The sequence below is a fragment of the Syzygium oleosum genome, unplaced genomic scaffold (genome assembly GCF_021117445.2).
Source record: "Syzygium oleosum isolate NSW1041296 unplaced genomic scaffold, Sole_v2.1 Sole_v2.13, whole genome shotgun sequence".
NCBI lineage: Eukaryota > Viridiplantae > Streptophyta > Magnoliopsida > Myrtales > Myrtaceae > Syzygium > Syzygium oleosum.
In genome coordinates, this window is record NW_026607497.1 from 8,959,280 (window position 1) to 9,031,368 (window position 72,089).

The window sequence follows — 72,089 nt, forward strand, 5'->3', positions numbered from 1 at the left end:
GAACCAGTTTTGCAGGTTGACCTACTATTATTCCGGTTGAGCCTGAATTTAACAATCACATTATTGGGTAAGAAGGAAGGTTAGTTGAATTGTGGTACTCGAATTCCTTTGCCAAGCTATTCGCACCGGAGGGTGAAGCCAGGTTGAACAAAGCCGGTCTTGTCCATGAGTACGTGAGAAGAATCTTTCCGAATCACTTTGGCTTCGAGATCCTTAGAGCAGAGTAGCTTTCGCAAATAGAGGAAGTGGTTCAGAGATGCCTGAGAAAGTGGTCGAACCAATCGTGCATCGAAGTGAAAAAAGCCGCTTCTGCTGTAAAGCTAAAATTCTAGTTTGTCCATTTTTTATTCGTCTTTTTTAGAGTTTACACCATCGAAATTTTCTCTTTGAGCTCACAAGTTCGATATGTTTATGTAATCATATTTATGGTCGATTTCACTGCCAAGCCACTTTTTAGTTACGATTCTGACGAGACTTTTAGCAGACAATACCCACGAGAGGTTCAACAGGTTCTTAAAAAGCTTCGTGGCCTTTCCTTTGAATGTCTCGGGTACTGCAAACCGTTGGTGCCTAAAGGTACCTGAAAAGCTCTTATGTTTTCTTAGAGTTTGTTCATCAAAAGAAAATCTCAAGTTGCCATTTCATTTTCTCTTGAAAACTAACTTTGGTTCCAAAAGATGGTACAGCTGTGCTTTTTTCTTCAGCTATAATGGAATGACCTTCAGTGAATTGGAAAACATGGACCAATTGGAGTGGAAAATTAGTTTTAGGCAAACCTCGGAAAGAGAAAAACGCTCGAGCCATCTACATGGATATATTATTTTTTGACCCGTCTCGCTCATCCTTTCCCTCCAAGAACACGGCAAGTTGATAAATATGTTTAAAGATATCTCGAGTGAGAGGCTCAACTCCAACAAAACTTGCCATGCGGATTTTCTCAATCAGGCAATCGGTGACATGGACAATGAAGAGTTCTTGACGAAGAATTTCATGGTTAACGTGATGTTTGTGGGCATATTTGCAAGTACTGAGTCTATTTCGACAATGCTGGCTTTGATCTTCAAGTTTCTATTCGAGACCCCCCGCGGTTCTAAAGGAATTAACGGTAACAAAATTTACATGATATCTAAAAATATTGTTTTGCACCATATTGTCAAACCTTATTCAACAATGGAAACATCTATATTGCATGCCGAGCACACAGCGATCCTCGAAAGGAGGGAGGGGCAAAGTACTGCGCTTTGTTGGGATGAATGCAACTACAAGTCGATGGCTCTCGCGATTTAGGTGACCCAAAATCCCTTCATTGGTGTTTTGTTTCTATGCCTTCTATGCTTCAAAGAAGTATCATGTTCCAATACATAAAAGTGTGCCTTCTATGCTTCAAAGAAGTATCATGTTCCAATAAATAAAAGTATTCTCTAGAAAAAACTTCAAGTAGTAAATGAAACACTCGAGCTGGCAAATACTGCTCTAGGGCAAATGCGAAGAGCAGTACAAGCTATCCCAGTGAACAGTGAGTAATCTCGATTGACGTTCACACCTTTGATACATTAATTAGCAATATCTTCTCAAGAATCATCTACATGCAAGAATTGTGATCCCAAAAGGGTGGCCGATCATGCTAGTCATGACCGCTCTCCACACGAATCATGATGCGTTTGACAATCCTCTTGAATTTAACCCTTGGCGGTGGAAGGTGCACAATTGGAACTCTTCGATACCATTCATTGACTGACTTTTTTCCCGTCTTCTTGGCATAACCTGATGTCCATTATGTCACGGGTCGGTCGATTCACAATGATCCCATACCCGTGCGGCCTTAGGATCACTCCCAAGTCACCCTTTCACGTACACACACTCGATTCACAAGAAGGGAGAGAAAGTAGCGTAGTAATATTTCCTTACAAATGAGCATGTACAAATGAAGGGGGAGAGTCCCCTATATATACAAGTGCGGGTCTAATCTGATCCGTTGATCCCCTCATGATCCAATGGTGGTGTTTGAACCGATACAATCATTACATAGCTACACATGAAGTTCCAGAAGCCCTAGGGGCATGGGGAAGCTCAAGGGACGCTTGCCAAGGAAAGCTGCAGGGTCGTTTATTAGAGGCAACTGAAGGGTTGCGGACGGTGCTCGCACCTAGTCATAGATGGGCCTCGTCCCATGCTTGTAAGTGTTCACGTCCCATGCACGTAAGGGGCCTTGTCTCATTCACTGATGGGCTCGGAGCTGTTCGCTCCCTTGGGTCGTGTCATTCTCTCCCACCTAATCGGGCGACGCCCTTATCGCGTCTTCAGTATAAAATGTATTAATGTGCTTCCGCAAATGCCAAAGAGCTTCAGAGGATTCCTAGCTTGCTTCACTCTCCGGAAGACCTCTCCATCGAACCAAGTATTCTCACCTCGGCGTCCAATACTTCTTCCGTATGATCTGATCAACCATGATGCACTTGACGTCTCGTTCATATGAGGTTTTTGCCCCAAGGGATGCCCGCTGCGATTCCCTTCGGTCCGGGTCTTCCTCATCTATATGGAAAGGCTTAAGCATACTTACATGGAACACCACGTGTAGCTTGAGCTTCGATGGCAAGTCCAGCTTGTATGCGACCTTCCTAACCCGTTTGTGCACTTAAAAGGGCCCCTCGTAGCGACAAATCAGGCCTTTGTGCATATCCCTATATCGAAGGACCGCATATAGCTTGGCCAACACTAGGTCCCCGACCTGGAATTCCACGTGCCGTTGCTTCTTATCGGCCCATTTCTTCATGCGTTTGGAGGCCTTGTGTAGGCACGCCCGCGCCAAGTCTGCTTGCTCATGCCACTCTTTGGCAAACTTGTACGCGAATGGGCTATTTCCCCAATCGCCCAAGGCAACCGTGCTCGGAGTGAGCGGCTGCTGCCCTATCACAATCTCGAACGGGCTCTGGTTTGTGGACTCGTTCTGCTGTAAGTTGTACGAGAATTGAGCTACATCGATCAGTTTCGCCCAATTTCCCTGCATTGTGCTCACATAGTGTCGGAGATATATTTCGAGAAGTGAATTTACCGTTCCGTCTGTCCATCGGTTTGGGGATGCAAACTCGTGGAGAAGTTGAGGTTCGACCCTAGCAACTTAAATAGCTCAGTCCAAAACTGCCCAATGAACCGAGAATCACGATCGCTCATGATCGTCTGTAAGACTCCCCAGTACTTGACGACGTGCTTGACGAATAGTTTGGCCATCTCCTCGGCTGGACAATCCTTTATTGCGGGCACGAACATCGCGTACCTAGAGAATCGGTCCACTACGACCATGAGGGTCCGACATCCTTCGGACTTGGGTAAATTCACGATGAAGTCCATGGAGACACTCTCCTATGGACGTTCCGGGACGGGAAGTGGCTCCAGGAGTCCCGACGGTGAACGTTGTTCGATATTATCCTGTTGGCATACCAGATAAAATTCTCAATCCATTTCCAAATATATCGGTTGTCTCTGGCTAGGTAATGTGGCCGAGATCTGAGAAAAGTTGTCTGATGAGCTTTTTCTCCGTCTATTTATTTACAGGTGGACGGAAATCAAGATCGGTGACATCTACCGCAATCCCATACTAAGATTTCAAGATGGCGTTAATGTAAAGCTTTCGGAGTCTTGGAACCACAAGTCGCTTTAGGTGGCACTGGCTTGACTTGAATAAGACATGTTTGCAACTGCCTTACCAGTTTAATCACGTCCCATACACGAATAGGCCACGTCCCATGCATGTAAGGGGCCACGTCTCGTTCACGGATGGGCTCGGAACCCTTCGCTTCCTTGGGCCGTGTCAATTGCATATTAGGAACTTGATTCAGGCACAATATCAAAGAATTTCTTGTCTTTCTGTGGAGGACTAAGACAACGTGTTGGTGCCGAGCACACTCGAACATTTTTATGAGTGTTTCTTCATGTGTTGATTACAAAGTTTAGGTCAACAAATTATCAATCCTTTTCCAGATATATCGATTGTCTCTGGCTAGGTAATATGGCCAAGATCTAAGAAAAGTTGTCTGATGATCTTCTTCTCCGTCTATTTATTTACAGGTGGACGAAAATTAAGATAGGTGACATCTACCGCAATCCCATGCTAGGATTTATAGATGGCGTTAACGTAAAGCTTTCGGGGTCTTGGAACTAGGAGTCGCTTTAGGTGGCACTGGCTTGACATAAATAAAACATGTTTGCAACTCCCTTACCAGTTTAATCACGTCCCATGCATGAATGGGCCACATCCCATGCAGGAAAGGGGCCACGTCTCATTCATGGATGGGCTCGGAGCCTTTCGCTTTCTTAGGCCGTGTCAGTTGCATATCAGGATCTTGATTCAAGCACAATATCGAAGAACATCGAGCCTTTCGGTGGAGGAGCAAGACAATGTGCGGGTGCCAAATACACTCGAGTGTTTTTATGAGTGTTTTTTCATATGCTGGTTACAAAGGTTAGGTAAACAAATTATCAATCCATTTCCAAATATATCAGTTGTCTCTAGCTAGGTAATGTGGCCGAGATATGAGAAAAGTTATGTGATGATCTTTTTCTCTGTCTATTTATTTATACTTGGATGGAAATCAAGATAGGTGACATCTACCGCAATCCCATACTAGGATTTAAAGATGACGTTAACATAAAACTTTCGGAGTTTTGGAACTAGAAGTCGCTTTAGATGACACTGGCTTGACTTAAATAAGACATGTTTGCAACTCCCTTACTAGTGTAATCACGTCCCATGCATATAAGGGGCCACGTCTCGTTCACGGATGGGCTCAAAACCCTTCACTTTCTTGGGCCATGGCAATTGCATATCAAGATCTTCATTTAGTCACAATATCGAAGAACTTCATTCTTTTCGGTGGAGGAGCCAGACAACGTTCTGGTGCCAAATACACTCGAGTATTTTTACAAGTGTTTCTTTATGTGCTGGTTACATTGTTTAGGTAAACAAATTTTCAATCCATTTCCAAATATATCGATTGTCTCTGGCTAGGTAACGTAGCCGAGATCTGAGAGAAGTTGTATTATGATCTTCTTCTCTATCTATCTATTTACAGGTGAATGTAAATCAAGATAGGTGACATCTACTGTAATCCCGTACTAGGATTTAAAGATGGCGTTAACGTAAAGTTTTTGGAGTCTTGGAACTAGAAGTCGCTTTAGTGGCACTGGCTTGACATGAATAAGACATGTTGCAACTCCCTTACTAGTTTAATCATGTCCCATGCACGAATGGGCAACGTCCCATACATATAAAGGGCCACATCCCATGCACGTAAAGGGCTATGTCTCGTTCACGGATGGGCTTAGAACCCTTCGCTTCCTTGGACCGTGTCAATTGCATATCAAGATCTTGATTCAGGCACAATATCGAAGAACTTCGTGCCTTTCGGTGGAGATGCAAGACAATGTGCTAGTGCCGAATACAGTCGAGTGTTTTTATGAGTGTTTCTTCACATGCTGGTTAGAAAGTTTAGGTAAACAAATTCTCAATCCACTTCCAAACATATCGGTTGTCTCTGGCTAGGTAATGTGATCGAGATCTGAGAAAAGTTGTCTGATGATCTTCTTCTCTGTCCATTTATTTACAGGTGGACGGAAATCAAGATAGGTGACATCTACTGCAATCCCATACTAGGATTTAAAGATGGCGTTAACGTAATGCTTTCGGAGTCTTGGAACTAGAAGTCGCTTTAGGTGGCACTGGCTTGACTTGAATGAGACATGTTTGCAACTCCCTTACTAGTTTAATCACGTCCCATGCACGAATGGGCCATGTTCCATGCACGTAAGGGGCCACGTCTCGTTCACGAATGCGCTCGAACCCCTTCGCTTCCTTGGGCCGTGGCAATTGCATATCAGGATCTTCATTTAGGCATAATATCGAAGAACTTTGTGCATTTCGGTGGATGAGCAAGACAACATGCCAGTGCCGAATACATTCGAGTGTTTTTATGAGTGTTTCTTCATATGCTGGTTACAAAGTTTAGGTAAATAAATTCTCAATCATTTTTCAAATATATCGGTTGTCTCTGGTTAGATAATGTGGCCGAGATCTGTGAAAAGTTGTTTGATGATCTTTTTCTCTATCTAACTATTTACAAGTGGACGGAAATCAAGATAAGTGACAGCTACCGTAATCCCATACTAGGATTTAAAGATGGCATTAATGTAAAGCTTTCGGAGTCTTGGAACTAGAAGTCGCTTTAGGTGACCCTAGCTTGACTTGAATAAGACATGTTTGCAACTCTCTTACTAGTTTAATCACGTCCCATGCACGAATGGGCCACGTCCCATATACGTAAGGGGCCACGTCTCGTTCACAAATGGGCTCGGAGCTCTTCACTTCCTTGGGCCGTGGCGATTGCATATTAGGATCTTAATTTAGGCAAAATGTCGAAGAACTTCTTGCCTTTCAATGGATGAGCAACACAACGTGCTCGTGCCAAATACACTCGAGTGTTTTTATGATTGCTTCTTCATGTGCTGGTTACAAAGTTTAGGTAAACAAATTCTCAATCCATTTTCAAATATATCTGTTGTTTCTGGTTAGGTAATATGGCCGAGATCTTAGAAAAGTTGTCTGATGATCTTCTTCTCTATCTATTTATTTACAGGTGAACGGAAATCAATATAGGTGACATCTATCGCAATCCCATACTAGGATTTAAAGATGGTCTTAATGTAAAGCTTTCGGAGTCTTGGAACTAGAAGTCGCTTTAGGTGGCACTGGCTTGACATGAATAAGACATGTTTGCAACTCCCTTACTAGTTTAATCACATCCAATGCACGAATGGGCTACATCCCATGCACATCAGGGGCCACATCTCGTTCACGGACGGGCTTAGAGCCCTTCGCTTCCTTGGGCAGTGTCAGTTGCATATCAGGATCTTGATTCAAGCACAATGTCGAAGAACTTCATGCCTTTCGGTGGAGGTGCAAGATAACGTGCTGATGCCGAATACACTCGAGTGTTTTTATGAGTGTTTCTTCATGTGCTGGTTACAAAGTTTGGGTAAACAAAATCTCAATCCATTTCCAAATATATCGGTTGTCTCTGGCTAGGTAATGTGGCCGAGATCTGAGAAAAGTTGTCTGATGAGCTTCTTCTCTGTCTATTTATTTACAGGTGCACGGAAATTAAGATAGGTGACATCTACCGCAATCCCATACTGGGATTTAAGGATGGCGTTAACATAAAGCTTTCGGAGTCTTGGAACTAGAAGTCGCTTTAAGTGGCACTGGCTTGACATGAATAAGACGTGTTTGCAACTCCCTTACCAGTTTAATCACGTCCCATGCACGAATGAGCCACGTCCCATGCACGTAAGGGGCCACGTCTCATTCACGGATAGGCTCGGAGCCCTTCGCTTCCTCGGACCGTGTCAATTGCATATCAGGATCTTAATTCATGCACAATATCGATGAATTTCGTGCCTTTTAGTGGAGGAACAATACAACGTGCTGGTGCCAAATACACTCGAGTGTTTTTATGAGTGTTTCTTCATGTGCTGGTTACAAAGTTTAGATAACAAATTCTCAATCTATTTCCAAATATACCGGTTGTCTCTAGCTAAGTAATGTGGCCGAGATCTGAGAAAAGTTGTATGATAAGCTTCTTCTCTGTCTAATTATTTACAGGTGGACAGAAATCAAGATATGTGACATCTACCGCAATCCCATACTGGGATTTAAAGATGACGTTAACGTAAAGCTTTCTGAGTCTTGGAACTAGAAATCGCTTTAGGTAGCACTGGCTTGACATGAATAAGACATGTTTGCAACTCCCTTACTAGTTTAATTACTTTCCATACACGAATGGTCCACGTCCCATGCATGTAAGAGGCCACATCTCGTTCACGGATGGGCTCGGAGCCTTTCGCTTCCTTGAGGAGCAAGATAACATATCAGAAAAACTAGACATCTCGTCCACGTCCCAGCGGTGTCAATTGCATATCAGGATCTTGATTCAGGTACAATATCGAAAAACTTCCTGCCTTTTGGTAGAGGAGCAAGATAACATGCTGGTGCCGAATACACTCGAGTGTCTTTATGAGTGTTTCTTCATGTGCTGGTTACAAAATTTAGATAAACAAATTCTCAATCCTTTTCTAAATATATCGGTTGTCTCTGGCTAGATAACGTTGCCGAGATCTGAGAAAAGTTGTCTGATGATCTTCTTCTCTGTCTATTTATTTACACGTGGATGAAAATCAAGATAGGTGACATCTACGACAATCCCATACTAGGATTTATAGATGGTATTAATGTAAAGCTTTCGGAGTCTTAGAACTAGAAGTCGCTCTAGGTGGCACTGGCTTGATATGAATAAGACATATTTGCAACTCCCTTACCAGTTTAATCACGTCTCATCCACGAATGGGCCACGTTCCATGCACGTAAGGGGCCACGTCTCATTCACGAATGGATTCGGAGCCCTTCGCTTCCTTGGGCCGTGTCAATTGCACAACAGGATCTTGATTCAGGCACAATATCGAAGAACTTCGTGCCTTTCGGAGGAGGAGCAAGACAATGTGCTGGTGCCGAGTACACTCGAGTGTTTTTATGGGTGTTTCTTCATGTGCTAGTTACAAAGTTTAGATAAACAATTTCTCAATCCATTTCCAAATATATCGGTTGTCTCTGGTTAGGTAATGTGGCCGAGATCTGAGAGAAGTTATTTGATGATCTTCTTCTCTGTCTATTTATTTACACGTGGACGGAAATCAAGATAGGTAACATCTACCGCAATCCCATACTAGGATTTAAAAATGGCATTAACGTAAAGCTTTCGGTGTCTTGGAACTAGAAATCGTTGTAGGTGGCACTGGCTTGATATGAATAACACATATTTGCAACTTCCTTACTAGTTTAATCACATCCCATGCACGTAAGGGGCCACGTCTCGTTCACGGATGGACTCGGAGCCATTCGCTTCCTTGGGCCATGGCAATTGCATATAGGATCTTCATTTAGGCACAATATCGAAGAACTTCGTGCCTTTCAGTGGAGGAGCAAGACAACGTGCTGATGCCGAATACACTCGAGTATTTTTATGAGTGTTTCTTCATGTGCTGGTTACAAAGTTTATGTAAACAAATTCTCAATCCATTTCCAAATATATCGATTGTCTCATGCTCGGTAATGTGGCCAAGATCTAAGAAAAGTTGTCTGATGATCTTCTTCTTTGTCTATCTATTGACAGGTGGACAGAAATCAAGATAGGTGACATCTATCGTAATCCTATACTAGGATTTAAAGATGTCGTTAACGTAAAGCTTTCAGAGTCTTGGAACTAGAAGTTGCTTTAGGTGGCACTGGCTTGACATGAATAAGATATGTTTGCAACTCCCTTACTAGTTTAATCACGTCCCATGCACGAATGGACCACGTCCCATGCACGTAAGGGGCCACGTCTTGTTCACGGATGGGCTCAGAGCCCTTCGCTTCCTTGGTCCGTGTCAATTGCATATCAGGATCTTGACTCAGACACAATATCGAAGAACTCCGTGCCTTTCGATGGAAGTGCAAGACATCGTGCTGGTGTCGAATACATTCGAGTGTTTTTATGAGTGTTTCTTCATGTACTGATTACAAAATTTGGGTAAACAAATTCTCAATCCATTTTCAAATATATCGATTGTCTCTGGTTAGGTAATGTGGCCGAGATCTGAGAAAAGTTGTCTGATGATCTTCTTCTCGGTCTATTTATTTATAGGTGGACGGAAATCAAGATAGGTGACATCTACCGCAATCCCATACTAGGATTTAAAGATGGCGTTAACGTAAAGCTTTCGGAGTCTTGGAACTAGAAGTCGCTTTAAGTAACACTGGCTTGACATGAATAAGACTTGTTTGCAAGTCCCTTACTAGTTTAATCACGTCCCATGCACGTAAGGGGCCACGTCTTGTTCACGGATGAGCTCGGAGCCCTTCGCTTCCTTGGGCCGTGGCAATTACATATCAAGATCTTAATTTAGGCACATTGATATAAAACTCCTCGTCTTCCTTCGCTCCCTACTTTGCCTTTCACTATCTTCCATCTCCAATATAATAATTAAAGTCCTTGTCTAAATCACTCACTCACAAAACAAACCCCGGCTTCCGCAAACACTAACGGTGGTCTCATTATTCTAAGTTCATTTCTTGGTGTGAGCGTGCTAGCAATCTTTACCCCTTTTGTCGGATTGCTTGAACCTCAAAAGCTTCATGAAGCCCATCAAGAATGTCGTGAGACTCCACGTGACTAAGATTTGCGGCCGATAGGGCGTCTTCCCACCGTGCTTACATCTTTGTCGCCGCACACGTTCAAATCATTTTGATTTGAGCTCCAGAACAGGTAATCAGTTCGGTGATATCTGCTTTTATAACCTCTATATTTTCTAGTATCCTCTGTGTTCTCGTACTTTGAGTCACCTGATAAGTAGTTAGTATAGATGTTCCGAGGTCGTCGAGGCACCTTTCAGGGGCGTTTCAAGACCCAGGAATGGGCTGGATGCTCATTGTACACTGTCCAGGCAGTTCTTCGGTCTGAACGGTGAGTGTTCAGCCAGTGCTCAGTCCATTCATGCCCCTCTAAGCCGGTCCTGGACACCCTTAGTGTTTATTTGTCTGTCTTAACATCTTACAGTGCATGTTCAGGCAGTTCATATGGGACGGCTTGCATAAGGGTTTAACATTGAAATTACATGCACTGTCGAGGATTTATTCCCGGTTGACTCATGAGTCGAACCATTCGAATTTGAGTTGTTTCGAATCATCTCAAGAGCGATCCTTGGCAGGTTTGCTTTGCAATATCACCCTGCATCCTTGGATACATTAATGTGCAAACCTTATGTACTATGCTACTTTATCCTCTCAAATTCGCATCTGGTGTTAATCTACAAGAAGGAAGATTGATCTTGTCCTTTAGTCGGGCACGATGCAACCGGATGCACGTTTCTTAGCATCTTCACTCAGGATCTTAGTCCAAGCACCTTACCATCAGGCTGTGCTACGCAGAACCATTTTTAACAAAAGGAAAATCATCTTCAACTACTTCCGCATGCTGGGTTCTCCTCTGATCATGCAAGCATCAAGGTACCCGAGCTCAAACAGCCTGTCAAGGATATCATCTTCTGCAGGTTTGAGCGCCCAGTTGAAAATCTAATAATATCCTATTGTCGGTTATCTTCGCCATGGATAATCAAAACTTACTGCAGGAACTGAGATTACCTCTCTGGAACTCCCCCTATTTTCTGGATTGCAATCAGGGCTGATCCCAATCCCTTGCAACCGGAGTTGAGTGGCTGAAAAGGCACACACACGGACCTGTAAGTGGAAAAGCAGGGATGAGAACGACTCACTCATGAGTAGCTTTATGACCAATTTGAATGGTCTAGCTTGCAAAAGCACATAACATCTCGTCCAACGGAAATAACCGTCATATTCAAATACAGGCAAATGTGCTCTCTTGAAATACTAATGGAATCCTAAGAATGTTTGACTTTGCCGCTTTCCAATAGTGGCAAATGCAATTTGTACTACTAGAACTATGGCCAAAAACGCAATGATCCGTGCCTAACAATACTTTACCGGTAACCAAGTTTACGAAAATAACAAGATATTTCTACCGAAAAGGCATGCAGAATGCATGAGAGCTCATGTCAACCGCATTTACCAGTCACGAACCCGGGAAATAGGCCAAGGTAGAAAAACACAAAATAGATTACTATATAGAACGGGGTAAAACAAGCCAATCAAAAGATTAAAGAAAAGAAGAGAAAAATTAAAGAACTGCTGAAGCAATTCAATAAGCTCCATGCTAAAGAGCTAGAGTATGCAAAGAGAATTTCAAGAAGCAGTATTGCTAATATTAAGGTGATAGTGGTTGCTTATTAGACATGTATGAAGTGGATGGTTACTTGATGAGATGAGTTTCTTGAGTAGCAAGGGTAATATTGAGAAGTCCAGTAAGTGCTGCAAACACTATTTTTCCCTCAATAATATAGATAAGTCTCAAGGCTTTGAGTTGGTAGAGATGGGTCATGACAAGAACAACACTGAGTTTGTTGAGACACATTATGCCTACAAATAGAATTTGAATAGATTGAGTTGGTTTGGAAAGTCAAGATTTTGGCATGAATGGGTTCTCCTTGCACTATCTGTCAAAGAACAGTCTCTCATCTCATATTCGGTCTTCGCTTAAGTTATCTAATCTCATCAACTGGGTCAAATTTCCTTTTAAAAAATGGAACACAACACAAAGGGAAGGTAAATCAAGTAAAACTCTGCAGGTTCTTTTGCTTTATCCATTGTAGAACAAACATGACAACACTCGGGAGAAAGCAACAGAACTATCGGTCTATTCTCCAAACTATATTTCCACTTAAAAGGCATTTCAACTTTCATAATAGCTCAATGACAAAAATCTAGCATAATCTCCATTGTCTCATTACTATAACAAATATGTTATTGATAAAACATGAAACAAGGACCAGATGGCCAACACCGGCCGGTATCCCAGAATTGGCACAAATGCAAAAGGTTTATGACTGAATTTGCTAAATAAAAAGGTTTATGACTGTTTTGGTAATTTTCCCCAACTTTCATAATAGCTCAATGATGGAAATCTAGCATAATCTCTGTTGTCTCATTACTACAACAAATATATTATTGATAGTAACATTAAAAAGGACATTCCTCATTTTCATATGGTTTATCAATTTTGAAAAAAATAATTCGCGTACAATGCATGTAATCTTCCACTTGATCCATTTCCAACTAAATCTTGTAAATCAATTTTCTGATACTTTTCACCGAAATAAGTTCTTGAACTCTACATTGGATTTTGAAATTGATAGCAATGCCTCTAGTAAGTTGAGAGCTATGAATCTTTTATTTGACCTTCAATTCCAAACGTTCTATGTCATTCATATGGCTCTAACAGAGATCTACAAAGGCTTACCGAAGTAAAAGCAATAGTTGATTAACGGGAAAATGAAGGAAATGCAAAAAAGGTCTGTCAGAACATACTACAAATAAGACTACATCTCCAAGCCTCAAACAACAGAGTAAACAGGATGTTGCAATTTTTCAATAGCTAATGCAAGACCTGTAAAATTTCATTTGAAAAATCATATTTGGTTTTATAAATTTTCCAGTGAGAGCATACATAGCAATCAATTGTGTTATACTGTTCCATTATTGCAAAATTAGAATACATACCAGAGGGGAGCATAGCGTGTAATTAGAAAATTTGATTTGCACAAAAGAAAATTTCTGTGATGAAATTGAAAAATTGCAAGGTTAAAGGACCAACATTCTTTCTTAAGCCTTATTATATATGTTCCTTTGCTACATGATTCAATATAATATGATTTGTGACAGATTAATCGTCGTTAATTCTTAAAATAGAGTCTCAGAGAGCTGTGAAAATTCTGGAAAACGGAAATATGCTGTTAAGGTGGAAGGCTCCTTAAACTAAACTTTTATGTTGTTATGAGGGTTTTGAACATGTAGTTCACAGCATATACACCGCAACGAAATAGATTGTGTTCTAGACAGTTATATGCAGATTCTGGGATTGGGTATTTTCTTCTCATAGTCGACAGTAGATGAAGGAATGTAAACAAAAAAAGGGCACAACCTATAAAGCACACTAGACATGAATTGCCATTAGATCTTGAAAAGGGTTTTGAGAAGGAGCAACTATGTTTGGATGTCTAGAATACTTTTAAATGATGAGAAACATCATTGCAGTGCAATTAAGAATTGCCTGTAGACTGAAGAAGATTTGAAGAAACTTTGGTTTTATCTTTTCTTCTATTTTATCTTGTCTACAATCACATTTAAAGTATAGGGCCGACTACATTAATTGGACTCAAGCAATGTCAGAATAATTAGAATAATTTGGAATCATCAAATTTACCAAGACATTCACCCGAGACCTAACTAAGATTAAGGTCATGCATGTGAAATGGATTTGGATCAGAAAGATTACTTTGATATGGGACTAGTGGAGTGATTACGCGTTTGGTTGAAGTTCCATATTGTTCAGTTACTAGTCGAATGCCGGCGCAATGCTTGAATCTGCTTGAACAAAAGATTTGAGTGATAAAAACAGTGCGTAGAATCTTACTTTTGAGTTTTGTATATGTAGGGCTTACATGTTTATGTGATTTGATTTAATTCAACTATCGATGTTTCTTTCGTTTAAACTCTTGACGGACCAAGATTCTCACAAATAGATTTCTGCTTTTGAGCACTGAAGCGTAGAAAGGAAAGGCAGTAAATCACACATCAACAAAGAGGGGAAAAATTTCAAAGTCCATTACTAGGCAAAATTCTAGACAAGAGCCCAACCTTCTCTTGCAGATGATAGGTCAATGTGGCTTACACATTAGAAAAGAAAATGAAGATGGAAACCAGATAAAAAATGCAGAGTATAGTTAAATTCTTACTCAAAAAATTGAGCTTTCCCTGAAAAACAAACCTACATTATCTGATATTCTTTTGTGTTCTTAATATCCCTTTCACTAGCTTCTACATATAAGATGTAGATAAGTTCATGTTACAACTACTGTGCAAACCTCATGTACTATTTTGACAAAAATGAAACCTTGTGTACTCTGCTACTTTATCCTCTCAATTCGCATCCGGTGTTACTCTACAAGAAAGAAGATTGATCTTGTCTTTCAGTCGAGCATGACGCAACTGGATGCACGTTTCTTAGCATCTTCACTCGGGATCTTAGTCCAAGCACCTTACCATCAGCTGTGCTACACAGAATCATTTTTAACAAAAGGAGAATCATCTTCAACTACTTCCGCAACTGGGTTCTCCTCAGCCCAGACTGCAGCATCAAGGTACCCGAGCTCAAACAGCCTGTCAAGGATATCATCTTCTGCAGGTTTGAGCGCCCAGTTGAAAACCTGATAATATCCTATTGTCAGTTATCCTCGCCATGGATAATCAAAACTTACTGCAGGAACTGAGATTACCTCTCTGGAACTCCCCCTATTTTCTGGATTGCAATCTGGGCTGATCCCAATCCCTTGCAACCGGAGTTGAGTGGCTGAAAAGGCACACACACGGACCTGTAGGCGGAAAAACAGGGATGAGAACGACTCACTCATGAGTAGCTTTATGACCAATTTGAATGGTCTAGCTTGCAAAAGCACATAACATCTCGTCCAACGGAAATAACCGTCATATTCAAATACAGGCAAATGTGCTCTCCTAAAATACTAATGGAATCCTAAGAATGTTTGACTTTGCCGCTTTCCAATAGTGGCAAATGCAATTTGCACTACTAGAACTATGGCCAAAAACGCAATGATCCGTGCCTAACAATACTTTAGAGGTCACCAAGTTTACGAAAATAACAAGATATTTCTACCGAAAAGGCATGCAGAATGCATGAGAGCTCATCTCAACCGTATTTACCAGTCACGAACCGGGAAATAGGCCAAGGTAGAAAAACACAAAATAGATTACTATATAGAACGGGGTAAAACAAGCCATTCAACATATTAAAGAAAGGATGAGAAAAATTAAAGAACTGCTGAAGCAATTCAATAAGTTCCATGCTAAAGAGCTAGAGTATGCAAAGAGAATTTCAAGAAGCAATATTGCTACTATTAAATTCTCCTTTTCGTACTACCAAACAACTAAAATTTGAACATCTCTTATGGATAAACATTTCAACGGCCTAAAACTGAGTCATCATTGAGTGTGGTTAAGGGAAAACCCCAACACAAGCACCGACATGAAGTTCCAGGTTGCCAAAACTAATCGTGACATTTTCTTCACTCCCAACTGACAGATATTGGAATCAACCTTAATGATTCTCACCAAGTAATTAGTCCACCCTTCTCCCTAATAGGTCTCTTTCACCTGAACATGTTTCGTATTTAGATGCTATGATGTCGAAACATGTGGTTTCTTTGGATGCCAGGTAAACACGGAAAGGTTTACATGATTTTTCGAGACAAATCAGCTCTCTCTTTAACGTGCTAAAGAAATATAATATCTCAAGCACATACGGTTTGAGCAGCAGATGTAGGTGGCATGAACATCGTCAGAGCCCCATCAATGCACAGTCGATTACGAAATAATGTGGCTGGTTGTGGCGCCGTATATCTGCAACAGACTATAGCTCTCTGAAAGCTGCATTGGGAAAGGCAATTTACTACGAAGAAAAGAAATTTAGCAACTATTCACCCCGGGATGAAGGAAGAAGCTACTAATGCATTGATAAGATCTTCTTTGGAGTCTAACTGATCCACCAGTAAACCCCTAGGCCTCCGAAGGATCTGGGTAACGGCAACTGCAACACCAAAATCTTAAGAAGATGCAGCAAATAATACTCGAGGAAAAATTGATAACTCAATATGAAATTCATTTTAAGGGGTGACTTCCATGAACTATCGCAAACATAAGCCACTAGTCAAGTTCCTCTAATTGCATATAGAAGAGTACACTCGAAATTCACAAGAGTCTTTCCGATCCAGTCCTGTAACCCCTAAGAGTCCAATACAAGTACAGTCTCAGCTACTAGATAAAGGCATAATTGCTGCAACACCCAACACAACTTCCAGCCAAGGATACCACTTCACTCGCTTTTCACAATAAGCTTCAGTTCAAGACTTTTCCTATGAAGAAGCAAAATCTGCAACTACTTTCCCCCTATGAATTGCCGCTGATAAATAGAATTTTAATGCCCCTGCTTTAGCGAGATGAATCCTAATCTCAAACCGAAGTAGGATGGACAAAACAAGGGGAGAAAAGAGTAGTTTGAAAACAAGACATGTCCTGCTTTTAGAAGTTAGAAAACAAATAAGAGGACAGGGGACGACCCATAGCACCAAGTACTACAAGCCAAACAGCTTAAAGTCCCACCACTTCCTAACTTCAAATTCTCTATATCAATCGGGACCACAGTTCCATAATTCCAAGATCCCTATCTACCCTATCTTGCGGCAAGTGTACAACATAAGCAGTTGACAGAATGAATGCATATGAGAGAAAAACATACATACAAAGACTAGGTATTGGACTTTTAAGGATTGTTAAGAGTTGGGAAGAGGTTGGGATAGGCTCCTGCACGGTCATTTGTCAATTAAAGTGATACTGATAACCTAATTTCTTTCTCCACAACTCTACCAGCCATTAGCATTCATATTTTTCTCCCTTGAGTGAGTCACTAATATTCTTCAATAAGTTAACACAAACTCAAGATCACATTGTCAGAAAATCAATGGTCATTTACACAACAACATAAATGTGCTAGATAGAGCATACAGGGCAGCAGGCAGAGAGAAAGAACAGGGGATGAAAGATGGAATTCCCACTTACTGCGGACCCTTCCATTGGACCTGGTATGAGCATCTTCGGGAAGGAACTTATCAAGCACATCACGAAGAACAGCCTATGCACAAGGAACATAAGAAATGCTATTTATGGTATACGTAAGCTTAAATTTCATATTAATGAGAATCAATGCCATGTTTGGCAGGGCTAATGTCTTGGACGACAAAATAGAATCCTGCAGAAACAGTGAATAATAACGAACACGGTACTTCTTAGTCTGCACAAACTTTTTTGACTCCTCATTTAACAAGATAAGAGAAAAACCATGTTCTGCAGTGGCTGCGATTTTAATTCTAATCAAAACACAGTCCTGATCACATATAAACCAGCAAAAAGCTAGCTGAAACCTCATATTATGGCTCGTTCATAAGAACATTAAATTGATCTGCCTCAGTAATTGATTTAGATTAACGACGTACCGAGTGAAAGTTATGTCCACAATCCTTGGGAAAGATGATACGAAGATAAATGAAATAAAAAAAGTATCATGAGAAAAGTACAGTCCATACCCCGAGCCGAAAAGCAGTTCCTCTTCTCCGACAATCATCGGCGAGTACCTTAGTAGCCATCAAAGCCTCTTCCATGCTGGCTCCAGAAGCAATCACTGCACATACTATGGCGCCAGATGACGAACCAGCCAGTGGCGTGGTTTCCTAAGACGGAACAGAACGTAATTAAAGACCAAGTCACTAAGTAGACAAGTGATATCACATGTACATGGAAACCCACACAACGCGTAGGGAAGCTACTAGTTACAAACAATATATGGGAATAAAGCAAGATAAAAAGTTAACTTTAGCTGCTTGATGTATCTAATCTTTTAGTAATCCTAAACATTAGCAAACAACTGGTGCATTCTCGGTAACTAAGCAGACTAGGGTAAAGAACACATAATAAAGGACTGAACAGTCAACAGTTGTTGACTCTACTAGTACATAATATGGATGTCATGTCAAGATATGTATTGCCAAAGGATGCTTTAAATTGAATCATGAAATAAGATTCACTAAAGTACCTCATTTCTCCATGAGATAATATAAACAAATCCCTTTTGCTTTATTAAGTAGTTAGGAGGCCCATGACAAAAGAATAATGGCATTCACATATATGTCATGAACTTCTATTGATTAGAAATTTCAAACACCAGATTTGTTTCAAACAAGAATCGGACTTTAACGGCAATAGAAGGTTGTCAACCAGTGTGGTTTTCAGTGAACTGTAAATTGTCATGCATACCATAAATAATAAGCTTATGCTAGAAACTTAGTATGAAACTGTTACATTGCTACACACAAAGAATCGTGACAGAAACTATAGGATTTGATTGGGGCCATATCCGAAATAAGTGGAACTGATATATTCATGAGTTCGACAGACTAGTGGGAAAATGAACGTTTCCAATGTGACTTGGTAATTAATAGAGTCACTCTTCATGGCATTTGGGTCACGAACTGAATTCAACTGCGAGATAGGAATCGAAAAACGTATCTGATATATACCTTAACTTGGACATACATGGTATTGCAATCTGATGCCTATATCAGTTTAAATAAAAGGAAGGCGATCGCATAAGTCAAAAATCACCGACAGTGCTACAGATTGAACCAATTGACATCGCCAATCCCAAGTATACTCTCCTCATTGTCCCAATTAGTTACAGGCACATCAAACCCATTAAGAGGATCACCTTGCAAACGATCAGCAAGCATACTCTCCTCATTGTCCTGATTAGTTACAGGCACACCATACCCATGAAGATGGTCCATTTTGTGAAATTGCGCTGAACTAACCAAGACAAAAGCCACAACGAACTTCAAACCTAACTCGACTTCCGATAAGCACACTTGAATATCATTTTTATCACCAATCAGCCGAGAAAAATCTAACAGAGGACCAAAGTAACCCGGAGTTAGAAAACAAAATTGAACCTTGATATAGCCCTTGTCGATGAGGCATTGTGCGACCCCAAGATGGTAAGGGAACAAGAGCCCGGCGGCCGAGAAGCTGAACCCAGGACTAGTCACCACTCTCCTCTTCTGCTCTGCCTCCACATCCTTTATCCTCTGCTCCCCTATCACATCAGGCTCTATCTCGTCCTCGATCACGATGCCGATCCTCTCCTTACTGTCACATCTCGCGCCCGTCCCGCTGCCATTGATGCTGGCTCCATTCGTACCATCCCTGAGGAAGCTGGTCTCTGACCCAGCACTCACCGCCTTCCTGTTGTTGCGGCCCTTGATCAGCTGCAAAGCGAAGCCGAGGAAGCGCTCGGCAGTGGCGATGGCGAACGATTTCTTGTCCGGCTGAGAAGAATTGAGCTTCAGGGTCTGGTCTTGGTTTTGGCTCTGGTCCTGGTTCCGGGTCTGAGCGGAGGGTTTAGAAGAGAAGGCAAGGTTCTGGGGACGAAGAGGGAGGCGAGGGAAGGTGGGTTTGGGGGTCAGGGAAGGGAAAGGGTTGGCCTGGTGGTGGTGAGAGAGATAAAGGGAAGAGAGAGAGGAGGGAGCCATGGAAACGACAGGTTGCAGAGGCTTAGCTCCCCTGTGTTCTTCTGCTTCTTGTTGTGGAAGAGAAGAAATAATCTAGAACCCAGGACTCTGACAAATCAGAAGATCATCCACATCAGGAAATCTTAAGAAATGTCAGAGGCAAGAATGAAGATCACACGCATTAGAATACCTTCAGCGTCCGTGAGAGATCAAAATAGGTGGCTGTCAGGATTTATGAGCTGGTTTCTAGGGACTAAAATAGGAAAAACTAGAAAAGGAACGAGGGGCTGCCGTCAAGGTGGAAAGAAGGAGAGATATACGTGGCGACATTGATTACAGAGAGAGAGTAAGAAGAGAGAAAACAAACCGAGAGGATCAAGAATTCGAGAAAAGAAAAAAAGGGAAAATCGGTGAGGAAGAACGCCAAAAAATTTGAGCAACTCATGCTAAAAAATTTTCTGGGTTCATTTCATGGTGTGAGCGTGCTAGCAATCCTTAACCCTTTTGTTGGATTACTTGAACGTGAAAAGCTTCATGAAGTCCATCGAGAACGTCACGAGACTCTGCGCGATCAAGATTTGCAGCCGACCGGGCATCTTCCCGTCGTGCTGACATCTTTGTCGCTGCACGCGTTCAAATCATTTTGATATGAGCTTTAGAAGAGGTAATTAGTTCGGTGATACCTGCATTTTGTGAATCAAATAAATTTGATTCGTTCGGTCACTTCACCTTCATTTATATCGTTCTAAGGCCGTCGAGGCACCTTTCCAAGACGTTTCAAGGCCCAGGAATGAGATGGATGCTCACTGTCCTGGCAGTTCTTCGATCTAAAATGAGTGTTCAGCCCGTTCTCATTCCATTCATGCCCCTCTAAGCTGGTCCTCGACGCCTCCTTCATGTATTCATCCGTCTTAACATCACACAGTGCATGTTCAGGCAGCTCATATGGGACTTCTTGCATAAGGGTTTAACATTGAAATTACATGCAATGTTGAGGATTTATCCCCGATTAGACTCATGGGTTGAACCATTCGAATCCGGATGCGCATCATCAGGCCTTTAATCCGAAGAGCAAAATTTTGCCTCGTGACATACGAGCATGCCCCTGTGTCAAAAATTTTCTCCTCCTACTACTACCTCGCAGCCCTCCTGCCGCCATCGACGCTCACTCCGCTCGGACGGTCCCTGAGGAAACCGGCATCCGACGTGGCATTTGCGTCCTTCCTGCTGCCGCGGCATTTGATCAGCCGTGAAGCGATGCTGAGGAAGAGCATGGCAGTGGCGGTGGCAGCGGCGGTGATGGCGAACGATTTCATATCCGGCTGAGAAGAATTTGTACTTCTGGTTCTGGTTCTGGTTCTGAGTGGGGAGGGTTTAGAAGAGGAGGTTTTGGCGCCACTGAGTTCTTTTTCTTGTTGAGAAGGAAATAATTTTTTGAACTTAAAGGATATTGCTTTTCCAATAATTTTTAAATACATTATTATGTTAATGAATATCTTCTAATGCCTATTTTTAAAATATTTGGGTTTTGGGGATTAGAGAAGGGTAAGGATTGGGGCCACTGTGTTCTTCTTGTTGTTGCGGAAGAGATAATCTTTGAACCTAAAAGATATCGCTTTTCGATTAATTTTAAATACATCATATTAAAAAGTGTTTTTTTGAAATCCATTCGAAAAATTACATGATTTTGGCTTTGATTTTTATCCCTTGTGAAAATGCCGGGTATTTTTTCTTATTGTGAAATTGCATTTCTTTTGAAAATTATGTAAGATATAGTTTTGTGTGAATGTTGGTGTGGGACTCTTGTTTGGGTTTTGCCGGGAAGAGAGAGAGAGAGAGAGAGGGTGGCTGATTTTGCCAACCGAAATAACGGCCACTCCTCACAAATTCCACAAGATGGCAACAAAACACTATTTAATCTGAAAAGGGAAAATGACAAAAATAATCAGGTATTTTTAATTTATTCAATATTGTCCCTGAACTTTAGCCCAATGTGCAATATCTGTCATCTCTCAACTTTTGATACATGTTCAATTTAATTCTTAAGCTGTATGAAAATGTTCAATGTTGTCCCTAAACTTAAATTAATTGAAGTTGAGGGACAATATTGAATATTTTCATATAGTTTTAGGGTTAGATTGAAAATAAAATCAAAAGTTTAGGGACCACATTAATTAAAAGTTCAAGGACGACACTGCACATCGGAATAAAATTGAAGGACAATATTGAACAAATCAAAAGTTTCAGGATCACATTAGACCAAAATTTGGAGACCATTTGTGTCATTATCCTAATCTTAAAAATTAATGAGTCATTGGCAACACTCCCATCCAACATAACCAATAACCCCTAAACGGTTACGTAACAGCTAATGGTTCATTATCTGATCTTCATAAATCTTTTGGGGAGGTATACTATAGGGATTACATAAACAGATGAAATTGGCATTAAGCTATTGAATTTAGGCTAAAGGGTCCGAAACTGGAGAAGAAAGCGGATGAGAATCTTCATAAAAATTCGGATTGCTTCAAGAAATGAGTTCAAAAATCACTAGAAGATATCTCTGTAATTGGCTCTCTAGTTAACTAGAGACTAGAGTAGGTAAACCAACCAGGCAATTTAGTAACATCTTATGTTCCACTTGTCAATCAATCAATACTACATATCATGGAAGAAGCAACAAGCTTTGCTTTCCGAGTTTCGGAGTTTCTTATAATGCAACACTGTTTACACTGACAAACACATGACAAAGCCGGAAGTACACATTGAGCATTTGATGTGCCACAAGATAAGCATTATGGTTAGAAATAGGATTATTAAGTAGCCAACACACCACAAATATCTTCAAAGATAAATGATGACTTAATTCTCTCAACCAGGAATCAGTTATTCAGCTTGGACTTGCCATGGAAGTCAGCAAGGCAGAGCTAAGATGACTGCTGAGGCAACACCTTACAAAGTTGGTTTGAAAAAACACATTTAACCTAAATATGGTTTCTAATTAGCACGCATTTTCATTCAAATCTTTTTTAGGGTTTTCTTTTATTTAAATGAAAACTATCCTATATGCGATGCATGTAATGTAATTACTCTAAATGCAATGACGTACAAAGTATGCCTATTCTAATGTGACGCGCAATTTTTTATTAAATGACCTAACATGCAATTTCTAATGATGAGCAAAATTGACATGTAACTATTCCAGCATAACATACCATGTTATGAACCTAGCATATGATCACTAAATAACCTATAAGCAATGACGTGGCATACATGATGACGTGGATGATGACATGGCAAAAAGTGATGCATGGATGATGCAACTAAACCTATATGACATGCACATGGTATTTTTGGTATATTCTATTAAAATTCGCAATTAAAAAATAATAGAAAATTGCCTATCACCTGGAATATTCACGTTGGATCACAATGTTAATGAATTAGGCAGTAATATCGAATATTCAAATTTAGTCCAATAATTTCCTTCCAAATTGACGAGCCGGTGAATCTCGGGAATCGCCCTAGGTGAGACCTTACCGGTGGGGTGGCACGATGTAGCTCGCGGTGGCGTGGCTTGGCGGTCCTCGGTGAGGTTCGCTCATGCAGAAGTCCTCGAACAGGAAAGAGCAGAAGGGATTTCCTCTTCAGCGGCTGACTATCCAGCAAACAGAAACTTTCACAACTTTGTATGTCCTTCCTTCGTTTTGAATATCCTCACGTCTTCTCTGGGAGTACATGATGTTGAACATAATAAAGCCCAGAGTCTCCTTTTTTTCTTATCACGTACTCCACCAGGATCTCCGCCCCTCGCGCGCACTTTTGCCGTTGAGGCAGAAGGGGCTGCCCCTTCCTCTCTCTGTACAAGATCGTCGCGTGACAGTTTGGCGACGTAAGCGAGAATGCTGGACAGCAATTTGAGGAGAGCACGCCGAGCTTGGCAATTTTTGAGCTGATTTTGGCGATGGAAGAACCGGCGTAAGGCAAAGCCTGCATCACAGCCAAGCCCAAGAACAAGCTGCTGCGGGTGGCCGAGCAAAAGGCGGAACAGCGGCGGTGGAAGTTGAGGCACCGCGGCGAGGTCGTCCGGTGCAGACTTCGATGCGAAGGCGACGCCCTGTGAAGAGGGTTGCCCCCCGCGAGGCTGAAGACGACGCCAGTGAAGAAGGCCAAGAAATGAGTCGGTGCTGTGTTCTTTACTAGAGTAGGGGACGGTAATTTTGTAGTCGATCATGTTCATTCGCAGCATGAACCCATGTTATATGCTTGCTGTCCATTTTGTAGCCGAAAAGACAACAGGGGATCAAATTTTGTGGTGTTGTCTCATTCAACTGGGGAAGACCTTGTCTTGAATTACTCAGGAAATAGTAGCTGCTGATTCAACAGTGTCCAGTAGTCTTTTGTAGTCCTTCTTACTTCTATTTGGTGTGAAGTATTCAAAGATCTGTGATGCGATTTTAGCATTTTGATTTTCGCTCGAAGAGGGTTTCATGTTGCTTTGATTGTTTCTTGCTTTCATTGATGTAGGCTTCGGATCATACACAGATGTTAGATTTTGGTTGTCGTGGGGTTACAGGTTCGGTATTGTTGCAGCTTCATGTTCCCTGCTCGGACGTCACATTTAGCATGATTCGAAACTGCGTGATCCCTATTTGGTAATCTGATTTAGGTGAAAAACACTTGCTTATTGATCACCTCGGTATATGATACGACGCCCAAGGCTCTTCAAGCACCCGAGCACCGTGAGTCGAGCTTTTAAGTGGCAACAATTTACAATTTTATTCTTGTGACAAATGCTTTGTCTCTCTCGACTTTCCCTGGTTAATCAAGCACAGTAAGATATCGAGGATCTTCCAGTTTGCTCAATATCAACAGGATTACAGTTTTGTCAATTTTTTCTTGATGTCGCTTAGTGACTAACGAGTGTCCAACTAAGAACAACACTGCAAGTACTGATGGGGATGAATTGTGAGCAACCGGAGTTACGATCTAGTCCCAACTAACGAAATTCAGTATCTTTGTAGTAAGTAGGTGATAATCACTGTAAGAAAAGACCGAATTTTTCGTACAGGTACATAGGATTTATGGACAATTTTCACTCCAATGGTTTCGGTTGATTCCCAAGTTGAAAGCTGCTCATTTTGTCAAGCACCCAACAAATGGAGAGCTAGATTTGAGAAAATGGTAGTCATACTAGACAGGAAGCGTCTTTAGAAAGTAACAAAACCAAATTCTATTTGAACTGGTAACAACATGCCACAAAACAGCATATGCTGTCGTATTGACTGAGACAATTAAGCATCGTGTTCGTGAATATGACCTTCAATAAGTTAATTTCATCAATCTATAACCAAGTAAGGGGGAGAGCTGAGGTCATCTCATGGAGCTTGGATTTTCCGGCAGTAAGACAGAACCATCACGAATTCTTTGGCCAAGGTCCCGGCAGACGCGGTCACCCTCTTCAACGATGCCGCGGTCCGGAACCGACTTCAGCCTCGCGGGGGCAACCTTCTTCACAGGGCGTCGCCTTCGCAGAAGTCTGCACCGGCTTCGCCGCAGGCTTCAACTTCAGCTTCTCGGCCGCCTTTCTCTTCACACCAACCACAGCTGCTTTGGGCTTGGCTGCAGAAGCAGCCTTTGCCTTGGGAGCTGCCGCCTTCGACCAAAAAGAAAAAAAAAAATTGCCCTCTCCCAACCTCGTCCCTAAGCTCGTTGTTGCTCCCGAAAAACTGCGATAAGCCGAAGCTCTTGTCGAGAGGCGGGTGACCGCCCCTCGGCCTCTGCCTCACCCCCTTTCGAGCGCGCAAGGGGCGGCCTTAATGTGCTTCGTCGGCGACGGCGGGGAATGGCCGCTTGACGAACGCCGGAGTAGAAACGAGCGGGGAACGGCCGCTTGACGAACGCCCGAGTAGACACGAGCGGAGAAGCAAAATCTGAGAGCCCAAAAAAGAGATTCAAAATTTGAAAGCGCGTTTGCTGGAGAGAGAGACGCTGGAGAGGAAATATATTTGCTTTTCTTGTTCGTCTTCTGATGAGGAAAGGAAAGGACGGAGAGGAGAGGAGAGAGAATTGCAGAGCAGAGGGAGAGGGCACGTAGGGCTAGCGTGCAGGCTAGGAAAGAGGATGGAAATTATTTTTTGCGGAGAAAATCGTGGCCTGGCGAGTCGGCCCCACAAGCGCCACGTGGACCACGTGGCGCTTCCTGAGTGGTCCGGGACCACGCCTCCGTGGAGGTCCCGGACCACCCAATATTTTCTCATATGACATGCACATGGTATTTTTGGTATATTCTATTAAAATTCGCAATTAAAACATAATAGAAAATTGCCTATCACCCGAAATATTCACGTTAGATCACAATGTTAATGAATTAGGCAGTAATATCGAATATTCAAATTTAGTCCAAGGATTTGTTTCCAAATTGACGAACCGGTGAATCTCGGGAATCGCGGTGGTGAGAGCTTACCGGTGGGGTGGCACGATGTAGCTCGCGGTGGAGTGGCTTGGCGGTGCTCGGAGTGAGGTTCGCCGATGGAGTGGTCCTCGGCTGGAAAGAGCAGCAGGGACTCTCGGCTGACATGCAAAACAGAAACACCACACCTTTGTATGTCCTCCTTCGTGTTGAATATCCTGCGTCTTCTCTGAGAGTACATGATGTTGAACATAATAAAGCCCAGAGGCTCCTTTTTTCTTTTCACGTACTCCACCTGGATCTCCGCCCACCGCTTGGACTTTTGCCTTTGACAAAAAATCTGCCCCTTCCTCTCTCTGTACAAATCGTCGCGTGACATGTGGCGACGTAAGTGAGAATGCTGGACAGCAATTTGAGGAAACACGCCGAGCTTGCCGAGTGAGCTGAGCATGGCGATGGAAGAACCGGCGTACGGGAAACCTGCAACACAGCTAGCAAGAACAAGCAGCTACGGGTGGCCGAGCAAAAGGGGAACAGCGGCGGTGGAAGGAGGCACGGCAGAAAGGTCGTCGGGTCACGCAGCTCGGATGCGTGAGGGCAGCGGAGTCGGTCACAGCTCGCTCATCGCCAAAACAGTGGGGCGGCGGCTTCATGGTGCAGCACTTTCTCGTCGCGGAACAAGGAGCTCGGCTGTGTTGGATAGTCGTCGAGGGAGCAGAAGCGAGCGGGGCAGCGGCTAAGATCGTCCGAGCGTGTCAGGCAGGCCGGTGGCCTCAAGAGGCTGAGTAGCGACTAATCGCGGGAGTGCAGCCATGCACAAGAGATGTGCACAGCTTTGATGGAATAATCGTCGCCTGTGAATCGGAAAAGAAACCAGCCTGTAATATGAAGTCCTCTCCTTCTTTTCTCACTTTTCTTTCCCCGTGGCTCGGTATGCGTGTCGGTACCTCACCTCCGCTCTCGGCTCTGCTTTCCCTCTCCTCCTCTCGGCTCTGCTCTCCCGGTTCAGTCCCTCGACTCCCTCTCGGTCTCTCTCCGCCTCCCTCTCTATTCTTTTGTCGTGAACTTGTGTCGTCTTCTTCCTCTCCAAAGGAAGCAACGCCGGGCTGTCGGGAGAGCTGCACAGAGGGCTCGCCTTGGACTGGTTCCGGTGCTCGTCGTAGTGGCTGGTACTGGTCCTGAAACGCACCGGTGTTTGCTGGATGAAGCTTCAGTGTTGGTGCGATGGACACGTGGGATTGTTGGCACTGCCAGACGGACGTCAGCGACCTGGAGCATGCCGAGACTCGTCTAGGTGTTCGCTGGTGATGAACAGTAGTGAAGAAGAAGCCGCCGTGTCGTCGAGGGCTGGAGCGACCTTGGCGGAGCCCGGTTGTGCGTTGCTGGATAGCGAACGGATCTCAGTGACTGACGTGCGGCGATGAAGCTTGGACTGGTCGGGGTCGGGGGCGGGCTCGCCGCCAGTGTGGAGTTTTTGCCCCGAGCCTTCACGGCAGGGAACGGCGTGAAGGAGTGGCGCGCGGCGACGTGAAAACGCCCCCGGTCCTCCTCGTGTTGTCCGCGTTCTTCCTTTTTTACTGTGCCGTGAGTCCCGCCTCTCTTGTCCTATTCTCTTTGGCTTCTTCTCCTCTCCATCAATGAACGTACCTCACTTTTTTCCATTCGGGAAAGCCTCCTCCTATCTCTCTCCCTTTTCGTGTGTATATGGACGGAGACCAGGGAGATAGAGAAAGAAAAGCCCCTTCGCTTCGTGTCAGTCCACGGAGCAGAAAGAAAACAGAGCTTCCACTTTGTCTATTTCTTTGACTTTTCTCTTCTCCTCCTCTCTTCTTTCTCTGTTCTTCTCGGAATTCTGGCCGTCTCTTCCCTGTCCTTTTGGGCGTATAAGGTGTACGGCAAGAGAGAGAGACCCCCTCGTTTGTCTTTTGTGGCCGGTGCATGTGCATGACATGTGACTCATGTATGTATCAGTCCTAAATTCTACTGACGCGATACAGATCCTAAATGTAATGCAAATGCGAACAATGTGAATGATATTTTTGTTTAGGGATTTGATATGCTAAATGATTAAATAGAATAGCCAATATTTAAGTGTCAATATATAGCTGTTGAATTTTGGAATACGATAAATCCTTAAGTGAGAATTTTAATCATCACAAGAAGTTTATGAAAGAAAAGATAAATCCTTAAATTGCACAGTTTTCAAGAATAGTTTACCGTAGTTGTTGATTTAAGGGCTATGATAAGTTCCTAAGTAAAGTTTTTAATCATTTGAAAAAGCTATAAAAGAAAAAGTAAAGTTTAGAAATTTGATTGCGCTTATCTCAAATTTGTTTTCTTTTTTTGTGATGATTGACTTTCACATTTAAAATTAAATTCCTACGATAAGTTTGATGATGTGTTGATGGTAAAAAGTTATAAAACTTAATGTTGGTAGTGCACCGTTGTAAATTTATACGTTAAATTCGGCCAAGCAATTTCAACCCAACTACTTCTAGAAGATAGCATGGCCGGCCATTCAATGGTAAATAGGACTTTTGCTCGTGATCTGCCTGCACATGTTGAATCAGTGAACAAGGCAGCATATAGAGCTGATCAATCCTTTCCAAACGTGGAGCTCATATTTTTGGCCAAGAGGGAAAGGAGTTGGCCGGCTACACACGCATGGAAAGTGAAGGTGGCTGGCCAAGGAATGAGGAAAAGAGGAACATTCTCACCTTGTGAGTGACTGCGCAATCTTGGCAATTAGGGGGACGAAAACTCCGAAAGAACAAGGAGAGATATATTCTCTCATTCGGCTCTTGGAGAGACAAAGAGTCAGAGCAAAAAAAATTCAGAGAAAGGGAATACGTATTCGGCTGTGAAGAAGCAAAAGGAAGGAATCAACATTGGCCAAGAGCCATGCACACATCAGCTAGTTTGGGTGGACTAGGCAGTGTTACGGGTCCTAAAGAAGTTTAGATAACTGGCCTTGTAGGCATATTACGATAAACTTCAGGGGCTCGAGGAGGGGCGACAGCACCTACTTGCCTCCCGTGCGGCTCCATGGAGTCTCTGTTGAAAGTAGAGGTGTCAAACGGGTGAGTTGGGTTGGGTTTCGAGTCGAATCGAAAATTGTCTGGCCCATATTGACCCATATTCCTGTAGTGCAAATCAAGAATGATCATCTTGTCATCACCCATATAATTCTAAGGCCAGCTAGCTGTCGCGACCCACCCCTTGAGGGCTGTCTCAGGGGAGCGGGTTTAGAGGTAATTGTTCGTGAAACGGTCTGTATGGCACATCTTAAAAGACAGCTTAAAAAGGCATTATTCTTTTGTTCATCCATAAGGTCCATTACCATGAACATCTCCCTCAATCCATACTTCGCATGACATGGGATTGATTTTATGTTTTTGACAATTAGGAGTTGCCACTAACCTTTGTTGGGGGTCGGCTAGAATATCCAATCGAAATGTGGAAATTTCGTTTCGATTTCTTCGAAACCAGAGATATCTAAGTTCGGAGACTAGATTACGTTAATGTTTCCACTAACACCCTTTTGGTACCGCTAAACTTAATTTAGTAGTTATCTAAGTCGCCATGCATTTGTTTTTATCATTTTCATGTCAAAATCCTAACCCACTAAGTGATCATGCATCTTATTTTTGTGTTTTTCATTTGAATCGTAGTCTAGAAAGGAAATTATTGAAAGGCAAGGCGTAAAAGTAAACACCCAAATGTATTAAGAGACAAGCAAATCTAAGAGCAAGAAAAGAAAACCTGTAACTCGTCAGGTGTTTATTACAACACAAATGGGAAAAACCCGAGACATGGTCGGGTATCAAATTTGGTACAAAAATTAAGACCGGATTGGACATCGGTCACCACCCTTCAAAGACTCTCGACCTCCTTCACCATGGATCGCCTCATGGTTGTCAATTTGACATTTGAACTCATACATTTCAAACAAATGATGCAAACAAGTAACCAATGAATAACAAGGGCATCCAAATCATCAATTCAAAAACGGGCCTAGGGATCAGCCTTTGCCTTCAAGGCATTTCGATCACCCAACCACTAAATCAATTAACTTCGATTGATTAATGGTTAATGATAATAAAGGACATTAAGTCTATCGAAACTGTGAAAACACATTTTTTTTTTGATAACCCGGGAACCCCCCGCACGGCCGATAGCCGGAGAGGTAAACCCGGGGTGACGCTAGCGCAGGACCCACCACCACGACGTCACGCTTAAGAATCTCTAACGCATAGCGCTGGGATTCGAACTCCTTCCCTTCGTGAGGGGAAGAGAGCCCGAAGCCAACGCAGCCGCTGCGGGCGGTGGTGTGAGAACACATTTTGATGTTCAAAGAAATGAACTTATGGATCTGAACACAAAATCAAATCAACACATTGATCAAACCTTTGAACATTCATACGAGCTTCAATTTCGATAACACCTTTCAATATTTTGAACACAAAAATTCATAAAATTGAAGAACAAGCAAAGGTCGGTCAGAAATCAGTTTTTACAGACCAGAAGACAGTACTTTGAGCATTGATCGTGCTGACCAAATCATCGTAAAATTTCTGAAAATTTTATGCTAGAAACATCAAGATGTCCTTTACAACTTTCATGAGGGAAGTTTTTCCAAATTAAGAACATAGAAAATCATAAAAATCACCGAACCGAGTCAGGTTGGTCAGGAATCACAGAAACAGAACAGATAAACTAACATTCCAGATTCTGATAAAATGTTCTAATAACGATTTGACATAGTAGATGATGTATGTTCATGACACACGATATATCAAATCGAAGTTCAGAATGTGCTCTTCGAATCTCTAGTTAAGCATTTTTCTAGATTTCAACATCTAGAGGCTCAAATCAGCAGCAGAAGGTTCCTGACTCATTAGTGCACGAAAATCACAGAACATGAAATCAATGCTCCTAACATTCATTGAATGATTCCTATGCATAGATCAATCAACATACAGCATTCTACACATTCAAACAACAAGCATATCCTCATATTTGGCCTTGACTCACTTCATACGTGCATATAACCACTTCATTTCATCATCTAGTCACGAACTCCGTTTAGGATTACATACCTTGTGTGATGAATTCATCAAGCTCGTATAAGCTATTCGGCCACCACTCAACTTCGATATGGCACCGAGGATAGCTCTCTGGTATCTAAATCACAATATGAAAGCCTTGGAGTAACAATGAAATCAAGCAAAACATAGTGATACTGGTGGCTGTTTCGACTAAGGCCAACCACCACAGCCACGTGAAGGAGCTGAGGAGGTTAGCCACAAGGCTCTAGACACGACGGGAGGTCGCCGGATGGCTGGATCAGCCGCGGGAGACGGCTGGACAGCAAACTGGCTGAAAAACCTGTAAGACGCCAAGGAAGAAAACCGGCTGGTTCGTGTGTCTCCGGTGGATCTCTGGCCAAGCGATGCTTACGATCGGCTTAGGGGGACACCAAGAGCGCCAGTATGGTGGTGGTTTGCCAGAGGAAGGGCAGTGGTTTGCCAGTTTGGACGGGGAAGCTCCGGCGGTCTAAAAATGGGTGAATGGAGAGAGAGAGAGAGAGAGAGAGAGAGAATTTCATATTTCAAATGGCTAGCCCACTTTGAAATTTGGAGGGAAAAGTTTATATACCTCCCTTTAGTTTGAATTTTAGCCTTTGGATTGATCTAAGGGCTTATGTTGTTTCCTTAATGATTAATGCTATCCCTTATTAGTTGGTTTTGAATCACTTGGATAGATGATATGGCACAATAGATGGCTAAGATTTATTCTTGATGAATGTCCTAGATAATTTGCTTAATAAGGGAATGCTCCTATTGGCTTAATTTTAGATGACAGTGGCATTTTAGTAATTTCCAAAGAGGCATTTGTGTAATTTCATGAACAAGAGAGGGGTTGGATGGCCAAGGTATGTGGTGATCGAATCATGGCCAGAAGTGGCCATTTTCCGACCATTCTCGCCGGAATGGCGACTTGAGCTAGTAGGACCGGTTCAAACCTGCTTGGACCGGTTTGGTCGGTTCAATTGCAAAATATTTATGCAATTTAGTCCAATTTGTTCTATTGGGGACCTAATTGCAAAGAATTTCTATACAATTGTCAAAAAGAATGGATTAAATTGAAGTGAAACAACTCAAATCCAATCAATTAAAGTCAATTAAAATCATTTCCAACATCTTAATTAAATGAATTTGTTCAAATTACATCATGGGTGATGCTAATTTCATCTCAATTGAGTTGTCTCACACAAATTGGGGTTTTTCAATCAATTGATGCAATTTTCACAATTTTATCCTCAATTGATAAAATTGATTTCAATTAAATCCAATTGATTTGAAAAATAATCAACTGATTCAATCAAATAGGTTTAAAACATTCTAATGAGCCCAAATTGACTTCCACATATTGGCTTGAACTAAATCCCAAAAGGAAATTGGAGTTTAATCATCAAATTGAAGCTCAATTCATCAAATTAAACCCTAGATGAGAGTGGGTCAAGTCGAATTACCTCAATTGGATCAATCTAGCTTGGTTTTGCAAGTCATTGGCTAACTTAATTGATCAAATTGATTTTGGAGTTGAGTTGCATATAAGAAATTAGGCTCATCCGTGGCTTAATTGCGCAAATCATGAAGAACCGATCAGAACTCCTAATTAAAGCTCAAATTGGGGGTTTTCACCTTCGGCTTGGAATTCTAAAATTGATTTGAAAATTGAATGTAAGACGACCTCTAGATCAAATGTCGTGAAGGAAACTATCCTAAAAAATGACTAGCAACGAAGTAATTTTATTTTTAGCCAATTTGAACAAAATTCCACAAATTGTGGAAAAGTCGACCAAAAGTCAACTCAAAGTCAACATTTTGACTTTTTGATATTAAAGTGTAAGAAGCTAGAAAATGAGCAGTTAATGCTAATTCAAATACTAAATGACTCTTTTTGGTTGAAAAATGGGTTCCGTTGCGATCAAAAATCCTAATTTCAAATTTTTTTACCTTTACGATGCGTCGGTTAAAAATCAGGTGTCAACACTAGTCATAAACTCATAGCACATAAATAGCTCTTCTTCGAACTGATGATACAATTTAACCGAAAATGACTCAATTGAAATAATATGAACAAGATAGTCGAAGGTGGAGGATCGGAGAGACCAGGCAGAATCATGTGCGTTACCTTCCGGGGATCGGAGGAGGCGGCGAACTCGGGTTGGATCTTCCATCTAGCTTCATCTCATTCTCACCTGCCACAATCATTTTCTGAAAAAATTATTTAACCCAAGCATAAGTAAAGAATAAAGTCCAAATTAAGCTAAAGTTTCGAGCTTTTTCAGATAATTTTTTAGAATGGTGTTTTTTATCCTTACATCGGAATTTTCACATATATTCGTAGTTTTCTAGTACATGACTTCACACTTAAAAAAAAGAAAAAAAAATCATTCAATTTTCTAAGCAAAGCGAATATTGGTGTCTATCTATGTTAGATGCAAACATCGGCTCCTGTCTAACCTTTGATTTTGTCACGAGACTTTTGGATTAACATTTTTTTCCTTGTATATGAACAAATGCATGTAAATCTCCGAATTGGGAAGCTGGCTTTAAACAAAGGTGGATTGACGGATAGAGATCTAATCAATAGATCCACAATGAGAACATGAGAATAGCAAGTAAATATCATTGCTAAGACGACAAAAATGATGAAAGGAGGAGATGAAGAAGTACTTCAACATAAGGATATTGTTTTCTTTCATAAAATTTAATTGAGCATTAAGCTCAGAGAATCAATGGGAATAATGAAACCTCACTATCGTAGGGAAAAATGCATGATGAGGCTAAACTTCATCTTGTTTGTCGGGTCGAAAAAGTCTCCTACCGATTTTCCATCTAATTTATTATGCGGGAAAAACTCATCACTTATAGGCGCTTTGCTTCGGAGGCAGTGATGGTTTAGGGTTTATTTAAGACATCACACGCCGTGTATAATGCTCATGTCGAAACTTGAACTGATGATAATATTGATTATGTGAATGTTGACACAAAAAAATGACCAAGTCTTTGAAATCGACATGATGCCAATCTAGATGAGTATAAAGTTTGGTGTCAAGTACGATTTGGTTATCGATGAGTTACTAATAATGGAAATACTTGTTGATGACCGTGATGATTATCGATGACCATGGTATACAGCTATTAACATACGATGGCAATAGGTCGACCATTATCACATAATGAAATTGGTTCAGTGTTGGACACAAGAAATTAAGAATGAGAACAAAGTGAAGATACCGATTGAAGAATGAGGATACCGATTGGTTGTTAAATCTAGGGGTACTTGTAACTAGTGGATAAGGTCGACGCACGATCGTGAAACCCAAAGTTATGGAGATCCAATTGTAACCGCCCATTGGACTATTAACTGCTTCTGAGTGGTTATGCTTTGTAATGGACTTTTAAAGTGAATATGTGTGTATTGTAGAGGGATCCACAATCATCAACACGTGTATTTTCCCCAGCTTCGGTCTATCAAGATATTTCAGTTTCCTATACTTGGATTTCTTTTCCTCTAGAGTTAGTCATTGTTGATCCTTGTTACGCAATTCAAATCCTGTCCGGATCGCCACTGAATCGGATTCTCAAAAAACCAAGGATCAACCTCGGGCGAAAGGTATTTCACTAATATATGATGAAACAGTGAATTACATATGCCGATATTGTGTAGGATATTGCTATGGAGGTTGTTGAAATGGAGCTCCTTGATATCTATTTAAATTCGAAAATATGATCAGTAGCGGTGACCGGTCGGGCAAAATTTAAAGTTGGGCTAATGTTATCATTAGCTTCCTCAACTCTAGATCGAGCAAAATCATTGACGTACGTACTTCTTTAAATAGTCTTTGTTCTTTTTTATAAGTATTCACGATTAATCATTTTGTTAAAATGTTGAGTTAGATATCGGAATGCTCTGCTAGAAAAGCTGAGTAAAAGTAGTTAGACTCTTATTCCATCAAAATTCAAGTTGTGGCGCTTGCTCTGCGTTTCCTAAGATCTTGCAAACCACCCAAAATGTCACTCAAATTGCGTGATTTCCTAAGATTTTGCTAACCACTGGAAATCTCAACTGAATGATTTCCTAAGATTGAACCACAGACAAATATCAGCCGATTATGGGAATGCTCTGATAGAAAAGCTGAAGAAAAGTAGTCAGACTCTCATTCCATAAAAATTTCAATTGTGGCGCTTGCTCTGCGTTTTCGCGTTTCCTGAGATTGTTAACCACCCCAAATCTCACTCAAATTGCGTGATTTCCTAAGATTTTGCTAACCACTGAAAATCTCAACTAAATGATTTCCTAAGATTTAGCCATCGATAAATATCAACCGATTATGAGAATGCTCTGCTAGAAAAGCTTAAGAAAAGTAGTCAAACTCTCATTCCATAAAAATTCCAATTGTGGCGCTTGCTCTGCGTTTCCGCGTTTCCTGAGATTGCTAACCACCCCAAATCTCACTCAAATTGCGTGATTTCCTAAGATTTTGCTAACCACTGGAAATCTCAACTAAATGATTTCCTAAGATTGAGCCATCGATAAATATCAGCCGATTATGGGAATGCTCTGCTAGAAAAGCTGAAGAAAAGTAGTCAAACTCTCATACCATAAAAATTCCAATTGTGGCGCTTGCTCTGCGTTTCCACGTTTCCTGAGATTGCTAACCACCCCAAATCTCACTCAAATTGCGTGATTTCCTAAGGTTTTGCTAACCACTGAAAATCTCAATTGAATGATTTCCTAAGATTGAGCCATCGACAAATATCAGCCGATTATCGAAATGCTCTGCTAGAAAAGCTGAAGAAAAGTAGTCAGACTCTCATTCCATAAAAATTCCAATTATGGTGCTTGCTCTGCATTTTCGCGTTTCGTAAGATTGCTAACCACCTCAAATCTCATTCAAATTGCGTGATTTCCTAAGATTTTGCTAACCACTGGAAATCTCAACTGAATGATTTCCTAAGATTGAGCCACAGACAAATATCAACCGATTATGTGAATGCTCTGCTAGAAAAGCTGAAGAAAAGTAGTCAGACTCTCACTCCATAAAAATTCCAATTGTGGCGCTTACTCTGCGTTTCCGCGTTTCCTAAGATTGCTAACCACCCCAAATCTCACTCAAATTGCGTGATTTCCTAAGATTTGCTAACCACTGGAAATCTCAACTGAATGATTTCCTAAGATTGAGCCATCAACAAATATCAGCCGATTATCGGAATGCTCTACTAGAAAAGCTGAGTAAAAGTAGTAAGACTCTCATTCCATAAAACTTCCAATTGTGGCGCTTGCTCTGCGTTTCCTAAGATTGCTAACCACCCCAAATCTCACTCAAATTGCGTGATTTCCTAAGATTGAGCTAACCACTGGAAATCTCAACTCAAATTGCATGATTTATTAAGATTGAGCCACTGATAAATATCAGTTGAATCCTCCAACACTTTCACACGCTCTACAAGCCACAAACTTGAAAAAAAAAATGTGGGTCATTTCACTTTGTGATTTGGCAATGAGTTCGTACTATTGGGTGAACAAGAGGAGGAAATGTAATGGAGTCTTGCCTCCAGCATCAACAAGTTTGCCTTTTATTGGAGAGATGCTTCAGCTAATTACTCGCAGTTACTCTCTAGACCTTCGTCCTTTCATCATCAAGAGAGTTGGGAGGTGTTACTCTCTAGACCTTCGTCCTTTCATCAGCAAGAGAGTTGGGAGGTAAGGTTTTTGCCCATTTTGTTTTTTCTTGTGGATTATAGGGAGACCATTCATCTTCTCCCACTTCTCTGTTGTGTTTTTAGGTATGGGCCGATATTCCGAACTAGTTTAGCAGGCCGACCAGTTATTATGTCGGTTGACCCTGAATTTAATAATCACATTCTTCGGCAAGAAGGAAGGCTAGTTGAACTTTGGTACTTGGATACCTTTGCCAAGCTATTTGCACCGGAGGGTGAAGTCAGGTTGAACAGAGCCGGTCTTGTCCATAACTACATAAGAAGAATCTTTCTGAATCACTTTGGCTCGGAGATCCTTAGAGAAAAGCTGCTTTCACAAATAGAGGAAGTGGTTCAGAGATGCCTAAGAAAGTGGTCGAGCCAACCGTGCATCGAAGTGAAAAAAGCCACTTCTACCGTAAAACTAGAATTCTAGTTTTTCTATTTTTTATACATCTTATTTTATTTTATTTTGTCTCTTACATCTTATTTAGACCATCGCAATTTTCTCATGTTTATGTGTTCATATTTCATATGATGGTCGATTACACAACCAAGCGACTTTTTAGTTACGAATCTGATGAGACTTCAGCAGACGATACCCATGAGAAGTTCAACAGGTTCTTAAAAAGTTTCATGGCATTTCCTTTGAATGTCCCGAGTACTACGTACCGTTGGTTCCTGAAGGTACTTGAAAAGCTCTTATGTTTTCTTAGAATTTGTTCGTCAAAAGAAAATCTCAAATCGCCATTTCATTTTCTCTTGAAAACTAACTTTGGTTCCAAACGATGGTATAGCTATGCTTTTTTCTTTAGCTATAGAGTAATGACCTTTAGTGAATTGGAAAACGGGGACTAATGGGAGTGGAAAATTAGTTGTAGGCAAACCTCAGAAAGAGAAAACATTTGAGCCATCTACATGGATATATTATTTTTTAACCCGTCTCATTCATCCTTTCCCTCCAGGAACACGACAAGTTGATATTACTCTTCTCATCAAAATTTTATTTTCATCCTGTGAAGGGGATATTTCGATTATAACCAACCATGCCAAGAAATCAAGCATCAAAATATGGAGCTTCCCAAGATTTAGAAGTATTTTCCAACAACCAACTAGCAGATGAACAGGGCCAAACATGCCTCAATGAAGAGCGACAAGACCCGATTCAGCCCAATCCAGGGCTTGTTCAGACCAATCCAGGGCAATTTTTTCCGAGTTCATATGTTCAATGGTTCCCGGTTCACCTCCAACCTATTCAAATGAATCTAACGCAAGTTGAGAACAGCGGACCAGAAGGAGGCCCGCCACTCAATGCTAAGCCCAACCCAAGATCTGGACCAAGTTGGTCTTTTTCGAACCAAAGCGGTTCAGGTCCATTCAATATCGGGGGAAACCCATACCCGACCTATGGACCAGGTTTTCTTCCCTTCGCAGGTACCACCGATGAGCGGCCCGAACCAGGAGATCCCCTGTACACGACCGCCGCTAACGGACTTGAGCTCCCCCTCATCGCATAGCAGCTCTTAGGGTCGGAAAACTATTCCGTCTGGTCTCGAGATTTCCGGCGAGCCCTAATTACAAAGGACAAAGAGGGATTCATTGACGGCACCGTCCCGATCCCGACCGACAAGTGACTCGCATGACACTGGAGGAAGTGCAACTAGCTCGTCAGAACGTGGATCGAGAATTGTCTCATGCCAGAGGTAGCCGCCGGACTCCCTCAAACAGAAGATGCAAAAGGAATTTGGGATAACATACAAGAAATGTATGAGAAGTTCGACAGGGCCAAAATCTTCTCCATAACCCAGGCCCTGTCGAAGCTCAAATAGGGAAATCTTTCGATTTTCACCATTTTCAACAAACTTTCAGCACTGTGGAATGAACTCAAGATGGCTACAGGGACCCGAAGAGACCCTAGCTCAGTATCGCGCAATAAAGGAGAGGGAAAAGGTAACTAGATTCTTACTTATCTTGAATGAGAGTTATTTACCTTTTCGAAGCCAAATTCTTGCCATGGACCCTGTCCCCTTGTTCGGCCGAATCTACCAACTCGCGGTGCAAGAGGAGTCGTAGCGTCTGGCCTCGTCAGAGTACCTCAAAGTGAGAGATCAGGTCATTCTCGCGGCCAAGGCAACGCTGGACCAGCGCCTGCTCACGGCGAAGTCTGGCCATGGCGTCCTCAGAGCTTCGAGGGGTTCACAAATGGGTATTCTGGAGGAAGAAGATGACATCTCTCATTTCCAAACATACGGACGTTATCAATTTGTGACATCCGATGGCTCAAAACACATGCGGTCATCTTTTGGAATGAACGGTCATGATTTAATCATGCGATTAGACAGTCCTGGTTTTATCCTTACAGTGCCCAAATCGGACGGCACACACCGGGCCATGTCAGCCTCGGTTTAGAGAGGATCTAATGGCCAAAATTCCTCCAAATCACGTGCCAACAAAGGGAAAAGTAAATTTTGTGATTATTGCAAACGTCATTACCATACCTGAGAAAATTGTTGGAAACTGCATGGAAAACCAACTGATAAAGAAAAGAAAGAGTGAGATATTTCTGTCGTGGCACATGCCAAGGCCCACCAACCTGTCAATTAGGATCAATTTCAGCAAATAATGAGTGCTTTAAACCAGCTGGGGACACAAGATAAATTGACCAGCTATGCAGGTACTTCCCATTGCTTAAGCTCTTTTTCAAATAAAGCATGGATTATTGATTCGGGTGCTGGTGATCACATAGTCTGCGATGAACATTTCCTTTCCAGTATCCACAAATCATCTGCATACACTTTAGTACGTCTCCCCAATGGAAATGACACATCTGTCACCAAAATTGGGAACATACAACTTAATCCTTCCATTACTCTGAGAAATGTACTACTCATTCCCGAATTCCAATTTAACCTCATCTCTGTCTCCAAACTTTGTGAAGACAACTCATGTCAAGTTTTTTTCGATTCTGACATCTGTTTCTTTTAGGCCCTTTCAACTGGGAAACTGATGAGCTTGGGTAACAATCATGAGGGACTCTATTTTCGGGCCACTCTTCCCAAAAATTTTGATATTTCACATTTTCCCTTCAATAAGGGCATTTTATGTAATGCTAGCATTAACGAAAATACTTTTTTATCCCATCAGTGTTTAGGCCATAGTGCCTCCTTCCCTCATCCAAAATGTCCTATCTGCCCTTTGGCTAAACAATCGCGATTATCTTTTCCACAAAGCACTTCATGTGCCAATACAGCCTTTTTTCTTCTACACATGGACATCTGGGGACCATACCACACTCCACACCATGATGAATCTCTTTTCTTCCTTACAATTGTGGATGACCATACACGAGCAACTTGGGTATTTCTGATGCAATCCAAAGCCCAAGTACTTTCCGATCTTAGAAATTTGTTTGCCCTTATAAAAAATCAGTTTCATAAATCCATACAGCGGATTCGCACTGATAATGGCCGAGAATTTTTCAATCATGAATGTTCTTCATTCTTCAATTCAAAAGGCATCCTTCACGAGAGTTCCTGCACATATACTCCTCAACAGAATCGTATTGTCAAAAGAAAACATCGCCACCTCCTAGAAGTTGCTCGTGTGCTTAAATACGAAGCTTCTATTCTTGAAACGTTCCGGGTAGACTGTGTGGTCACAGCAACATACTTAATCAATTGGATGCCGTCACAAGTTCTCAATGGAAAAACTCCTTTCGAATTGCTTTTTGGGAAGTCTCTAGACATTCGCCATCTTCGTGTTTTTGGCTGTTTATGTTATGTGTCTACTGTGGGCCCTCGAGACAAATTGGGTACTCATGCTCTTAAGTGCATATTTATGGGATATCCTACTCTTCAAAAGGGATATTTGGTATATGATCCATCCACCGAATATTTCTTTATCAGTAGAGATGTTAACTTCCATGAAGATGTTTTTTCCTTTCCAAGAGGAGTTATCTTCTAATCAACAAAAAAATACAATTACTCATCAACGTCCATTTTTTACCAAAGAAGATCTTTTGCCTCCTCAACCGATGGTGATTCCCTATATATCATCTCCCATGGCATCTCCGGTCCCTGAATATGATGCAGCCTCACCATCAGGTACACATAATTCATCTAACATTCCACAGGAAGTCACATCAGAGTTCGCTATTACTCCCCAATCACCTACTTCCTCGGGTCACATATCTTCCGGACTACCAGAGACTTTTCCATCCACCGTAACAGCTCCTCCTCGACGTTCCGGTCATACTACACAACCGCCCACTTGAACAGCAAATTATATTTGTCCTACCTTGGAGTCATCTGGTACTCACTATCCTATCTCATCATATGTTAGCTTTGCTCGACTTTTACCTAAACATATGTGCTGCATTAGTAGAATATCTTAAGGACATGAACCATCTTCATATGATGAAGCTGCCAAAGACCCTCATTGGCAACAAGCAATGGCGGATGAATTACGTGCTCTAATAGAAAATAAGACTAGGGATATAGTTCCAATATCCACTCATCGAAAATCTATTGGCTGCAAATGGGTATACAAGATCAAATACAAGGCGGATGGTTCCATTGAGCGCTATAAGGCAAGACTAGTGGCTAAAGGATTTACACAACGGGAAGATTTTGATTACACTGAAACGTTCTCTCCAGTAGCGAAGGAAGTCACCGTTTGTTCTTTTCTTTCAATTGCCGCTCTTCGTGATAGGCCTCTTCATCATATGGATGTTCATAATGCCTTTCTTCATGGAGATCTAGAAAAAGAAATCTACATGAATCTTCCACCGGGTTTATGCAGACAAGGGGAGAATCGAGTATGTCATCTCCGTAAATCCCTATACGGACTCAAGCAAGCTTCTCGTCAATGGTATGCCAAATTCACCACTGCACTTACAGCTGCTAAATTCCAACAATCCAGACATGACTATGCCTTATTCACATGGAGTCAAGGTACATCATTAATTTACTTGCTTATATATGTTGATGATATACTTATTATGGGAAATGTTGAAAATGCCATTGAGAAGTTTAAAAAGTATTTGCACTCTACTTTTCACATTAAGGATTTGGGACCTCCCAAATACTTCCTCGGGATAGAAATTGCACGATCAGATAAGGGAATCTATCTCAGTCAACACAAATTTGTCCTAGAGATCATATCAGGACTATCAAGATCCAAACCAGCTGCTATCCCAATTGAACAGAATGTCAAGTTAACGACAGCTGAATATGATAAGGGCTTATCACCTCTGAATAAGGATCCTTTGCTAAGAGACCCTTCTGTTTATCATAGACTTGTCGGGAAACTTATATATCTAACCATGACTAGACCCGACATATGCTATGCCTGCAGACTCTCAGTCAGTTTATGCATAATCCAAAGCAGCCCCACATGAATGCTGTACTGAAAGTCGTGAAGTACTTGAATGGATGTCCAGGTTTGGGAATACTACTGTCTCGGGATAACAACATGGAGATGACAGCGTATAGTGATACAGATTATGCTACTTGCCCTATGAGTAGAAAATCTGTCATAGGATTTTGCATAAAATTAGGGGACTCGTTACTCTCTTGGAAAACAAGAAACAGTCGACCATTTCATTATCATCCACCGAAGCGGAATATCGGGCAATGGCGAAAATCAGCTGTGAAATAGTATGGATAAGAGGATTACTACAAGATCTCGGTATATGGGTAAAGGAACCAACCATTTTATTCTGTGACAATGATGATGCACTTAAACTTGCAGTAAATCCAGTTTTTCATGAAAGGACGAAACATATAGAAGTTGACTGTCATTTCATCATAGACAAGATTCAAGATGGAGTGATCAAGACAAGAGGAATAAGGACGACGAAGCAGCCCGCGGATATCTTTATTAAACCTCTATGCCATAGGCAACATACGTATCTATTAAGCAAGCTAGGCATCCTTGATGTGTATAGACCGCCAGCTTGAGGGGGAGTGTTGAAGATACTGTTGCCCCAACCGATTTTAATTGATCTCAATACTGATCCTAATTGATCCCGATTATTTCATTGATTGGAAACTAGAATATTGTGTATTAGGAATTGATTTTTTCCTTTATTCTGTATATTTTTTTCCTTAATTAGTTCAACCCTATGTGTTATAAATAGGGCTATGATTGTACAATGTTGATATGAGAAAGCAATACAAACTTTCATACACTTTACTACTTACTTTACTGCTTTCCATCATCTTCTGACAATTTTCTCGATTAGGCAGTCGGTGACATGGACAATGAAGAGTTCTTAACGGAGGATTTCATAGTTAACATGATGTTTGTGGGCATATTTGCAAGCACTGAGTCTATTTCAACAATGTTGGCTTTGATCTTCAAGTTTCTATCCGAGACCCCTGCAGTTCTAGAGGAATTAACGGTAACAGAATTTACATGATATATAAAAATATTGTTTTGCGCCATGTTGTCAAACCTTATTCAACAATGGCAACGTCTATATTGCAGGCCGAGCACACAGCAATTCTCGAAAAGAGGGAGGGGCAAAGTACTGCGCTTTGTTGGGATGAATACGAGTCGATGGCTTTCACGATTCAGGCGAACAAAAATCCCTTCATTGGCGTTTTGTTTCTTTGCCCTTCTATGCTTCAAAGAAGTATCATGTTCCAATAATTAAAAGTGTGCCTTCTATGCTTCAAAGAATTATCATGTTCCAAAAAATAAAAGTATTCTCTGGAAAAAACTTCAGGTAATAAATGAAACACTCAGGCTGGCAAATACTGCTCTAGGGCAAATGCGAAGAGCAGTACGAGATATCCTAGTGAACGGTGAGTAGTCTTGATTGACATTCACACCTTTGAAACATTAATAAGCAATGTCTTCTCACGAATTATCTACTTGCAGGATTTGTGATCTCAAAAGGTTGGCCGATCATGCTAGTCACGACCGCTCTCCACATGAATCCCAAGGTGTTCGACAATCCTCTTGAATTTAACCCTTGGCGCCGGAAGGTGCGCGACTGGAACTCTTCGATTAATATTCATGGACTGACTTTTTTCTCGTCTTCTTGGCATAACCTAATTTCCATTGCATATCACGATCTTGATTTAGGCACAAAATCGAAGAACTTTATGCCTTTCGGTGGAGGAGCAAGACAATGTGCTGGTGCCGAGTACATTTGAGTGTTTTTATGCGTGTTTCTTCATGTGCTGGTTACAAAGTTTAGGTAAACAAATTCTCAATCCTTTTCCAGATATATCGGTCGTCTCTGGCTAGGTAATGTGGCCGAGATATGAGAAAAGTTGTCTGATGATCTTCTTCTCTGTCTTTTTATTTACAGGTGGACGGAAATCAAGATAGGTGACATCTACCGCAATCCCATACTAGGATTTAAAGATGGCGTTAACGTAAAGCTTTCGGAGTCTTGGAACTAAAACTTGCTTTAGGTGGCACTGGCTTGACATGAATAAGACATGTTTGCAACTCCCTTACTAGTTTACTGTGGCAAATGTTTTCCTTCAAAGGACATGTTTGACTTAATGGGTTTAGAATGCCAATTTTACCCTTTCCAATAAGACAGTGCTAGTGATCTTCTCCTTAACACTGTGAGCATAGGACTCATGGTAGGGGTTGAATTAAGGAGATAGAATCGAACACTTATGACGTCAAGGTATGATAATGACTAGGCATGTTTCTCGTGCCAATATTGCCTTTATCGCTCTTAATTCAATTTATGTGAGTACGTAGTTATCTTCTCTTGCTGAAGAAATTCTTCTCCAATCTGTCCATAAACGAATAAGAACCATTGTAGACTAAGTAATAATTAGTAGTGCATTTCTAATACTGTTAGATCCTCTTTAGCGTTTTCCCGATGTCCTATTCCCAAAATAGGCTGGAATTTGTCTACTAATCCCGTGTCATGACATTTATTGGGATGTGTACATATCATAGTCACATCGAAACTCCCACTCCACTAGAACAAGATATCCTTGCCAATTCACTTCCATTGTCCGGAGTCCTTCAGGCGTGTGAAGGCCTCAAATCTTGGTCTTTTGCCACCGGAGGGTTTATAGGCCTACAAATCTCAATTCGAAATCATTCAAGAAGTTACCATTTCCAGCACCAGGAGCAGCAGAAGGAGGTGTGCCTGCTGATGGGGGAGAACCTCGAACCATATGCACGGTATGATCAGCCTACAGACCTTCAAAAGCAACGAAGCAAAATATCCATTCAAATTTCCAAAAGTGATGCATTTTTTAGAAGGCTATGTAGCAAGTCTCTGGCTAGATTTTAGTTAGACGTAGGATCCAGTCAATAGGGAAAAGATAAACGTTGGAATCACATAACCATTAGAGTGAACCAGTTGCCCACTTACGGCATCATTCACTAGCATACATCCACATGCACCATGAAAGGACAGAAGGCTCACACAGAATCAATGGCTAATTTACATCCGAATATGAAGAGAAATTGCCATGAACAAGAAATAAAAACTCTGTACTGAAGTGGCTAGTAGTATCACTTATAGGGGGTTGTCAACCGGTGTAGTTTTCGATGAATTGGAAATTGTCGTGTATACCATAAATAATAAGCTTATGCTAGTAAGGATCTGTTTAGTAACGTTTTTGTTTCTTTGTTTTTATGTTCTTTTGTTCCCCGGAACAGAAAAAGAACAGAAATCCGTTTAGAAAAAAAATCTACTTTTTTTTGTTTCTGGAACAAAATTGATCCTGGAATAGATTTGGAACAGAAACAAGAAGCAAAAAAAATCTACTTCTTTGTTTCTGGAACAAAAATAAGAAACGATTTTTTCTGGAATCCTCCAAAAACAAGAAATAATTTATCGGCCGCAACCCGCCCACTGCCGCCTCTCGCCGTCCTTTGCCGCCACCTACCACCCGCCTTCTGCCACCGACCGCCTCCCGCCCGCCGGCCGCCTCTTGTCGTCGACCACTGTCCTCCGCCGCTTGACACTTGTCGCCACCCGCCACCGACCGCCGTCCTCCACCGCTAGCCGCCGTGCTCCATCGCCCGACGTCGGCCACCGGCGCTAGCCGCCTCCCCCCGCCAACCACCCGACGCCGGCGATCACCCACCACCGGTCGTCATCCTCCGCCGCCGACGGCCACCCACCACCGGCGGCCATCCTCCGCCACCCGCCATCGTGCTCCACCGCCCGACGCCGGCCACCACCCGGCGCTGGCTGCCCTCAGCCGCCGGCCACCTCCCGCCCCTGGCCACCCGACGCCGGCGGTCACCCACCATCGGCCGCCATCCTTCGCCACCGGCCGCCGTGCTCCATCGACCGACGCTGGCCACCCTCCGCCGCCAACCACCTCCCGCCGCCGCCCCCTGCTACCGTCACCGCCGCCCGACGCCACCGTGCTCCGCCGCTGACCGCCGTGCTCCACTGCCTCCCGCCACCAGCCGCCATCCTCTGCCACCGCCGACCACCATCCTCTGTCCCCCACCGCCACCCGCTGTCCTCCGCTGGTAGCCCAGAAGGGATAAACTCGTCTATGGAATAGAAATGGATCATTCGCGCCCTAAACACGTTTCTATTCTTTTTCTATTTTAGGAATAGAAATTTTGTGCAATTACTAAACGCTATTTTTTGCTCAGAAACTATTCCAAGAAATAGAAATAGAAAAAACTATTTCTGATCAGAAATTATTTCTGGGAACAGAAACGTTGCTATGCAAACCCTAGCTCACTATGATACTGTTACATTGCTACACACAAACAATCGTGATAGAAACTCTAGGGTTTGATGAGTGACATATCAGAAATAAGTAGAACTGATGGATTCATATGAGATTGATAGACTAGTGGGAAAACGAACGATCCATTGTGACTTGGTAATTAATAGATTCACTAAGTAGTTTCATGGCATCTGGGCCATGAACTGAATTCAACTGCGAGATAGGAATCAAACAATGTATCTGCTATATACCTTAACTTGGACGTACATGTTATTGCAATCTAAATGCCCATATCAGGTTAAATAAAAAGGAAGGCGATCGCATAAGTCAGAAATTACCGACAATGCTAGAGATTGAATCGCCAATCCCAAGTATACTCTCCTCATTGTCCTGATTAGTTACAGGCAAATCAGACCCATTAAGAGGATCATCTTGCAAACAATCAGCAAGCATACCGGCACACCTCATTGTCCTGATTACTTAAAGGCACACCAAACCCATGAAGAGGGTCATCTTGTGAAATTGGGCCGAACTAACCAACACATAATCCACAACAAACTTCAAACCTAACTCGACTTCTAATAAGCACACTTCAATATCATTCTATGTCCAATCAACCAAGAATAATCTAACGAAGGACCAAAGTAACCCAGAGTTAGAAAACTAAAAATCGAACCTTGATATAGCCCTTCTCGATGAGGAGTTGTGCGACCCCAAGATGGTAAGGGATCAAGAGCCCGGCGGCCGAGAAGCTGAACCCGGGACTAGTCACCACTCTCCTCTTCTACTCTGCCTCCACATCCTTAATCCTCTGCTCCCACATCGCAACAGGCTCTATCTCGTCCTCGATCACAACGCCAATCCCCACCTTCCCATCATACCTCGTGCCCCTCCTCCCGCCGCCATTGATGCTCGCTCCGCCCGGACGGTCCCTGAGGAAACCGGCGTCTGAAGCGGCATTCGCGTCCTTCCTGCTACTGTTGCGGCACTTGATCAGCCGCGAAGCGATGCCGAGGAAGAGCACAGCGGTGGCGGTGGCAGCGACGGCAGCGGCAGCGATGGCGAACGATCTCATGTCCGTCTGAGAAGAATTTGTGCTTCTGGTTATGGTTCTGGTTCTGGTTCTGGTTCTGGTTCTGGTTCTGGTTCTAAGTGGAGAGGATTTAGAAGAGGAGGTTTTGGCGCCACTGAGTTCTTGTTGTTGTTGAGAAGGAAACAATTTTTTGAACTTATAGGATATTGCTTTTCCAATAATTTTAAATACATTATTATGTTAATGAATATCTTCTAATGTCTATTTTAAAAATATTTGGGTTTTGGGGATTAGAGAAGGGTAAGGATTGGGGCCACTGTGTTCTTCTTGTTGTTGTGGAAGAGATAATCTTTGAACCTAAAAGATATCGCTTTTCGATTAATTTTAAATACATCATATTAATGAGTACTTCTAATATCTATTACTTACTTAATAAGTGTTTTTTTAAATCTATTCGAAAAATTACATCATTAGAAAAATTACATGATTTTGGCTTTGAATTTTATCCCTCGTGAAAATGTTGGGTGTTTTTTTTTATTGTGAAATTGCATTTCTTTTGAAAATTATGTAAGAAATAGTTTTGTGTGAATGTTGGTGTGGGACTCTGGCTTGGGTTTTGCCGGGTAGAGAGAGAGAGAGGGCGGCTGATTCTGCCAACCGAAATAACGGCCACTCCTCACAAAATCCACGGGATGGTGACAAAACGCTATTTAATCTGAAAAGGGGAAATTGACAAAAATAGTCATGAATTTTTAATTTATTCAATGTGATCCTTGAACTTTAGCCTAATGTGCAATGTCAACCCTAAACTTTAGATTTGTCCGATACAGTCCCTGAACTTTTGGTACATGTTCAGTTAGTCCCTAAGTTATTTGAAAATGTCCAATGCTGTTCCGAAACTTTAATTAATGGAAGGACAACATTGAATATTTTCATATAAATTTAGAGTTATATTGAATATAAACCAAAAGCTTAGGAACCACATTAATTAAAAATTCAAAGACAACATTACACATTGAAATAAAGTTGAGGGACAATATTGAACAAATTAAAAGTTTCGTACTACATTATACATTGGACCAAAATTTGGAAACCATTGGTATCATTATTTCAATCTTAAAAATTGATGGGTCATTGGCAACGCTCCCATCCTACGTAACCAATAACCCCTAAACATTTACCTAACGGCTAGCCAAAAGAAAAGTGAAATTTTAGTCTTAACAAAAGAAAACTCAAAATAAAGAAAAGAACAAATCCCAAATCCTCGATATCTGCACATGGACATTATCATCTGCACAAGTCTAGAACTATTTTGTGATGTAAAAAACATAAATCAAATTTTGTGATGATCATGAATATATAGATATGAAGAAGACGGGCTATTTAGAATTTTTTTTATAATTAGATATGTCTGTGTAATTACTTTAACAACTGTCTTATTGATAGTAGTAACATGAAAAACAAGGACCTTCTTCAATTTCATACGGTTCATCAGTATTGAGAAAAGGATTCATGTGCCATGCACGTAATCTTTCGCTTGATCCATTGCCAACTGTATCATGTAATTCAATTTACTGATCCAAATCCCGAAATAAGATCTTGAACTCTGCATTGGATTTTGAAAATGACAACAATGCCTTCAGTAAGTTGAGAGCTATAAATCTTTTATTTGAATCCAAACTTTGTATGTCATTCATGTGGCTCTAACAGAGATCTACAAAGGCTTACCGAAGTAAAAGCAATGGTTGATTAACGGGAAAATGAAGAAAATGCAAAAGAATCTTTCAGTACGTACTACAAATAAGTATACATCTCTAGGCCTCAAACAACAGAGTAAACAGGATCTCGCAATGTTTCAATAACTTGTATACAAGTCGGTATGCCTTGATTCCATGTGCAAGTCTTATACGTAATTTGTTTTCAAGAAAAAGGACAGGCCGTGCTTAAAAAAATGTCTTGCGGTTGTATAAATTAAGATCAGTGGAGGAGGCAATAATTACCGTAAAGATGATTAGGAGGATCAATTAGCGCAAAAGATTTCATCGGAATAACGGGTTCAGGATAGAATGTCACAAAAATAGGTTAGCCTAACAAAATCAACTTTTCTGAAAGTAACTTCCAAAGCTATCTTTAACAATGAATATAGCAACATAAGACTAACGGATAATGGTTTATTATCTGATCTTCATAATTCTTTTGGGGAGGCATACTATAGGGATTACAAAAACAGATGAAATTGGAAGTAAGCAATAATATTTAGGCTAAAGGGCCAGAAACCGGAGAAGAAAGAGGATGAGAATCTCCATAAAAATTCTGATTGCTTCAAGAAATGAGTTCAAAATCACTAGAAAATATATCTGCAATTGGCTCTCTAGTTAACTAGATTAGGTAAACCAACCAGGCAATTTTGTAGCATCCTATGTTCCACTTGTCAATCAGTCAATACTATATATCATGGAAGAAGCAACAAACTTTGCTTTCCTGGTATCAGAGTTCTTATAATGCAACACTGGTTTCACTGACAAGCACATGACAAAGCCGGAAGTACACATTGAGCAGATGATGTGCCACAAGATAAGTATTATGGTTAGAAATAGGAGTATTAAGTAGCCAACACGCCACAGATATCTTCAAAGATAAATGATAACTTAATTCTCTCAACCAGGAATCAGCTATTCAGCTTGGACTTGCCCCAGTAGTCAGTAAGGTAGAACTAAGATGACTGCTGAGGCAACACCTTATGAAGTGATCTCATTATTTGTGGTACCAAAGGGAGTCAGCTCATCTATAGAGCAAATCATAAGGACAGTTCTCAAGTATTACTCAAAAACACAATCAAAATAAGACCACGTGATACTTGATCCTGCATATTTCTCTTTCCATGCAGACTTCCACCACGGCCATCATCCAGTTTTACTTTGATAATGGAACTCGCAGCAGGTTTATCCATCTTAAGCATTCACTTTGCAGTTACACTATTGGTAGTAAAATGCCAATCGCTATCGAGATCCCAGCCCACAAGCGCTCACCCTACTGCTTCTCCCAGCAACAACGAATTCGACCCCAAAATCATGCAGTATATTCACATCCCCTACCTCCACAATAATACGTGCCTAACAATACTTTACCGGTCACCAAGTTCATGAAAATAACAAGACATATCTACCGAACAGGCATGCAGAATGCATGAGAGTACATGTCAACCGCATTTACCAATCACCAACCCAGGAAATAGGCCAAGGTAGAAAAACACAAAATAGAATACTATATGGAACCGGGCAAAACAAGCCATTCAAAAGAGTAAAGAAAGGATGAGAAAAATTAAAGAACTGCTGAAGCCATTCAATAAATTCCATGCTAAAGAGCTAGAGTATGCAAAGAGAATTTCAAGAAGCAGTATTGCTACTGTTAAGTTCTCCTTTTCGTACTACCAAACAATGAAAATTTGTACATCTCTTAAGGATAAACATGTCGACGGCCTAACTCTGAGAATCATCATTGAGTGAGGTTAAGGGAAAAACTCAATGCAAGCACCGGCATGAAGTTCCGGGTTGCCAAAACTAATCGTGACATTTTCTTCACTCCTAACTGACAGATATTGGAATCAACCTTAATGATTCTCACCAAGTAATTAGTCCACCCTTCTCCCTAATAGGTCTCTTTCACCTGAACATGTTTCGTATTTAGATGCTATGATGTAGAAACATGCGGTTTCTTTGGATGCCAGGTAAACAGGGAAAAGTTTACATGATTTTTCGAGACAAATCAGCTTTCTCTCTCTCTCTCTCTCTCTCTCTCTCTCTCTCTCTCTCTCTCTCTCTCTCTCTCTCTCTCTCTCTCTCTTTACCGTGCTAAAGAAATATAATATCTCAAGCACATACGGTTTGAGCAGCAGATGTCGGTGGCATGAACATCGTCGGGCCCCATCAATGCACAGTCGATTACGAAATAATTTGGCTGGTTGTGGCGCGAGATATCTGCAACAGATTATATCTCTCTATAAGCTGCATTGGGAAATGCAATTTACTACAAAGAAAAGAAATTTAGCAACTATTCACCCAGGGATGAAGGAAGAAGCTAATACTGCATCGATAAGATCTTCTTTGGAGTCAAACTGATCCACCAGTAAACCCCTAGGCCTCCGAAGGATCTGGGTAACGGCAACTGCAACACCAAAATCTTAAGGAGATGCTGCAAATAATACTTGAGGAAAAATAAATAATGAAAAATTAATAACTCAATAGGAAATTCATTTTAAGTGGTGACTTTCATGAACTATCGCAAACATAGGCCAGTTCCTCTAATTGCATAACTAAGAGTACACTCAAAATTCAAAAGAGTTTTTCCGACACAAACTTCTACCTATAGTACAGTCTCAGCTACCAGATAATGGCATAACTGCTGCAACATCCAACACATCTTCCAGCCCTGGATACCATTTCACTCAATTTTCTCAATAAGCTTCAGTTCAAGACTTTTCCTGTGAAGAAGCAAAAGAAGGGAGAAAATAAACTGAGAGGATCAAGAATTTGAGAAAAGAGATAAAGGGAAAATCAGAGAGGAAGAATGCCAAAACCTCGGCCGAGCTCATTCGAGTATACTCCCCAGGGCTCGAGATCACTTGCTATCGCTTCAAAGTCATTCTCAATGAACCTGACGCACCGCCTACTCGCTATTCGTATCTAGTTGAGCAACTCATGTTTAAATTTATTCTAAGTTCATTTCATGCCGTGAGTGTGCTAGCAATCTTTACGCCTTTTGTCGGAGTAGTTGAACCTCAAAAGCTTCTTGAAGTCTATCGAGAATGTCATGAGACTCAGCATGACCAAGATTTGCAGCTGAAAGGGCGCCTTCCTGTCGTGCTTACATCTTTGTCACCGCACGCGTTCAGATCATTTTGATATGAGCTCCAGAAGAGGTAATTAGTTTGGTGATATCTGCTTTTTGTGATTCAAATAAATTTGATTCGTTCGGTTACTTCATCTTTATTTATATTTTCTAGTATCCTCTTTGTGTTCTCGTACTTTAAGTCACCTGATAAGTAGTTAGTACAGATGCTCTGAGGTCGTTGAGGCACCTTTCAGGGGCGCTTCAAGCCCAGGAATCGGCTGGATGCTCATTGCTCACCGTCCAGGCAGTTCTTCGGTCTGAACGGTGAGTGTTCAGCCAGTTCTCATTCCATTCATGCCCCTCTAGGCCAGTTCTCGACACCCCTCTTATGTATTCATCCTGTCTTAACATCGCGTAGTGCATGTGCAGGCAGTTCATATGAGACTCATGAGCCGAACCATTCGAATTCAAGTTGTTTCGAATCATTTCAAGATCAATCCTTGGCAGGTTTGCATTGCAATATCCCCCTTAGCATCCTTGGATACATTAATGTTTTTTTTTTTTTTGGTAAGGTAAAGATACATTAATGTTTGGATCCACTTTAATCTTATTTTTTGTATGTCACGGGTAAAAATAAAGAGAGATCGAGTAAGTGTCGGTTTTGCCGACATTGATTTCTCGCGCTGAATTTAGGCAATTTCATTATCTTATCACATATTTCTTTCTGTCCAGGATTTGGATTTAGGGTTTTCTATATTTAAATACTAACATTTCCACAGATATAAAAAAAATAAAAATGAAAACATTTGAAATGCATGTAGGCGTTTCTTGCATTTCATAATAGGATTAATTTAGCTTCTCTAGCAAGTTTTATTGTATATCTTTAAGAGTTCATTTCTCATCAATTAAAGATGGAAATTTTCCCATTTAAGACTAGGGCACGTTTACACGGGGTCTGTGGGGCCTTTATAACAGGGCCTTTGCCCGATACAACTGGGGCTACTTTCTTATGATTGGAATTATTGGAAAACATCGCATTAAAAAGAAAATGTGCCAGTAGCAAGCGTTAGGCAAAATTTGAGTAAGGAAGTTCCCAAACCCGAAATTTCTACTTTGTAGAAGTATGGTTCAGTTCCTAACCGTCCTAGAATGTGTTAGTGATAACTCTAATATCACCTGTGGAATAATAAATGAATATCGAGTTGCGATCAATAGGATTTGTGAGAGTACATGCGAAAGGTAAGCACCACCTCGCAAAAAGGCTATACACGTTCGCATAGCAATCCATTGAACCCTCAAGGTTCATCTCAAGAGAGTCTCGAGATCTAGTTACCTGGGTTTTACGTACTCCTTTGGTGCCTTCCAAAAGTGTTGTACCACATGAAATTTCGCTTACCAACTTCAGCCAAGAATTATATGATGCAACTTATTCTGATTCAAAGCACGAATTGTTATCTATTTATGAAAGTGACTTATATTAAAAAGAGAAGAAAAGACTGCATGCGAGTACTCGCATGCGACTGAATAAAAAGCAACAAACACAAGGAAGACCTCTTCCCAGTATCTTTTTGTTTTCCTCTGATGAATGCACCATACATAATAAGATTTATTCCAGCTCATACAATCATTTGTTCACGCAGAATATGGACATGTACTCCGCTCCCTCGATTCTTCTCTCCGTTGTTGTGATCGCATTCTTCACTGATACATGGCATTTTCTGCCTTTGTTATGGTCGAAGCCGAAGAAGGTCGAAAGATTTATGAGACGACAGGGTCTACATGGAACCTCTTATGGGCTTCTATTTCAGGACATGAGAGACTCCATCAAAATGACCAAGCAAGCTCAATCTCAACCTATCACGCCTTTTTCCAACAACATAGCACATGTTTGAAAGAATCCCACCAGATATCAACTTAAGAAAATGTCTTAATTAAGTTGCACATGTCTCCAACCCACCATTGAGCTGATTGCATCCCAAAGCTCTCCAAAATTTTGTCAATTGCCCGGGTCGGCATTGGCAAAGCCGAACCAAACGCAACCTACCTATCTTTCTACTACCCAATGAGTCCTCCATATTTTTCCACTCCAATAACGAAGCCAAACGCAACCTACCTATCTTTCCGCTCCCCAATGAGTCCTCCATATATTTAAACTCGATAAAATGGATATAAATTATTAGAGTGCAGTTAGGTAACGTATAAGGTTTTCATCATGAAGTTTGACTTGTCCTAAAAAAATGCAGCCTCTTGCCAATTAAACTGCACAAGAGGATGAAAGAAATCAACTATAAAGTAAAAGGATTGTTGAGAGAAGTAGTGACCAAAAGGCAATGAAGGAAGGAGTGGATGGAGATGAACTCTTGGGACTGTTGCTCAAATCGAACATGAAAGAAATTCAAAAGCTAGGCATCAAAACGGTATTAGCAAGGAGGATGTGATTCAAGAGTGCAAATTGTGCAACATAACGGGTCAAGAGATGACTTCCATTTGGCTTACTTGGACTCTGATTTTGTTGAGCAAGCACAAAAACTGGCAATCAGAGCATGAGAGGAAGTTCTGCAAGTCTTCGGCAACAACAAACCTGATTTCGGTGGGCTAAGCCGACTAAAAATTGTAATGATTCTCTTTAATTTGTTGTGTATATCATTTTCAGCTTTATATTCTTGAATTTCAAAACTGGCATATAATATATAAGTTTATGCCACAAAAAGGACAGAACAAACAAAAAAATAAAAATGAAGGAAATTTTAACTACTCGACCTGAATTCTAGATGCCGAATTGTTCTCCCTAAACCGGAAAGCATTTTGGTGGTAATTATAAAAGTTCTATACCACTTGCGATAGAAGTGCAACATATCAATTGTACCCTCTCCTTCGAAGTTACAACATAGATGACATGAATGATAAAAAATCACGTACATTCAATTAATTCAGGTTTTTTTTTTGTTGAAAAATTACATAATGTAGTAACCGCAACGTGTTCAAGTTGTAATGAGATGATTAGACGATGGGAGAAGGAAAGTTTGGCTGGTGAACTGGATGCGTGGCCTCAACTTCAGCAGTTGCCAAGGGATGTCCTCTAGAAAGCTTCTTTCAATAGTACCTTGGACATCTCTTCATTTCGGTGCTCGTAAATATTGAGGGCGGGAAATAGGCCAGACACAGAAAGGTCATTAACCCTGGCTTTCCATTATGAAAAGTTAAAGGAATTACTGTATAATGCTATTACTTCCTAATAATCATTATTAATCTCATCGTATTTCATGGTAGCATAAACTTAAATTCCTAGTCAATTGAAATTTAATAATCAGAAATCACGTACATACGATTCATTTTGTTTTTTTATTGTTGAAAAATTACATAATGTAGTGACTGCAATGTATTCAGGTTTTGAGGAGATGATTAGAGATGGGAGAAGCAAAGTTTGGCTGGTGCAATGGATGTGTGGCCTCAACTTCGGCAGTTGACGGGGGATGTAGCTACTTTCGGGGTACCTTGGAGATTTCTTCATTTTGGGGCTCATGGATATTGAGGGCAAGAAAAGGGTCAGTCACAAAAAGATCATGAACCCGGTTTTCCATTATGAAAAGTTGAAGGCATCACTTCTTATTCTATTACTTTCCTAACAATTATTATTGATCCCATCATATTTCATGATAACAAAAACTTAAACTCCTAGTCCATGGAAATCTAATAATCAGAAATCACGTACATTCAATTAATTTATCTTTTTGATTGTTGAAAATTACATAATGTAGTGACTGCAATGTTTTTAAGTTATGAGAAGATGATAAGGGGATAGGAGAAGTAAAATTTGGCTGGTGAAATGGATGTGTGGCCATAACTTCGGAAGTTGACGAGGTATGTACTCTAGAAAGGTGCTTTCGAAGGTACCTTGGACATCTCTTCATTTCGGGGCTTGTGAATATTGAGGACAAGAAATGGGCCAGACACAAAAGGATCATTAACCTGACTTTCCATTATGAAAAGTTAAATGTATTACTGTATGATGCTATTACTGTCCTAAAAATCGTTATTAATCCCATCGTATTTCATGGTAACAAAAACCTAAATTCCTAGTCCATGAAAATCTAATAATCAAAAATCACGTACATTCAATTCATTTAGCTTTTTTATTGTTGCAAAATTACAGAATGTAGTGATTGCAAATATTCAAATTGTGAAGAGATGATTAAGGGATGGGAGAAGCAAAGTCTGGCCGATGAAGTGGATGTGTAGCCTCAACTTCGGCAGTTAAACGGGGACGCAATTTGGAAAGCTGCTTTCGGTAGTGCCTAGGAGATCTCTACATTTCGGGACTTCTGGATATTGAGGATGAGAAATGGGTTAGACACAGAAAGATCTTTATACTGGCTTTTCATTATGAATAGTTTAAGGTATTATTGTCTGGTGTTATTACTTTCCTGACAATTATTATTAATCTTATCGTATTTCATGATAACATAAACTTAAATTCCTAGTCAATGAAAATCTAATAATCAGAAATCACACATGTTCAATTCAATTAGCTTTTTGATTGTTGAAGGAGATTAAGGAATGAGAAAAGCAAAGTTTGGCTGGTGAAGTGGATGTGTGGTCTCAACTTCGGCAGTTGGTGGGGGATGTACTTTGGAATGCTACTTTCGGTGGTACGTTGAAGATCTCTTCTTTTCGGGACTCACGGATATTGAGGGCAAGAAATGGGCCAAACATAGAAAGATCATTAACCCGGCTTTCCATTATGAAAATTTGAAGGTATTGATGCTCGGTTCTATTACTTTCCTGATAATCATTATCAATCCCATTGTATTTCATGGTAATAGAAACTTCAATCCTAGTCCATGAAAATCTAATATTCAGAAATCACGTACATTCAATTTATTTAGCTTTCTGATTGTTGAAAAGTTACAGAATATAGTGACTGTGACGTGTTCATTGTGAGGAGATGATTAGGGGATAAGAGAAGCAAAGTTTGACCGGTGAAGAGGATGTGTGGCCCCAACTTCGGCAGTTAACAGGGGATGTACTCTGGAAAGCTGCTTTCGGTGGTACCTTGGAGATCTCGTTATTTCGGGGCTCGTGAATATTGAGGGTGAGAAATAAGCTAGACACAGAAAGTTCATTAACCCGGCTTTTCATTATGAAAAGTTGAAGGTAATGTCTTGTGCTATCACTTACCTAACAATCATTATTAATCCATCTTATTTCATGGTAACAAAAACTTATAGTCCATGGAAATCTAATAATCAAAAATCACGTATGTTCAATTTATTTAGCTTTTTTATTGTTGAAAAATTACATAATGTAGTGACTGAAACGTATTTAAATTGTAACGAAATAATGAGAGAAGCAAAGTTTGGCTGGTGAAATGGATGTATGGCCTCAACTTCGGCAGTTGACGGGGGATGTACAATGGAAAGCTGCTTTTGGTGATACCTTGGAGATCTCTTCATTTCGGGGCTCGTGAATATTGAGAGCGAGAAATAGGCCAAACACAGAAAGATCATTAACACGACTTGCCATTATGAAAAGTTAAAGGTATTACTATATAGTTCTATTACTTTTCTGACAATCATTATTAATCCCGTCATATTTCATGGCTGTAGAAACTTAAATTCCTAATCGATGGAAATCTAATAATCATAAATCACATCCATTCAATTCATTTAGCTTTTTGATTGTTGAAAAATTATAGAATGTAGTGACTATAATGTGTTCAAGTTGTGAGGAGATGATTAGGGAATGGGAGAAGCAAAGTTTGGCTGGTGAAGTGGATATATGGCCTCAACTTCGGCAATTGATAGAGGATGTACTCTGTAAAGCTGCTGTTGGTGGTACCTTCGAGATTACTCTATTTCGGGGCTCGTGAATACGGGGGCGAGAAATAGGCCAGATACAGAATGATCATTAACCCTGCTTGCCATTATGAAAAGTTGAAGGATTTACCTATCTGGTGAAATTACTTTTCTAACAATCATTATTAATTTGATTGTATTTCATGGTAACAAAAACTTAAATTCCTAGTCCATGAAAATCTAATGATCAGAAATCACGTACATTCAATTTATTTAGCTTTTTTATTGTTGTAAAGTTATACAATGTTGTGACTGCAACGTGTTCAAGTTTTGAGGAGATGATTAGGGGATGAGAGAAGCAAAGTTTGGCCGGTGAAGTGGATGTGTGGCCTCAACTTTGGAAGTTGATAGGGGATAAACTCTAGAAAGCTGCTTTCGGTGGTACCTGTGATGAAGCCAAGAGTGCCATCTTCCTCCAACAACAACAACTGGGTCTCATTAACAAAATTCTACAACTCATGTATATCCCAGGGTGGAGGTTAGTCAAGATGAATTTGGCAACTGTCTATCCCCATATCTTGAACTGTTTAAAAAGCATATAAGAAGAAAACAGAGTAGCCAACTTCAGTTTGACTTCCTCAAGCCTTACCTTGGAGTCAGTTGCAACCTTCCACAATTTTCTTATTATTTTGCAAATCATGTGTGGATCTTTAAGCATCTTGCCACACAAGGAACTTGAAAAATCTCTGAAGACAACTTTCTTATGATTTTGCAAATCATAGAAAGTGGTTGGTTTATGATTGCAAGATAGTATATAGGGAAATTGCTGTTTTCCAACTTCTAAACTCAACAGAAAGGATAAAAAAGATTTGAGTGTATATTTTTGTAACATATAAAGCTTTCATCCTTAAGTTGACTAGTTCTAAAAAAATGCGACTTCTTGCCAATCAAATTGATCAAGGATGAAAGAAATCGACCGCAAAGTAAAAGGATTGTTGGAAGAAGTAGTGACCGAAAGAGAGAAGACAATGAAGGAAGGAGTAGATGAAGAGGATCTCTTGGAATTGTTGCTCAAATCAAACATGAAAGCCATTCAAGAATTTGGGCATAAAAAGGGTATGAGCGAGGAGGATGTGATTCAATAGTGCAAAGCGTTCAACATAGCGGGCCAAGAGATGACTTCTATTTGGCTTACCTGGACTATAATCTTGTTGAGCAAGTACAAAAAGTGGCAAGACAGAGCAAAAGAGGAAGTTCTGCAAGTGTCAGCAACAACAAACCAGATTTTGAAGGGTTGAGCAGACTAAAAAATTCTCATCCTATTGTAATATGCTATTTACCTCGATTTCAGCTATATATGCTTTAACTACCTGACCTGAAATCTAGTTGTTGTGTTGTTCCTCCTAAACCCGAAAGTATTTTGGCACTATTTATTCAAGTCTTGTTCTGCTTGTGACAGAAGTGAGACATATCGATCGAACCTTCTCATTCGAAATTAGTACATAGTTGACACGAATGATATTAAGTTTGATGATTTAGGTCCATCAGGCAAGGTATAGATATTTAATTGCTGCATTCTCAATGTCATTTTGGACAAAAACAAGCTGACAATACATTGATTTAGATGCAGGTAAGCATTATACTGAATGAGGTGCTCAGGTTATATTCGCCAGTATTTATGTCAGGGAGAATAGTTCACGAGATGACCAAGTTGGGAGATATACAAGTACCTCCAGGCGTTTTGCTTTTCGTGCCCACGATCCTGATCCACCATGATCCAGAGATTTGGGGCGATGATGCCAAAGAGTTCAATGCGGAGAGATTTGCAGACGGAGTCTTAAAATCAACCAAGAACAAGCTCTGCTTTTTCCCTTTCAGTTGGGGTCCTAGAACTTGCATTGGCTAAAACTTCGCTTTCCTGGAAGCCAAGTTGCTCTGAGCTTGATTTTGCAGAACTTCCAGGTGCAGCCATCTCCTTCTTACAAGCATGGCCCTATTCCAGCGATCGCTCTTCATCCCCAATATGGAGTCCCCTTGATCTTGACTGGAATCGGATTGAATCCCAAGTTCGTACTTGATCAGATTATGTGCTTTGTTTGCTTTGTCGCATGTACAAAACGGTTTGTTCCATTTGTGAGAATACAAGATTAAGTTATGTAAACATACGATGCCTTCCTGACATGTCCTAATGTTAGACACTTATATTTGCCACCTGAATTCGTCGATATTATCAAAATTTGGCCCCTAGCAAAAAGATTCACATTGGATTCTTGCATTTCACATTTATGAGACACGTTAAATGAAACTTTAGCATTATGATGTGCTTAACCTTTCTCTCGCATATGTGACATTGGCATATTAGAATAAACTCCATCTGCATGTCATCATCTATTTAGATATTCATCACGTTATTAGCATTGCATTTTATAGAACTCGACAAATTAGAAGATCATCCACATCAGGAAATCCTAGACATGTCAGGAAGCAAAAACTCAAGATCACACGCATTAGAAAACCTTTAGCATCATCAATATATTTGGTCTTTCTCGTAATTCTTGCACTAATTTCTCTGTAAATGAATCGACCACCATCTGTTGTTTCATACTAAAAAACTTTTTGCCAAGTTCACGACCGTTTTGGCAACTTCGGAAAGAGAGCGCAGAATCCATGAGAGATCAAAAGAGGTGGCTGAATGTTGGGGGATTTATGAGCTGGTTTCAAGGGACTAAAACGGTAAAAAGATGGAAAAGGAAGGAGGAGGGGCTGCCGTGAGACTTAAGATGGAAAGAAGGAGAAAGACATACGTGGCGACAATGATTCCAGAGAGTGAGTAACAAGAGAGAAAAGAAACTGAGAGGAGCAAGAATTCGAGAAAAGAGAGGGAAAATCGGTGAGGAAGAACGCTAAAACCTCAGCCGCCTGGGCTCGATATCATTTGCTATCACTTCAAAGTCATTCTCAACGAATCTCGCGCACTGCCAACTCGCTATTCGTATCAAGATGAGCAACTCATGCTTAATTAGTCTAAGCTCGTTTCATGGTGTGAGCTGCTAGCAATCTTTACCCCTTTTGTCGGAGTAGTTTAACCTCAAAAGCTTTATGAGGTCCATCGAGAATGTCATGAGACTCCGCGTGACCAAGACATGCAGCCAATAAGGCGCCTTCCTGTCGTGCTTACATCTTTATCGCGCGTTCAAATCATTTTGATATGAGCTCCAGAAGAGGTAATTAGTTCGGTAATATCTGCTTTTTGTGATTCAAATAAATTTGATTCGTTCAGTTACTTTATCTTCATTTATATTTACTAGTATCCTCTAAGCTTGTCCTCGACCCCCCTCTTAGGCTCTTAAGTATTAGTCCGTCCCCTCTTATGTATTCGTCCTGTCTTAACATCACATAGCGCGTGTTCAGGCAGTTCATATGAGACTACTTGCTAAGGGTTTAACATTGAAATTACATACAACGTCGAGGATTTATCCCCGGTGACTCGTGACTCAAACCATCAAATTCGAGTTGTTTCGAATCATTCTCAATGGTGGTAACATGGCATTTGCACTTGCCAATATCACTCGCTGCCTCAATCCTTTGCCTATTCCAATCACCACAACACTGAAATCAATTTGGCATATGCTAACCCATGCCTGTTGCCACATTCTTGTCACCCATTAAGCAATTGACCTCCTTAAGTTCCTCCTCAATGTTTCCGACTTTCATTCTCAGGTAGAATCATGGACAATCTTAAAAGAAACAGACCCTGGCACATCAACTTTCCTTGATCTTTGGACCATCTCTCTAACGTTAATATCATCAATCCAACTTAAAGGCAGACCGGTTTACCGTTCAATCAGACACAACTGATGCACGCATCGCATGCATATCATCAGGCCTTAAAATCTGAAAAGCAAAATTGTGCCTCCACACACAAGTGCGCTACTGCAGGATATGAAGATAACTTTTACTTGTTATAACAGCGAAATCTAGTTCTTTCCTGTGTCAAAATTTTTCTCCTCCTACACTACAATAGCAGCAAATAATCAAAAAGTCTCACAAATCCACTTTTAACCAGTGATGTAGCTAGTCTCAACTTAAATAAGCTTCTTCTTTTGAAAGAATTGCTTCAAGTACCAAATCTGCAAGGCCGAAACAACAATGCATAGACCCAAGGACATTATGCTGAACCAGGCCACTCTAGCATTGGTTTTTTCGCTCACCATTCTCATCTCTGCTTCTCTGTTATTACAGGCGATGATTAAGGGACAATACTATGAAATGTGAAAGGAGAATATCAATGTCAAGTAGAATTGCACACATTACCTCTCCTTCAAGTACAATAGATTTTCACGTATGGCCTCCACAGCTCCTTCGAGCTTCCTGAGCTCAAGCTCAACACCCTGAAGAACATTAAAGAGGAAACATTGAGAAAGCCACCGCTGGAAGAAAACCCCAAAGGATTTAGAAGATTCAACGGATATCCCAGAAAAAATAGACGATGAAAGGGCTCAGGGACAATCTTTTTAGTGATCGTCTTTCAAAATAGAGATAGTCCACCTTCTAACAAGATTCACCACTTTACTTCATGTTGAGAGAAAACAACCACCGAAACAGTCACTTATCCAAATTAGATAACTATTATTAGAGGTATCACAACATGCCATAGATACCCATCTACATAGTGTCTTTCAGATACAATGACAATTATGCTTCATCAAAATGCCCATTAACAGTGCACCCTGAAGCAAATTACGAATCTCCAACGAAAATCAATACAAAAGACGTCAATTTGTGAGGACGTTTTATGTTAATCCAGTTTGTTGGAGATTCTCTTTCCCAGGCATCTAAGAGTTAGTCCCTTAATAGTGGCATCACCTCCTAATATTTACCTTTAGGATGGAAATACTGCAGGCCATATAAACAAGAAACCACAGTCCTTACCTCAATCTTCTCTTTTTTTGCAACTGATTCCCAATCCTTCGCTGCAAATTCCAGTTTTCCAGTCAATATGGACACTCACTTCTCCACTTCCTCGATTATGACCATCCGCCCAAAAACAGGCCAAGTAGTTGCCGGCTTCGCTAGTTGCGAATGCAAATTGACCACGAGTGACATTCTCCTTGTGGTGGAGATGGTTGCCATATGGCGAAGTCACCTACAAAAATAGAAGCCAAAATTTAACAAACATGAAGTTGCCTTCAATCTAGCATTTATCTAGTTCCCCAATATCAGTAAATCTATGTGAAAAAAGACTATTTTTTTCATTTGTCGGTAGAGAGAGAAGTTAATTATTCACTTATTCAGCTCGTGCCTTGGGCAGCATAAGGCTTCTAGTATTTATTCTACCAGTGTTGAGGCATGCACTGGTGAGAGGTTGCATATCAAGAAAAAAGGAAACATTTTAAGAGGAGTTGGGTGATTATTTAATGGAGTAAATAAAGTAAAGTGGATGGTTATTAGATATATATGAAGTGGGTGGCTACTTGATGAAATGAGGTCAGTGAGTAGCAAGGGTAATATTGAAAAGTCCAAGAAGTGAGACAACTAGAACTTTTCCCTAAATAATATAGATAAGTTCGAAGGAATAGAGTTGGTAGAGATGGGTCATAACAAGAACAACACTGACTTTGCCTAGACATTTTATGCCTGCAAATAGAATTTGAATACATTGAGTTGGTTTTGACCGTCAAGATTATGCAATTAAGGGGGTCTCCTTGCACCATCTGTCAAAGCACAGTTTTTCATCTCATATTTCGTCGTTGCTTAAGTTATCTACTTTAATCAACTGGGTCAAATCGTTTAAAAAACGAAAGAGAGCACAAAGGGAAAGGTAAATCAAGTAACTGAAGGTTCTTCCGCTTTGTCAGTGTAAAACAAACATAACAATCTCAGAAGAAAGAAAAGAATTATCAGACTATTCTCCAAATTATATTTCCACTTAAAAGGCATTTCAACTTTCATAATAGCTCAATGTTGGAAATCTAGCATAATCTCCTTTGTCTCATTACTATAACAAATATCTTACAGATAGAAACATGGAAACCAAGGACCTTCTTCATTTTCATATGGTTTATCAGTTTTGAAAAAAGGATCATGTGCAATGCATGTAATCTTCTGCTTGGTACTTTCCCAATTTAAATCTTGTAATTCAATTCACTTAAAATTCACAAATCCCGAACAAGATCTTTAACTTTTACATTGGAAGTTGAAATGACAACGATGCCTTCAGTAAGTTAAGAACCGTAAGTCTTATATTTGACCTTCTGTTCCAAACTTTCTATGTCATTTATATGGCCCTAACGGAGATATACAAAGCCGTACCAAAGTCAAAGCATTAGTTGACTAACAGGAAAATGAAGAAACTGCAAAAGAAGTCTTTCGATACACACTACAAATAAGTCTACATCTCTAAGCCTCAAACAACAGGGTAAACAGGATCTCGCAATTTGTGAAAATCTAATGCCAAGACCTGTAAAACATCATTTGCACCATCCAATTTGGTTTTGAAAATTTTCCAGCGAGAGCACATATAGCAATCAATGATGTTTTTGTGTTCCACGATTTAAATCTAAATATGGAATTTCAAGTTGCAAAATCGCCTGGCACTAGTCGTGCATATGAAAGAAAGTGTACTTTGGTTCATCTATATGCTCCATTCCTAAACAATTGCTCAATGAATTTGCAGCTTGTTGAGGTGTAAAGTAGTATAAGCAAACCTGTGAGCAAATTAGACACCTTTCTTTCTTTTGAAAATGATGTATTCAACTGGGATAAAAAAAAAAAAAACAGCTTATGGCGCTCACCCAAACATGAGGGCATAGAAATCAGATGCGAATAGAATGAGGAATTATTTGACTGTCAAGGAAGACATGGATCTATAGGTTCAATTCCGTACGGAGGTGCTGAATCCTATCCATGAGATAAACAGATTAGATCTTAGTGATTTGCTCGCTTGTTAATAACTTGCATACGAGTCAGTATGCCTTGATTCCATATGCAAGTCTTAAATGTATATTATGTTCAAGAGAAAGGACAGCCGTGCTTGCTATGAACATTATACAAAGTTCAAAGAATGTCTTATGATTGTATATATAAAGATCAGTGCAATAAACAAAAATCACTGTGAAAGAAGATTAGGAGGATCAACAAACACACAAGATTTCGCCGGAATTATAGGTTCAAAACAAATTGTCTCAGAAACAGGTTAGGTTAACAAAATCAACTTTTCTGAAGAGTAAAAAGGATGTGTTATTGATTCCATGTGGTTTCCAAAGCTATCTTTAGCAATGAATGTAGCAACATAAGACTCACAACTAAAGGTTTATTTATTATCTGACCTTCATCATTTTTATAAGGAGGCAAAAACAGATGAAATTGACATTAAGCAATTAATTTAGGCTAAAGGTTCAGAAAATGGAAAAGAAAGAGGAAGAAAATCATCGTTAATATTCTGATTGCTTCAAGAAATGAGTTCAAAAATCACTAGAAGATATCTCTGCAATTGGCTCTCTGGTTAACTTGAATAGATAAACCAACTATGCAATTAAGTAGCATCCGCTGTTCCACTTTTGAATCAGTCAATCCTATGCATCATGGAAGAACGAAGCAATAAAATTCACTTTTGCTAGTTGCAGAGTTTCTTATAGCGCGACACTGATTATACCAACAAGCACATGAAAATGCTGGAAATTCACTATTGAGCATATGATGTGCCACAAAATAAGCATTAATGGTAAGAAATATTAAGCAGCCAACACGCCACAGATATCTTCAAAGATAAGTGAATGCCTCAAATCTCTAAACCAGTAATCAGCCATTCAGCTTGGACTTGCCATAATAGTCAGTATGGTAGAACTAGGATGACTGCTGAGGCAACACCTTTATGAAGTGATTTTCCATTATTTGTGGGACCAAAGGGAGTTCAACCCGAGGCTCATCACCACCAACCCCCCAACCCCCTTTCACCCTTTCAGAAAACCCAAAATGAGGAAAAAGAAAACCACCAATTCGTAATTCGACAAAATCAAAATCCCCATCGAAGAATGGGGGATTTGTGGTTATGATGGGAACTCGCAAGCAGGTTTATCCATCTTAAGCATTCACATTGCAATCACACCAACTACCAACGAGAAAGATGTCAATTTGCTATCGAGATCCGAGCCCACAATCGCTCGCCCTACCGCTTCTCCCAGCAACAGCGAATTCGACCCCAAAAAAATCATGCAGCACGTTCACATCCCCTCCCTCCACATAGACCCAAAAAAGCTGAAGGACCGAGCTCTAAAGAAGTACCAAATTCGATGAAATTCTCTCTTTTTCCGAGCTGTTTTCCCTCCGCTTCTAAAAGCACCAGCCGCTCATCTGCCTAAATCAGCAACATTCATCATCTGCTTAGCCCACGCGAGACTTCAAACACGCATGCAATCGATAACGCCAGAGGCTCCAATGACTCCAGACAGGCGAAGTAATCCAAGATCGTCGAATAGGGTAAGTCGCGCGCGCATCCGATTCTCCCAGAATCTCAAAAGGAGATAAAAAAAAAAGGAAACATCGGAGAAAGGGAAAAAAAAAAACGCGATCTTTCAGCCGCGTCTCCCCCAGCCGATCCCCAAAAAGAAAGCACGCGAATTTTCGACGGGAACGCCAAAAAAAAAGGAAGGAAGGAAGGAAGAAGAAGAAGAACACGAAGCGGGAGAAGCAGCAGAAGGAGGAGGGAATTCAACTCGACCTTGACGGAGATGGTGGGGATGTGGGAGTGGTCGTCGGAGACGACGACGTAGTCGGAGAGGACGACGACGTTGTTCTGGATTTCCTCGGAGACGCACTTGGTGCCGGTGGGGGGCAGGGTCAACCATACGGCTTGCCCCCCGTCGAAGCAGGCCAACCAGAGCAGGATCATCAGCGGCGGCAGCAGCAGCGGCGACGACGACGCCCTCTTCGCCATTGAAGAAGAAGAAGAAGAAGATGGAGAGAGGGAGAGGGGGTACACCGAATCGCCGATCGAATCGGTCTTCGGATCTGCGAAGAAGGAGAAGGAGGATTTGATCACGAGTTCACCTACTCGTCTTCTGGATCGCTTGCTTGCTTCTCCAAACCCCTCTCTCTCTCTCTCGCTCTCTCGTTTTTTCTTTCCTCTTGGATTTGATCCCGTGATCTCTCGGCAAGCGTTGGGTATTTTGTTATTTCTCCCAGTTACTTTTTCGAGAAAAAAAATAAAGAAAGAAATAAGTGAATTCGAAGTCCCGAAACTTATTACGAACGTGCAATTCCACAACAAAACGTATTCTATCATAATTCGCTCCAGCCAAGAAAAAAGAACAGGGCGATAAATCCATGAGAGATCGGTCATAAAATTTGTCAAATAAGTGCAATTCAGTCGTTCCGCTAACTCTGTCTAACTTGATTAACTGAAAATGCTAATGTGGCCTTTTTTATATTATTTTCTTTATCCTACGTGTCACGATAAAGTGGTTAAAACATTTTCGTTTTGGTTCAAATTTAATTTTTATACAAATTTTATTCAAATTAAATTAAAAAATAAGCTTCAAAGAAAACCAGGCGGCATGAAATTTGTTGCCCTCGCGGCTGCGGCACAATGGTGGGAGACGGACAGCGGTGGTCGCTGGGCCCAGCTAGTGGCAAGCAATCGTGGGGTTAGGGGTGTCAATGGGTCGGGTTGGGTCGGGCTTTCATGATGCCCGACTCGACCCGAAAAATACAGGGTCACGCTCGACCATTTCATTTTGGTTCAAATTTAATTTTTTATGCAAATTTTATTCAAATTAAATTTAAAAATAAGCTTAAAAGAAAACCAGGCGGCATGAAATTTGTTGCCCTCGCGGCTGCCGGCGAACGATGGAGGTCCCGGAAGGAGGCGAAGAGGAGAGGGCGAGACGGGCAAACTCTGCGCCATTGCCACGAACTCGAACAGCGGTCAAAAAAGCCTGCCCTAGCCCGATCCTAATAAATACCCACATCTAAAACCCATACTCAGAGAAAATAAGACCTAACCCCAAAATACCCTAAAAAGCGATCGTGGGGCCACAGTGGGTTTCTCTTTTCTCTTTTTTTTTTTAATTTAGTTTATTTTTTTAATCTAATTTAAATATTATTTTTATTAAAAATAAGATTTCGATCAAAATGACATCATTTAATCTTATGTTTCATGTTTTAGCCGCACCATCACCACTTAAGAATAAAATATATATGAAGGCACGTCAGCATTTTCCGTTAGTCAAATCGGACGGAGTTAATGAAAAAACTCAATTGCACCAATTTGACAAGTTTTATAACTCGATTGTAATTTTTTGTAAGTTTTAGGATTCAATCGCACTTTAGTGACAAGTTTTAGGACTTTTAGTGCATTTATCAAAAAATAAATTGCATAAATTCATTCCTAACCTTCCCTAATTTTTCATTTTTTCATTCTTTCTCTATTTGTAAACTATGGAAATTTTTTGCAATAACGCCTTGTTTCCATTGATTTGCCACCTGATTTTCAAGACGCAATTATGGCCCTCAAAATTTTTATCGTAAGAATGCTTAATCCGAAAGTGTCGATTGAATTCAAAAGAAATTTTAAAAATCATCGATTATAACATTGCAGTTGACGTGAACATAGAGAAAGAGAAGTCATAGAAATTTAACCACATACCGCACTTATTTAGATACATAGAATTGAAAATGTCACTTTGGACTTCTCAATTATGGTTTTCTCCTAACAAATATTTAACAAGTAAATTCTTTAACACAATGACAATCAAGCGTCTCGATTACACATTAATAAACCCACTAATACCAATTCTAATTACCATTTACAAAGTGCGACTAAGGGAGTCAACCAACGTGCATGATCACGTATAAAACATTCATTGGTAAACGCACATGAATTTGTGCTTTTTGTAAGGTCTTCTTTCAATTCTCTTTCTTTCATTGGTCTCACCGACGTCTCGGCTTTGTCTACTTGGCCATAGTATAACCCGCGCTTAGTAAACGGCTCGATCGTTCTCTATACGGGTTGGACCTACGAGGGTTGGCAGCTAAAATCAACCTTCGCGGTCCCATAACATAACATAAAGAAAGTCATGGATTAGGCTCTCTTAGAGGTATTGATGACTTAATAGAGATAGTAGTTACGACTGCGAACGAGCAAGAAGAAGGTGACGCTAAGTGTAGGGATAGATCATAATTGTAGGGATAAATTGATTTTTTTTTCATTTTGATTATGCAAAACACAAGTATGATCATTTAGTACAAGGTCACTTGTGGAAACATTATAAAAAAAAAACCTTATTTTTATTTCCTAAAAGAGGCAAATGTTCAATCATACTGCCAATGGAATGCAGGATTCAAAACATTTATCTATAAAATCTACTACTGTCAAAATAACCCGGTTAAACACGACCCAACCCGAACCAACCTGAAAACTTTTGTATTGGATCGGGTTAAGTCTCAACTTGTTTGGATAACGATAAAATCAATTGGGTATTGTTTTGGATCCGTTGGGTCTTGGGTACCCAAGCTCAACCGAAACAATGTAAACCTCCACATCTTCCGCATCTCTCTCACTCTCTCGCCTCTTCCGGGTTGTGTTCTTGCTGTTCGACAAAAAGCCAACGCAGAGAAAGAGTAGAGAGAGAGGGAGAGAGGGAGGCCTTCGCTTTCGCTTTCGCTCGTCACTGTCACGCTTCCATCGAAGCTTCTTGCGCTTCACTTTCTTCCATTGATATGGAGGAGATTAACTCTGTCCGTGAGGGGTTTGCGGCGGCCGAATCAGGGGAAGATGTCTCCTTCCAATGGCGGCAGCGGCAGCAACGGCTCGGACCGAGCCGGAGCTGCTAATGACCGCAACTACCCGGAGCACGAGCTTTTTCCCCTCAATTTTCTCGTTTCCCAAAAGTTTTGGTCTAGTAGGTTGTTTGATGCTTCCAATTTGACATTTACTGGGTTTTTCGTGGGATCTAGAGATGCGTTGCTTCGAGTTCATCCGCATGGTTGTTACCCAAGAGACGTTTCGTTATTTTCTTTTTTTTTTTTGTGGGAGGATTTATGAGGGGTTTGCAGTGGAATCGATCTTGTTTGCTGGTTGGGTTCATCGCATGATGTCCTATTGTTTTCCACTCCTTTTGATTCCGACGGAAACGGGCATGGAAATGAAATTCTGCAGGGCCAGATGAATCTTTCTGTCTCCTTCCAAAGTAAAGGAGTGGCATTTGTTACTTTGCCGTGGCGCAGGGGAGCGGCCGTGGTGGGGGGAGCAGGGGCGGGAGCTACGGTGGCAGGGGAGGGGGCAGGGCGGGGCTATGGTGGCAGGGGCGATGGCTACGGCGGGGGCGGTTACAACAGGAGCGATTACGGCAGCAGCGGCGAAAGCTGCCACAAGGGAAAAACATGAAGTTCAAATGAAAATTTGAAACACGAAACCCGGCCCGACCTAATCGCGTGGCTATTCTTGTCTCAGGTCGGACCAAGCACAAATGTTCAGTATTTTGGATCGAGTCGAGTATCATGAAAACCCGACACGACCCATTAACACCCCTACTAAAATCCAAAATTCGTCCGGAACCCAGTAGGATCTTCCAAAATATAAAAACCATTTTAGAATCGCCATTTTCTAATGTTTCGTTTTCTTAGTTCATTTCAAATAAAAAAAATAAGGAAATTAATTTCAAAGCTCAGGACATGTAGTGGTAATTAAATACACCTAGTACTTAACCAATAAAAGGCGTCATTTATGATTGTCAAAAAAAAAGTAACTGGAGGACTAATCCTTCCTTGCACATAATCAAATACTAAAGTGGTGATAGATGAATTTTCCAAATTAATAGCCTTTTTTAAAGTTTCCCTTACCTAAGTGGCATGTGACCATCCTATATTACCTTGGACTGCAGTGTCCAGTTGACCTAATATTTGGAAAGCGACATTAAATGGTGGCTTCAGTAAATGGATTTTACGAAATTAATTAATATAGTTTTTGACACGACATATTGGAACTTGCGGCTCTTTTAGCTTCTACGGATGCACACAAACCGTTACGTACACATACATCTGATAACGTATCACCAGTAGACCAACGGGTTTAATGTGGCTACATGAAAGGAGGATCTACTTATTTGGATGACTTTGAGAATTATGTTACTTTTGACTTTTCAGTAAAAATTGACAAAAAAAAACCCTATAAAAATTACGACTTTTTTTTTACTTGACTGAAAATATTCGTACTTACATTTAAAATTTGAGATATTTAGTATTTTATAAAGAACTAAATGTTAAAAAGTGGAAATCACACTTAGAAATTTTAAAACTGAAAAGTAAAAATCATCACAACATAGTTTAAATGTAACACGGACGGTTTGGTTCTTGCTCTCAATGCCCTACATGATAGGTATCTAAAAATTACATGGTAGGTCGTGACCCGACGTGACGATTGACATATGATTTTCATTAAATTAGCCTATGGGGATTGTCGAATCACACGTGAGAATGCAACCGGGGTCAACCAAGTTACTCTTCCGCCCGTAAATTTCAAACTGACAATAAAGTCGATGCTTTGACATTTTCACAAAGGAAAATATAGCTCTTGCTAGCCTACATGATCCATCAAGGAATCATCACCTCATAGCATTCTACTATAGTTTAAATTTTTGTACTGAGTATCTTATGATGTTAAAGCTCGTAAAAAGAGTGATCTTGTAGCGAATAATTTCAGATTAGTCGCAA

General features: G+C 40.9%; 1 protein-coding gene, 1 long non-coding RNA gene and 2 pseudogenes across 2 annotated transcripts; 2 read left to right on the forward strand and 2 right to left on the reverse strand.

The window, feature by feature from the left end:
- The first annotated feature begins 1,193 nt into the window (after positions 1-1,193).
- LOC115666022 (uncharacterized) lies at positions 1,194-44,072 on the forward strand. The gene is made up of 3 exons (XR_008817696.1): positions 1,194-1,287; positions 43,769-43,847; positions 43,924-44,072. It is a non-coding gene; the product is annotated as an uncharacterized LOC115666022 (long non-coding RNA).
- Positions 14,440-19,951, reverse strand: LOC115661766 (uncharacterized). Its single transcript, XM_056316885.1, has 7 exons — positions 19,294-19,951; positions 17,875-18,018; positions 17,351-17,423; positions 16,217-16,322; positions 16,039-16,135; positions 14,995-15,090; positions 14,440-14,925 (listed from the first exon to the last, which is right to left on the reverse strand). Exons 1-7 carry the CDS (start codon positions 19,870-19,872, stop codon positions 14,773-14,775), a joined length of 1,248 nt encoding a protein of 415 aa, XP_056172860.1. The 5' UTR covers positions 19,873-19,951; the 3' UTR covers positions 14,440-14,772.
- Positions 44,073-56,926: 12,854 nt separating the features above from the next.
- LOC115692957 (cytochrome P450 CYP72A616-like) lies at positions 56,927-60,596 on the forward strand (annotated as a pseudogene).
- Positions 60,597-62,322: 1,726 nt separating this feature from the next.
- Positions 62,323-67,359, reverse strand: LOC115692958 (transmembrane emp24 domain-containing protein p24delta4-like; annotated as a pseudogene).
- Between the last annotated feature and the right edge of the window lie 4,730 nt (positions 67,360-72,089).

What these genes read in the sequence shown, in the direction of transcription:
- LOC115661766 (XM_056316885.1), bottom strand. Translation starts at nt 19,872, where the DNA reads ATGGCTCCCTCCTCTCTCTCTTCCCTTTATCTCTCTCACCACCACCAG. An exon ending in GTCCAATGGAAGGGTCCGCA is followed by an intron (nt 16,323 to 17,350) that starts GTAAGTGGGAAT and finishes TTGGTGTTGCAG; the next exon opens with TTGCCGTTACCCAGATCCTT. An exon ending in CTACATCTGCTGCTCAAACC is followed by an intron (nt 15,091 to 16,038) that starts GTATGTGCTTGA and finishes TTCCGCCTACAG; the next exon opens with GTCCGTGTGTGTGCCTTTTC.